Source organism: Primulina eburnea, unplaced genomic scaffold (genome assembly GCF_022965805.1).
Source record: "Primulina eburnea isolate SZY01 unplaced genomic scaffold, ASM2296580v1 ctg328_ERROPOS900000+, whole genome shotgun sequence".
NCBI lineage: Eukaryota > Viridiplantae > Streptophyta > Magnoliopsida > Lamiales > Gesneriaceae > Primulina > Primulina eburnea.
Window position 1 is genome coordinate 55,422 of NW_027331150.1, and position 72,089 is coordinate 127,510.

Below are 72,089 nucleotides of genomic sequence, written 5' to 3' on the forward strand. Positions count from 1 at the left end.
AGTACACGGCCACACACTCTTTTAAATTAAGAAAAATCTCCCCTAAAACCATCAACCACACGGCACCCACATCACACGTAGAAAGCAAGGAAATTATTGAGAAAACTTCAAGGCAAACTTCATAGCCTTCTTCTCCTCGCTCCGTTCTTCGTCGACAACGGCTTTCCGTGAGTATAAAACGCAAAGGCACGCCATATTTCTTCCTTTTCTCATCTTTCACACCATAGTATTTATTTGATCATGTTTTTCTGTGAAAACAACCACACATCTTAATATTTTCGCACATGCATCTTATGTGGTTTTAAAACATGTGTTTTGATCTCAAAAACCATGAAATCCTTCTACTTAAGGGGCTGCCATGATTAGGATATGTTAGGGCCATGTTTTGCACAAGTTTAAGGGGTCCTAAAACACTCCAAAAGGCTGCATAAGAAAAATAAACTAGCTGGAACGTGGGACAAAGAATAAAAGAACTGTGAGTGTGTGTTGTTGTTCAAAGGGTTCGGTTATGGGGTATGTTGCTTCGCTTAGATCATGGCTGGGACCTGGGTTGGGCTAGGGTCAGGTTTGAGTCAAGGAGAGAGTCCTAGCGTGCCACGCTAGGACTCAAGACCAGGGCTAGGAAGGAGTCCTAGCACCTGAGAGGGATTAAGGGGCAGCACAGGTTTTCAGCAGGTGCAGGGTTAAGGGGCTAAGGGCTGGGTTAGGTCAACTCCTTAGGGTCCTAGAAGGGTTCTTGAGGGACTGGTTCAAAGGGTGGATCGATGGTTAGAGGGCTAGCAACAGAAAACGTGGAGTTCATGTCAAGGAAGGAGACTCTCGGCCAAGCAAGGAACTGATGCAATGTTTCGTGTGCAAGGTCCAGGAACTGGGTTGGTCTGGGCTTGGTTTGTGCGTGGTCCAGGGAAGTTTAGGGTCGTGTGGCTCGGTGGTGGCTCGGCTGGGAGAGTCCTAGTTGGGTTAGGAGTCCTATTGCATCAAGGAACACACACAGAGCATATAGAATTTTGGGTCTCGGTTCCAGGGAGTTTGAGCAAGCTAGGGGGTTGTTTTTGGGCTTGGTGGCTAGGTTCTGGTTCAAGGTGGCTTGGGCATGGCTCGAGTAAATTGGGAGATGGCTCGGTGGGTTCGTTAGGGTGTCAATTTCAAAAATTTTAAGGCTAAAATTGATTCCATGGGTCCACAGGGGTGGCTCATGACTTGGAAGGGTAGAATAAATCTTAAAAATGTTATATTTAAAATTTGGGATCAAAATAACGAGTTTTAGATTTATTCGGGATTTAATCGCCGCTCGAAACGCTAATTAACGAATTAATTGAAACGGCTAGTTTAATCTCTATAAAATTATGAAAAATTATATTTAAGCTTAAATAATTATTAAAATTCTAAATTTTTAATTTGGAAACTTTATATTAAAGTTTGGTTTAATTCTAGATTAAAATGCATTAATATGTCTTATTTAAATATAATTTAAAAGTTCTTAATTTAAGCTAAATAAAATTATGGAAAAAATAATTCAGGCTTAAATAATTATTTGGGACATATTAGAGTCAATAAATCAAGAAAAAAAGTCAAAACCGAGGAATGTCAAGTCCAGGGGTAAAACGATCTTTTTACAAAAAAATAGGTAAACGTCATGGCAGTGCTCTAAATGCTATTTTTATGATATTATGGTGATTTTTAAATGTTTATGAAATGTTCATGATGAAATTATGATTTTCTCGTTCGAGCTCGTTTAATGAGGCTCGTTAAGATAAACAAACCAAACTATGATTTTTAAATGTCCATGGATTTTTATGATTTAAGGAATACATTTAAAAGACATGTTGCATGTTTGGTTTCAAAAATAAAAATATATGTTATATATGATTTTTTTAAAGTGATGATAATGTAAACGTTGAAGGAAGTGAAGTAATTGTGACTAATTCGATAATGTGGTGATATTGTGAGGGTGAAGGTCCCAGTGGGAGCTCGACGATCGTATTTTCATCATTACGAATATGAGATAACGGTAAGAATGGGAATATCGTGAGGGGAAAAGGCACTAGAGGGAACCCATTTATGGGAAAAGGCCTAGAGGGAACCCCGACGATCGTATTTTTGTTCGAAAGAGGATAGGCCAAGGCTCAATTCACCGGTGAGTGTCGCTGATGTCCCCGCCGCCCAGTACTGTGGTTTCATGTAGATGGATCCATCGATTTTTGAGGTTTATGTTATGTTGAGGAAAATCACTATTAATGATCTGAATTCAATAAAGGAAAATGAAAAAAGTTGAAGTTTAAGTTCGCATGTCATGAAAAAAATTATTTTTACGTAAAAGTATTTTTAATGTTGCATGTGGTTTTATATATATTATTTGTATAAATATTATGGTATGTTGAGTCTTTAGACTCAATAGGTGTGATGGATGCAGGTGAGGTTGAGGGAGGTCTTGAAGGATGATTTGACTGGGCTGAAGGCACACATAACCCGAAGACCAGCACTTCTAATTTTTCCGCATTTACGAGTTATGACTCGTGATTTATGTTAAAATTAAGACTATTTATTTATGTTTTTTGAGAGATTTTTGAGAGGTTTAGTATGGGCCATACCTTTCAAACTTATTGCTTGTTAGGTTGGGTAAAACAATTGACGATTTCATTTTTATGACTATTTCACTTGATTTTTAAAATTCTAGTTGAATGATGTTTTATTTTAAAGGATAAAATATTTTCACAAGGTTTATGTTTATGGCCGAAAATTGAGTGTTTATTTTAAAAAAATTCTAGTACTTTTTAAGCAATAAAAAAGCCACACGTTACATGTTTCGTTCATCATAAGTGGTCTGGAATGGGTTGTTTATAGGTTGGTCATCTAGGTTTAAGACATATTTCAAGGTGGGAAAATTTTGGTTAAGTTTCGGGTTGATCCGGATTAAAACCGGGACCCAAGTCCAAGTTTTAAAAAGAATCAATTAAGTTTTGAAACGGGCTCGAGTATACGTCTAAGAAATACTTTTTAATATGTTTTGGGATGTTTTAAGGTATTTGGTAAGCTTCGGGTCGGAATATGTTGAGGTACATGGGTAAAACAGTCATTTCGGGTTTCCAGGGGCAAAATGGTCATTTTGCACCCGAGTCGATATTTTTGTCCTAGCAGTGTCCCGAGAACAAATTTATCATGTTTTTAAATGTTTATGCATCATGACTATGATTTTTACGAAATTATGAAAATACGTTGTATGCTTGATTTTAAAGAAAATTTACGTATATGCATGATTTTGATAAGTGATGAAAATGATGATATTTTTGAAGGATAGGAGTTGGTTGTGATTGACGATATATATGTATACGACGGCATGAGATATGATGAGCTGAGGCCAAGGCTCAGTGGACGGGTAATGCTGTCGCTGATCCCCTCGCCGCCCGGTACCGTGGTTATACGTAGATGGATCAATCGAATAGAGTTGATAAGAAAGTCACAACTAATGAACTTAATTCAATTGAAAGAAAATGTATACGTATATGATGGCATGAGATGACATGTGTTGACACGATATGATTTTACACGGCACATTTATATTCATGCTTTTAAGTTCACGAAATATATGTTGAGTAATGTATTTTTCACTGCTGTGTGCCATGTATACGTACTTGTTATTCCTGGTACAGGTGTGTTGAGTCTTTAGACTCACTAGGCGTGTGTGATGCAGGTGAGCTTGTTGATGAGGGGACTGTAGGTGCCGAACTCTGAGTAGGCAGACCTGGTGCGGTGACACGACCCGAGGACCACATGTTTTCCGCATTATGAGTTACGAGTTTTGAGAGCATATGAACATTTTCATACGTTGATGATTTTAAAATTTTTATACGTTTATGTTTACGTATGATTTTGGATGAGTTTGGTTATTTTAAACTGCACTATTTTTACTGTCAAATATTTAAGATCATTTTTAAATGTTATATTTTTCTGTAGACCGCATGCATGCGAAACATTTAAATGTTATTTCGAAAATGCAAGCTTTTATTAAAAAAAATAATATTTCCGTGCTTTTAAAATGAGTAGACGTTACAGTTGGTATCAGATCAAGGGTCCGGTATAATGTTGTGCCACCGCCAGCTACTGCAGCTCAGTTTTCAAGCCTCAAGTCTTTAAGTTTACATGTTTTGAAGTTTTAATGTTGTCACCTGCATGTTTACATGATATATGCTTTACAGTATATGTTTAGCTGTTTTTATGTTTTGGAGATTAAACGTTTTAAAAACTAGATTGGATTGCATGGTTGTTACGTTTGGAGGTGGATATGTCTAAGAATTCGGTTATTGGGCGTTAGGAAAAGTTGAAATTGATTTGACTATAGTACTGATTTGCTACTTTATGGGTCATAAGTTAATCATGAAGACTCTGAATGCTTTCGGGACATGTAGATTTTTAAAAATACTGATGATTCGCGGTTACTAGTTGAGTTAATTTTTGAGAATTTCGTATAAGAAATAATGATAAAACAACGAAGATCTTTAGAATTATAAAAATGAAGAATATGAGATTTTAAGTATTGATGGAAATGTAAGATTGGTTATAAGAATTGATTTTAAGTTTAATAAGCTTAATATTATTGAACTTTATGATACATGAAACCTGTAAAATGGAAATAGGAATGCCAATAACTTATGGGTAATTGAGGAATTTTCGAAATTGAAGGACCGAGTGGTTAATTTTCGAGGAAATTAGGAATTATTTTTGCAATTTTTAAGAAATTCGAGGACTAGTTTGGCAATAAGTGAGAATTGAATGGTTTAAATGATAAGAATTTTCGGTGATTTGAACTTGAAGAGATAATTAGAACCTTGTTGTATCTGAGTTATAATGTAACAAGGAATGACAATCAAGGGCATTTTAGGATGACTCAATATTGTGCTTGAAAATTTAAATGTTAATGGAATAAGGCAGTGGAAAATTAAGAATTTAGGACGATAACAATTTAAGGTAAAATGATCATTTAGTTAAGTTATAGATTAGACATTAAGTTAACTTATTTTGGGAACTTAAGGTATAAGTTTTAATCTCGATCTTAAGAGTTAAATTTATACCTTTGTTGGGGTTAAATTTTTCTAGAAAGTTGGGTATGATGGATGGTTAGGTTACTTGATAGACGGATGTAAAAATTGAGGTAGACACCTTGTCTTGAGGAAATTTTTTTAAAACCGTTAAGAAACTTGAGAATAAGTGAATATGTGTATTAGAATTATGTTATCTAATATTATTTAGGTTGCATAAGCTTGAATTTTAAGATTTATAATACGAAAATTTTGGGTGAAATAAAAACAAAAAGGAAGAAGTGATGTTCAACATAAGTTATTAATGAATGAATATTAAGATTTTTAGTCGAGTAAGTAATTTAAAGTCTCGAAATGTGGATTCTAGAACGCTATAGAGAATAAGTGAAGTTGAATTACTAGAGTTAGTCTAATACTAATATGGGATAACTTATTAAGTTTTGTACGCTAGAATTAATTAAGCATCAAGGATACATAAAAACGCGATATTCGTTCCAATGAAGAAAGTCCAAGGGTCTTAGGCCTCAACTATAATGTAATTGGGAGGAAAATATTTTAAGCATGTAATTGGTGCTAGAATGATTTTATTATTTAGGTAGAAGATCAGTAACGTATATTTTGGGTTTTATGGATTAACGCTACTCGAATTTAAGGTTTGCAACAATTTGATATTTGAGATGTGCTTGTAAATTATAAGCTATGTAAGTTTAGTGCCGTAAGATAAAGATTCGATTCAAGGATCTTAGGCTAATATTATTATGAGATTAAGATAAGGATTTTTAAGTGTGTTAACGAGGATAGAAGTCGATCAGTAACTTTTGGTGCTATGGTTTCTTAAGTTGAACTGCATAAATGCTAATGTAATAGGTTGATGAACATTATGGGTACAGTATAAGAAAAGTATGGTGCGATAAGTTTGGACATCCATCTCTAGTATGAGGAATTGCGAGATAAGTCGAATTCGAGGTCATAGTAGAATAGAACTAAGTCACCCTAAGTCGCTTTAAATTGCGCAAATGAGGATTTGGGTAGACTATTTAATTAGGATTGAGGAGACATAAGGACAACTTAATACCTATTTTATCAGAGTGGCTCAGCGGAAGTGTGGAATATTGGGATATTATGATTAAGAGTCTAAACTTTTAATGATCAAGGATAAGCGAATTTTGGGGACGGAATTCAATTTAAGAGGGGTAGATTGTAACGTCTCGAAAATTTGGAGGTCCACGTGAACTACATGCATGCAAGTTTTAAATTTCTTTTGTATTTTATTAATTGTTTTAAAGCATTAAATGCATGTTTATTTCATAAATTTGTGTTTTAATGCATGGTTTATTTAAAGTTTCATGCATTAGGATTTTAAATTGTATTTCGCACTCGAACGAGGAACGGAGACCGGAGATATTCAGGAAAAATATTTTTATGGACTAATTATTTTTAATTAATCAATATGAGGTGTTTTTAAGAATTATTTTTTAAAATGGACATTGGTTGGGTATTTTTACCCATTGGAACATATTTTTAATCGGTACGTAAATTTTATCTTTTGAGGGTTCGGATAATATTTTCAAAAACTTACCAAAACGAAATATTTTTCGGTTGTGTGTTTAGGCTTGATGGGCCTATTTTGTGCATATTGGACTCAAAACCTTTTTAATCCTTTTTAATTAAAGTTACGGCCCATTAGCTTAATTTTTATCTATTTAAATAATACCTAATCACCCATTAAACCTAAATTTAAACTTCATCAGCCGACACCCCTTCCCCAACCACTCTTCTCTCAGTTTTAGCACCCATTTCAGCAGCAAGGCTTGGGCCATATCATTTTCTTGCAAGACAAATTCCTCCGACACTTCCCCGGCACTCGTTCTTCGACATTCTTGCGTTGAATTCTTCAAGTCACACTTGTATCTCGTTTTCTCTTCACTCAAGCTATATATATACTGAAATACACGATTATGCATGTTCATCTTTGGATCTTGCTTGTGGTTACGTTTTGTGAAAGGTTTGACATGAAAAATTCGAATTTCCTTACATGAATCTCATGTTTCTTTGTGTTGTTCAAGGGGCTGCCGGTTTTTGTGTTTCTAAGGGCTGTACATGATGGTGAGAGGGTGTTAATAGGCTAGAGTAATGGTCAGATGGGTTAATTCAAGGGTCGATCGGTTTTTTTGTTGAAGTGTGTCACAAAACCCGTCACCCTCGGTTATTTAAAATTATGTGACTTATTGGTTGGTTTTCTGAAATGTGTTCAACATATGATTTGTAGCACTCTCTGTTATCTTCGATTCTATAGCAAATTCGTAATTTTCTGATAAAAACGAGAGAGATATGATTTTTATCGTAAAGTCGCTCAAGCTATGGAATTTCCGTGTCTCAAAACCCGTCACCCTCGGTTATTTAAAATTCTGTGACTTATTGGTTGGTTTTCTAGAAATGTGTTCAACATATGATTTATATCACTATCTGTTATCTTGATTCGATGGAAAATTCGTAATTGTTTGATAACAAACGAGGGAGATATGATTTTTATTGTAAAATCGCTCAAGCTGTGGAATTTCTGTGTCTCAAAACCAACCACCCTCTGTTTTTTTTTTTTCAAATTATGCAACTTATTGGTTGGTTTATGGAAATTTGTTCAACATATGATTTGTAGAACTCTCTGTTATATTTGATTCGATAGTAAATTCGTAATTTTCTGATAAGACACGAGGGAGTTATGATTTTTATCGTAATGTCGCTCATGCTGTGGAATTTCTGTGTCTCAAAATCCATCACCCTCTGTTATTTCAAATTCTGCGACTTATTTGTTTGTTTTCTAGAAATGTGTTGAACATATGATTTGTATAACTCTGTGTTATCTTCGATTCTATAGCAAATTCGTAATTTTCTGATAAGAAACGAGGGTGATACGATTTTAATAGTAAAATCGCTCAAGCTGTGAAAATTGTGTGCATATTCTGGATACTTCCAGCAACCTTTGGGCATGTTTTGTGGGTCATAAGTGGTCTGGAATGGGTTTTTTATAGGCTGCTCATCTAGGTTTAAGTCATATTTCACGTTGGGAAAATTTTGGCTAAGTTTCGGGTTGATTCTGGTTAAAATCGAGACCCCGGTTCAAGTTTTAAAATGAATCGATTAAGTTTTGATCGCTCAAGCTGTGAAAATTGTGTGCATATGCTGGATACTTCCAGCAACCTTTGGGCTTGTTTTGTGGGTCATAAGTGGTCTGGAATGGGTTTTTTAAAGGCTGGTCATCAGGTTTAAGTGATATTTCAAGTAAGGAAAATTTTGGCTAAGTTTCGGGTTGATTCTGGTTAAAACCGAGACTCGGTTCAAGTTTTAAAACGAATCGATTAAGTTTGGAAACGGGCTCGAGTTTACATCTAAGAAATACTTTTTAATATGTTTTGGGATGTTTTAATATGTTTGGTAAGCTTCAGGTCTGAATCTTGAGGTACATGGGTAAAACAGTCATTTCGGGTTTCCAGGGGAAAAATGGTCATTTTGCACCCAAGTCGAGATTTTTGTCCTAGCAGTGCCCCGAGAACAAATTTATCATGTTTTTAAATGTTTATGCATCATGAATATGATTTTTACGAAATTATGAAAATACGTTGCATGCTTGATTTTAAAGAAAATTTACGTATATGCATGATTTTGATAAGTGATGAAAATGATGATGTTTTTGAAGGATGAGAGTTGGTTGTGACTGACGATGTATATGTATACGATAACATGAGATATGATGAGCTGAGGCCAAGGCCCAGTGGACGGGTAATGCTGTCGCTGATGCCCTCGTCGCCGGTCCCGTGGTTATACATAGATGGATCCATCGAATAGAGCTGCTACGAAAGCCACAACTAATGAATTGAATTCAATTGAAAGAAAATGTACGTATATGATGGCATGAGATGACATGTTTTGACACGATATTATTTTACATGACATGTTTATGTTCATGCTTTTAAGTTCACGAAATATATGTTGAGTATGGTATTTTTCACTGCTGCGTGTCATGTATATGTACTTGTTATTCTTGGTACAGTTGTGTTAAGTTTTTAGACTCACTAGTCGTGTGTGATGCAGGTGGGCTTGATGATGAGGGGACTGGAGGTGCCGAACTCTGAGTAGGCAGACCTGGTGTGGTAACACGACCCGAGGACCACATGTTTTCCGCATTATGAGTTACGAGTTTTGAGAGCATATGAACATTTTCATACGTGGATGATTTTAAGATTTTTATACGTTCATGTTTACGTATGATTTTGGATGCGGTTGGTTATTTCAAACTGCACTATTTTACTGTCAAATATTTAAGATCGTTTTTAAATTTTATATTTTTCTTTAGAGCGCATGCATGCGAAAAGTTTAAATGTTATTTCAAAAATGCGAGCTTTTATAATAAAAAAAAAATATTTCCGCACATTTAAAATGAGTTGACATTACATCTGTCTTAGTAAACTTTCATCCCTAGAATCTTGTTTGCTGGTACCAAGTCTTCCATATTAAATTCCATATCCAACCGTGCCTTCAATTCTTGGACCAGATATTTGTTGGGGCATGCTACTAACATGTCGTTCACATATAACATCAAAATGATATAATCATCACCAGACCTCTTGAAATATGTACAATGGTCTACACTTAGTCTGTTGTATCCAAGTCTCATTATATAGGAATCAAATCTCTTGTGCCAACACTCTGACACCTGTTTGAGACCATACAGAGATTTGTTCAACCTGCAAACCAAGTTTTCTTTATCATTTTGCACAAAACCTTTTGGCTGAAGCACATAAATTTCTTCTTCAAGATCTCCATGAAGAAATGCAGTTTTAACATCAAGCTGTTCTAGATGTAGGTCAAACACCGTACACTATGCCAACACTACTCTGACTGTTGTAAGCCGAACCATAGAAGAAAATATCTCATTGAAGTCAATGTCTTCTTTCTGAGCATACCCTTGTACCACAAATCAAGCACGATACAACTCTACTTGGTTATTGCCATCATGCTTGATTTTATAGACCCATCTATTACCAATGGATTTCATCTCTCGTGGTAATGTAACAAGATCCAAAGTTCTATTTTTTGTCTAATGTCTCCAACTCTTATTGCATTGCTATCATCTATAAGGATACTTATGAACTTTGAGTAGCATCGCGGAAACTTGATGGATCGTTATCCTCTGGTAATAGATAATATAAATATTGTTTTCAGTGATAATCTGAAAGCCAAGCTGTGAGAACCCGGAAATTTCGACCAAAGCAAATCAAGTAAGTAATACGAACTTGAAGTTTAACTCAAACTAAGCTCGGAAATTTTCATTCCAAATAGATAACTTGAATGTTAACTAGGATTTTCATTAAATTTAACTCGAGGAAGCAACTTCAAAGCTCGAGGATTAGCTCAACCGGAGTCCAAGCTACAAGTAATGGCAATCATCGAAGAGTTTTCACGGGAAGAGTAAAACCTCAGCTCGAGGATGCAATCTTCCAGCTCGAAGAAGCTCAACCAAGCTTGTCCTAACAAGACCACAAATGGAGCTAAAAGATAAGCTAAAGTTTTGGACAAGATAATGGTGCAAGAAATAACCTTTGAAGAAATCCATGGAAAAGCTAAGGGATGAGCTAAGAGATCAAGACACAATAATGATGCAAGAGATGGCTTTTGGTGCTTGATATGGAGCTTGAGAATTTATTCATCTTTGACCACATTTACACCCAAGATTGGGCTCCAAGTTTTCGGCTGAATGGGAGATCAAAGGCCACTATTTTTCTATAAATACTACCCCAAAATTGATGGAAAGGTGCTTCAAAAACCAAGCAAGGTTTCGGCTTTCCCCTTCCCCCTTACTCTCTCAAATTTCGGTCAAGCAAGCAAGGAGAAAAGGAAGGGATTTCGTGCAGTGCAGTTATTAAAAAGAATCACGTCGAAGTTCTGCCAAAGCGAAGACAGTAATTGTAGGAGTTACGCCGAAGTGCTGCCAAAAGTCCGAGAAGCAAGTTCGCGCCAAAGTTGGTGATTTCGAATCAACCTTCAACTACTGTAAGTGGGCTTTTGACTAAGTATTTTGTTGTATTTTTAAATCTTGCATATGAATGACACGACTTATTATTATGTGTGTCCAAATTTTCGAAAAACCTTATGTGTTATTTTTGAATATTCGATCGATTATGTGTTTCCTTTTATTATTCGAATTCTTTGATTCCGCTGTGTCTATCTGCAATTCTGTTAAGTTCTGTTCAACTTTGAAAATCTGAAACTCCGATAAATTCCGTCTGGAAAAGTCTGAATTCTGTTTGCACTGTTACGAGTCAATTTGAAATGGAACGAGAATTGTAGTTCTGTTCGGCCCCCATTGGTGGGTATAAAACCATGTTCTGTTCGGCCCCCATTGGTGGGTATAAAACCATGTTCTGGCCTCACCCCTTAGAGGACTAACATATTGGGGACAATTTGACCATGGAAATGAGATGAGTAACAGTGTTCTGTTTGTTCTGATATGTTCTGTTCCGAATTGAAAGGATATGTATTGCTTCTGTTTTGCTCTTAATCATTTGATAAGTTCTGTCTCTTATTCGATTCGTTTCCGTTTTGCCAAGTTAAGGACATTAGTTTTGAAAGTATGTTAAAGAAATGTTTTAAATAATTAAGTTCTATATGTATCTTTGAAATCGATCGACCCCCACTTGCTGAGTGTTTTCCCAAAACACTCACCCCTTACAAATTTCAGATAAAACTGAGGAACGAGTTAATGAGGAGGAGCAAGAGACATTCTGGGGATGGTGATCGACTGCTGAAATCAACAATTCAAAGAACGTCTATCTTTCCTTTTGTTTCATTTCGAAAATTCTGATGTATTTTATTCCTTTGTCATTGTAAGACAATATTTCATTTATGAAAAAGACTGGTTTGATTGATACGAGGCTTTATTGTTTTCAATTTAATTGTGAACAATGCCGGATGTCACCGACGCTTCGGACTCGGGGCGTGACATTTAAGTGGTATCAGAGCTACCAGGTTCATAATCCCGCTGGGATTTTGACAGACAAAATTTGACAAAGTCAAATTTTGGCAAAAGCCTAGTGCATCCCAATCCCTTCATCTGTTCCCTAAAATTTTCGAACAATTTCCAAAAATCTATCCCTTCAATTGTTCCGAAAATATTCAGCGTCCAAATTTCCACGAAAACTTTAGTATTTGTGCCTTTCTATCTTTGATGAGAATCTGATATTTTACCTCCATTTATTCTAGGAAATGGATGCTCCCCGTACTCGTGCCCAGGCTGCCCTACGCTTGCGTAAGCTCACCATAGACAATCAAAAAAGGGAAATTGCAACGTTGAAGGTGCAACTCGCCAAGGAGAAATTGGAAAAGCAAGAGCTTACTGAGAACAGGATTATGCTGGAGTCGGACGTGCAGCGACTCACACATCACTTGGACGTGGCGGAGAGCCAAATGATGCAGACACCGACTAATGCAACTCGTTTTGCGCGCTTGGTGGCACTCAACATGGATCTACTCGAGAGGATAGAGATAGAGAAGGATCACGCTGCTCAGGCTCGTCAGCGTCAGGACCAGTTTATTGCAAAGCAAGAGCGCTACATCTCAAGGATCCACGCCACTATGGACGGACTGCAGGATCAGAACAACTATTTACATCTTGTGATAGAAAACATGGCAGAGGAGGAAGTGGCACCTATGGAAGTAATTGTGGACGACAGCGACAGCGACAGCGGAGAGTTATTCGACTAGATTAGCATTATATTAAAGTATCTGAATAAATTGTAACCGAGAAAAATATTATGTGTACCAACTTATTTTGAAACTTGCTATCAACTTATATTATTGCATGATTAAGAAAATTTGATAAGTATCTTATCTATAAAATGTTTTTTATCTTTATAGGAACAACATGGACCTCCAAAACGTTATAAATGAACTTCAGAGTCAACTTCGAGAAAAGGAGTCAGAAATTAAGTCACTAAAAGAAAAAAATGATAAGCTCGAGAAAGATAACTACCAATTGGATGGAAATAATATATGTATAGGGGAAGACCTTCGGGAAGCCAGAGTTGAGGAAAAGAAATTACGCGATGATGTCAGACGATACGCTGCTTATCATCTAGAGTCGGAACGACAGCATGAGATCACCAAACAAGAACTGAAGAAGGCGCAAGATAGGATTCTTACGCTCCAAATCCGAAGTGATGGCCTTCTCAGTATTCAACATCGTCTTGAGGAAAAGATTGGAGAACAAGAAATCGATGAGAAAGTAAGCCAATCAACAATCCAAGAACTGCAAGACCAAGTGAACAACCTTGATCACCACAACACGCAACTGCAGAATTACATCGAGCATCTACAAAATGAGATGGTCAACATGGAAGAACTTATGGAGCAAATGGAAGAAAACCCAATGGAAGAAGAAGAAATTAACGAGGCAGTAGGAGACGGCGAAGTAGTAGATGAATAGGGAGAAAAGAACTCTAGTTTAAATTTTGATTGTATTTGGGATTATTTAATTTAGTCGTCGGTTGTATGCAAAAAATTTTTTTTATTAATGGAATTGTTTCTTTGATTAAGTGTTATGGCAAACAAATAAAAGATATGTGTTTATAGGAAATGGCAGGCAGACCACCCCGAAACAACCGTAACGCTCGAGACGCCAACCAAAACGATAATCCACCACCACCGCCACCACCCCGAGTGAACCTTAGTCAAGAGGATATGATGGCAATAGCAACTATCGTCGCTGCAACATTACAAGGATTTGTGAATCCACTGGCCAATGCCATCCAACCACCTCAAGAACCTCAACCTCGTGGAATCAAGTATCACTACGAATCTTTGAGGAGGAATCGAGTCCCAACTTTTGATGGGAACCCAGACCCTGAAGTCAGTCACAACTGGCTCAAGAACGTGGAGACACAACTACATTTGCTAGAAATACCGGAAGAGTTAAAAGTAGAAGTTGTAACCCCATTTTTGGAGGAACGAGCTAGGAAATGGTGGGAAACTGTGTCGCTACCTTTAGCAGAGGTAGAAGATATCACATGGCCAATTTTCAAGAGGGAATTCCTGAAACAATACTATCCGGCCGAGTTTCGTCTACAAAAGTTGAATGAGTTTGAGTATTTCAGACAGTCACCAGATATGACGGTAATGGAGTACACGTCAAAATTCAACGATTTGGGAACTTACGTTCCGACAATCATGTCAGATGAGACGTTAAAAATGCACCGCTTCAAGAAGGGGCTCAACAGTCGAATTCAGTCGGCACTGGCAGTGTACAAACCAAGCAGCTTTGCAGACTTGATGGGCGCAGCAATGAGTGCAGAAACCGATATCAAGCGACGTGAAGAAGAGAACAAGAACAAGAGACCGATGAACAATCAACCCACACAGAATAATCTCAAGTTCAAGAAACCAAATTATTCAGAAGGATCATTCAAGGGAAATTCTGCCAGGACTGGTAACACCGTAGGAAAATGGTGTGATACATGTCGACAAAAACATGTTGGAGAATGTTATCGGAAGACAGGCGCTTGTTTCAAGTGCGGGAAGGTGGGCCATAGAATTAAAGACTGTCCGGACAACAAGGACAAAGGGTCGGGGCCCCACAAACAACAGGAAAACAAGACAAATGCACGGGTTTATGCCATAACCCAAGAGGAAGCCGATAATAGCAACGAAGTTGTGGCAGGTACCATCTTACTCAATAAAATGCCTGCATATGCTTTGTTTGATTGTGGTGCCACCCATTCGTTTGTGTCTAGAAGATATGCTAAGAAGCTTAAACTTGAGCATGATATTCTTAGTGAACCGTTAAGAGTAGCAACACCGGCTAGTAAAATAATCGAAACTCACAAAGTACATCGAAACTGTAAAATTTGTATCGGCAAACAAATTTTTGAAGTAGAATTGATTCAACTCAATATGGTGGAGTTTGACATCATTCTTGGAATGGACTGGTTAGCTAAAAACCATGCCATAGTAGACTGTCAGAAGAAAGAAATTAGACTTCAAACTCCAGCAAAGAGGGAGGTCGTATATCAAGGGAAATCCAAAGAAAGAAAATCTCTGCTATCTGCCTCGCAAGCCTGGAAGGCCATGAAGGGAGGAGAAGAAATTTATCTGGCAGTAATTACTGAAGCCAAAGAGGAAGAAGTTCCAAAGTTGGAAGATATTCCAATTGTTCAAGAATTTCCAGACGTTTTTCCCGAAGACTTACCAGGAGAGATACCCGATAGAGAAGTAGAATTTGAAATCAACTTGGTCCCTGGTGCTGCACCAATCTCTAAGGCACCATACCGCATGGCTCCAGCTGAATTGAAGGAATTAAAGGAGCAACTCCAAGAATTGCTGGACAAGAAACAGATTCGTCCTAGTGCATCTCCTTGGGGAGCCCCAGTGCTTTTTGTAAAGAAAAAGGACGGAAGCATGAGACTATGTATCGACTACCGGGAGCTAAACAAGATCACCGTAAAGAATAAGTACCCACTCCCGAGAATAGATGATCTTTTCGATCAGCTAAAAGGAGCTAAAGTTTTCTCAAAACTTGATCTCAGATCAGGTTACCATCAGTTAAAAGTCAAAGCAGAAGATATCCCTAAGACTGCTTTTAGGACAAGGTATGGGCACTACGAATTCACGGTAATGCCGTTTGGTCTAACCAATGCTCCTGCAGCATTCATGGATCTTATGAACCGAGTATTCAAACCGTATCTCGATAAGTTCGTGGTAGTGTTCATAGATGACATCTTGGTGTACTCACCAAGTGAGGAGGAACATAGTGAGCATCTGCGTCTTACTTTGCAAACATTACGAGAGAAAGAACTCTATGCCAAATTCAAGAAGTGTGAATTCTGGCTGAAAAGTGTGGCGTTCCTAGGTCATATAATCTCAGAACAAGGGGTGTCAGTAGACCCTAAGAAAGTAGAGGCAATTAAAGATTGGCCTCAACCTAAAACAGTGACAGAGATAAGGAGTTTTCTGGGATTAGCAGGCTATTATAGAAAATTTGTAGAAGGATTTTCGTCAATAGCCATCCCACTCACTAAACTTACTCAGAAAAATTCGAAATTCAATTGGAATGAAGCTTGTGAAAAGAGTTTTGAAACCCTGAAGACAAAACTCTCCTCCACACCAGTACTAATTCTTCCCGAGGATGGTAAGAATTTTACCATATATAGTGATGCTTCAAAGGGAGGGTTAGGGTGTGTGCTTATGCAAGAGGGTCAGGTAATTGCGTGTGCCTCACGACAATTGAAACCCTACGAACAGAATTACCCCACTCATGATTTGGAACTAGCCGCAGTCGTATTCGCGCTTAAAATCTGGAGGCACTATCTCTATGGAGTAAAATGCGAAGTTTTTACTGATCACCAGAGCCTTAAGTACATTTTCACTCAGAAGGAATTAAACATGAGGCAAAGAAGGTGGATGGAACTTCTCAAAGATTACGATTTGGTAATCAGCTATCATCCGGGAAAAGCAAATAAAGTGGCAGATGCATTGAGTCGGAAGAACCCCGGAAAAGTGAGTTTATCGTCATTATCAGTGCAACCAAGTCTCCAAGAGACCATCAAACTAAAACAAAATCAAGACACCAATATTTTCAAGATAAAGGAACAAATTCAGGAAGGAAAGATTCCAGAATTTCAAATTGATAAAGATGGTATTCTTTGGATGAAAGGGCGATTGTACGTGCCAAACATCGATGGAATTCGAGAAGAGGTGATGGCCGAAGCACATAAATCAAGATTTTCAGTGCACCCGGGAAGCACCAAAATGTACAGGGATTTGAAAAACAACTACTGGTGGAACGGGATGAAGAAAGACGTAGCGGTTTTTGTTGCAAAGTGTTTAGTCTGTCAACAAGTCAAGGCAGAACATCAGCGACCTGGAGGGCTTCTGCAGCCATTAGAAATACCCGAGTGGAAGTGGGATAATATATCCATGGACTTTGTAGTCGGGTTACCAAAATCGAGGCAGGGTCATGACGGAATCTGGGTAATCATTGACAGATTAACCAAGTCTGCCCATTTCTTGCCAGTACGGATGAATTATAACTTGGATAAGTTAGCTACTCTGTATATGGATAATATAGTAAGACTGCATGGGGTACCGGCAAGTATATTGTCCGATAGAGATCCAAGATTCGTGTCAAGATTTTGGAAAAGTTTTCAAAAGGCCATGGGAACCAAAGTTACACTCAGCACAGCCTATCATCCTCAGACTGATGGCCAAACTGAGAGGACAATCCAGACCCTTGAAGACATGTTGAGAGCATGTGCATTGGATTTTCAAGGAAATTGGAGTGAGCAGTTACCGTTAATAGAATTTGCCTACAACAATAGCTACCACAGTAGCATCGAAATGGCTCCGTACGAGGCACTGTATGGTCGAAAATGTAGATCGCCCTTATACTGGGATGAAGTCGGAGAAAAAGCTATCACCGGGCCAGAGCTCATTCAAATAACTGTCGATAAAGTAGCCATAATCAAAGAGAGACTCAAGGCAGCTCAGGACAGACAAAAGAGTTGGGCTGATTTGAAAAGAAGGCCTTTGGAACTAGAAATCGGAGAAAAAGCTTACGTCAAAGTCTCTCCTATGAAAGGAGTAGTTCGGTTCAGCAAATCCGGTAAGTTGAACCCAAGATATGTGGGACCGTTTGAAATACTGGAGAAGGTGGGAACTTTAGCTTATCGACTGGCTTTACCACCTGAGATGTCCAGAATACATAATGTTTTCCACATCTCACAACTACGAAAATATGTCCCAGACCCGAACCACGTACTTAAAGTTGCGCCACTGATGATTGAAGGTAATCTGAATGAGGAACTCAAATATGAAGAAGTCCCTATCCGAATAGTGGACACTAGAGACCAAGTATTGCGACACCGGACCATTCCCTATGTCAAGGTACAATGGTCAAATCATACCGAAAGAGAGGCAACGTGGGAACTTGAAGAGAAGATGCGGTCGCAATACCCTCATCTATTTTAATGATCAAGCTAATGCAAGTTTCGAGGACGAAACTTTCAATAAGGAGGGAGGGATGTGAGAACCCGGAAATTTCGACCAAAGCAAATCAAGTAAGTAATACGAACTTGAAGTTTAACTCAAACTAAGCTCGGAAATTTTCATTCCAAATAGATAACTTGAATGTTAACTAGGATTTTCATTAAATTTAACTCGAGGAAGCAACTTCAAAGCTCGAGGATTAGCTCAACCGGAGTCCAAGCTACAAGTAATGGCAATCATCGAAGAGTTTTCACGGGAAGAGTAAAACCTCAGCTCGAGGATGCAATCTTCCAGCTCGAAGAAGCTCAACCAAGCTTGTCCTAACAAGACCACAAATGGAGCTAAAAGATAAGCTAAAGTTTTGGACAAGATAATGGTGCAAGAAATAACCTTTGAAGAAATCCATGGAAAAGCTAAGGGATGAGCTAAGAGATCAAGACACAATAATGATGCAAGAGATGGCTTTTGGTGCTTGATATGGAGCTTGAGAATTTATTCATCTTTGACCACATTTACACCCAAGATTGGGCTCCAAGTTTTCGGCTGAATGGGAGATCAAAGGCCACTATTTTTCTATAAATACTACCCCAAAATTGATGGAAAGGTGCTTCAAAAACCAAGCAAGGTTTCGGCTTTCCCCTTCCCCCTTACTCTCTCAAATTTCGGTCAAGCAAGCAAGGAGAAAAGGAAGGGATTTCGTGCAGTGCAGTTATTAAAAAGAATCACGTCGAAGTTCTGCCAAAGCGAAGACAGTAATTGTAGGAGTTACGCCGAAGTGCTGCCAAAAGTCCGAGAAGCAAGTTCGCGCCAAAGTTGGTGATTTCGAATCAACCTTCAACTACTGTAAGTGGGCTTTTGACTAAGTATTTTGTTGTATTTTTAAATCTTGCATATGAATGACACGACTTATTATTATGTGTGTCCAAATTTTCGAAAAACCTTATGTGTTATTTTTGAATATTCGATCGATTATGTGTTTCCTTTTATTATTCGAATTCTTTGATTCCGCTGTGTCTATCTGCAATTCTGTTAAGTTCTGTTCAACTTTGAAAATCTGAAACTCCGATAAATTCCGTCTGGAAAAGTCTGAATTCTGTTTGCACTGTTACGAGTCAATTTGAAATGGAACGAGAATTGTAGTTCTGTTCGGCCCCCATTGGTGGGTATAAAACCATGTTCTGTTCGGCCCCCATTGGTGGGTATAAAACCATGTTCTGGCCTCACCCCTTAGAGGACTAACATATTGGGGACAATTTGACCATGGAAATGAGATGAGTAACAGTGTTCTGTTTGTTCTGATATGTTCTGTTCCGAATTGAAAGGATATGTATTGCTTCTGTTTTGCTCTTAATCATTTGATAAGTTCTGTCTCTTATTCGATTCGTTTCCGTTTTGCCAAGTTAAGGACATTAGTTTTGAAAGTATGTTAAAGAAATGTTTTAAATAATTAAGTTCTATATGTATCTTTGAAATCGATCGACCCCCACTTGCTGAGTGTTTTCCCAAAACACTCACCCCTTACAAATTTCAGATAAAACTGAGGAACGAGTTAATGAGGAGGAGCAAGAGACATTCTGGGGATGGTGATCGACTGCTGAAATCAACAATTCAAAGAACGTCTATCTTTCCTTTTGTTTCATTTCGAAAATTCTGATGTATTTTATTCCTTTGTCATTGTAAGACAATATTTCATTTATGAAAAAGACTGGTTTGATTGATACGAGGCTTTATTGTTTTCAATTTAATTGTGAACAATGCCGGATGTCACCGACGCTTCGGACTCGGGGCGTGACACAAGCTGGTGGTATTTTGTCTCGAATTGTCTACCTCACATTGGAAACCTCAGACTCAACATGTTCTTGTTCTTCGTGCTCTGGTACTTCTTCACAAGAAATTTTAATTTCATCCATCTTATTTCTCACCTGAAATATAGTAGTTTCTGAATTCAGCGTGCCTTTGTTTATATTGATTTTATCTTTTTAGAAGATAAAATATATTCTGACGGAAAGCTTGTGGACAGTACAATCTCACAAATGAAATATCTTTACTCCATTAGCATAACCCAAGAAGATACATTTTCTGGATTTCGAATCCAACTTCGAACTTTCTTGATCATTGTACAGAACGTACACATAACTTCCAAATATATGAAAATGAGAAAAATCAATCATCCTCCCAGTCCGCATCTCCACCGGAGTCTTCAGATCATTCGTCATTGAAAGAGAACAATTGATAATATAACAAGCTGTTGTAACTGCTTCCGCCAAAAATGGCTTATCTAGACTCGCAATCCTCAAGATGGCTCTTGTTTTGTCCAACAAGGTCATGTTCATATGCATCGCCACTCCATTCTGTTGAGGTGTGTAAGCCGTCATAAATTGTATTTTGTTGCTTTCATGTTGACAAAGTGCATCAAATTCATCACTGGTATATTTTTCTTCATTGTCACTTCTCAAAAACTTGATTTTCTTTTCAGAATTAAGTTCAACTCCCGCCTTGAAATCTTTGAAGATCTGGAAAACATCTGATTCTTCTTGATTGGATACACCCAACATCTCCTAGAGAATTCATTAATGAAGGTGACAAAGTATCTCTCTCTTTCTAGGGATACAACATGTGCTTGCTACACATCCAAATGAATCAACTCAAATATGATTTTGCTTTTGGCATCGAAAGTGCCAAACTTTGATATGTGTTGTTTACTGGTAACACAATACTCACAAAAGAGTAGTGACACTTTTGTTAGTCCCGGTAGCAGCTTCTGTTCTGACAGAATTTTCAATCCTCGTTCTGATATATTCCCGAGCTTTTTGTGCCATAATACTGTTAATTATTTCCCTGAACCAATTAATGTAACAACTAGTTCCACATTTTTTCACGTGTCTCCGAAAAGTACATGCAGATTTGCAGCAAATTTTTCCGTCTTCATAACCACAAGTGCACCGCACCCTTCACAACTTTCACGATCTCATTTTCAATACGGGTTTGCACTCGATATCATCCAATTGCCCTAAGGGCAAAAGATTTTTCGTCTGTCTTTTCACATGTCGTACCTCCTGTGTGGTGCGAATGTTGTCATCAAATATTTTAATTTTGATAGTATCGACCCCAACGATTTCCAAGGCATGATAGTTTCTCATTAATACAGATCCTCTTGAGACTGGTTCAAAATGATCAAACCATTCTCTTTGAGATGTCATGAAAATAAAGTATAAAATTGGACTTCGAGATTTATATGAAAAACCCCTAAAAATTATTAGAGTAAAAACTACGGGCAATATGAAAAGAATTTCATTATAATATTTTATGGTGTACAACCATTCACCGTGTTTCCAAAGAGAACACAGACTCTCTTAATAAAAGAGAACAAAACACCTCATAAAATATTATAGAGCTAAGTATTCAAATGCTATAAGATAAGAGAAATACTTGAGAATGAGATGAATGAAATGGTCGAATTGTGCCTCTAATTATAACCGAACTCTGAGATATGAAACTGCGTTTTTCTTCGTCAATTTCGCCAACCCTCATTATTTTACCTACCTCGTTAAATTATTGTCTGCCACAAACCTAGCATATTGCCGACAATTTGTGATTCTGTTTTTTTAACCATTTTTTTATTTGTAGCATTTAACTTACTCTGCATATGTGCTCGAAATAGGCTTTAAGCAGGAGGCATGTTATTTCTTTGATATGAAATATTTTGAGGACATGATTCTTGATGGGAATTGGGAGGATGCAGAGAACTATCTCTCAGGTTACACTGGAGTTGAAGATATAAAATATTCAACCAACACTTACTTTGAAATCTAGAAGCAAAAGTTTCTTGAGGCATTAGAACATGTAAGCTTTCGTCTTTTTTAATCGATTTCATCAGACCATAAATATTTTGTTTTTTGTCAAATGCATGATCACAAGCCAGATTTGGATATGCTACTTAACGACCTGAAATTTTTCGCTCAACCAAATAAAGAAATTTATAAATAAATGACTCAATTCCTGACATTATATGACAAATATAAAAAAACTTAGTTTCTTTAGACATAATTAATAGGGAACAACATTCACTCACAATATATAGAGACTACAGATTCTGCTAGAAAACGTATTGTAAACGAACTTATGGGTATTCTCGATGCAAAACTCATTCCTTGCACATATTTTAGGTAATCTGAACACACTACATTTTCAGAACTGCAATCCACCAGTGAACCCCTTCGTTTCAAATATCTCATGCAATTCATATATTTTTTCCCAGATTTCTTCCCAAATCTAGACACATTCTTTGAATTACAGGATTGTTTATGTCCATTCTCATTATTTTCTTATAAATTTTGTTTATCCTCAACAACAAAATTCTTGGTTCAAGGAGGACACTAAATCGGAGGAGCCGAGTTGGTTAGACTGTTTCAAGATACAAGGGTGTGTTTGTTTGCATAACTCGGTTGGTTGTTGCACTAATTTTGGCATGGAAATGTAACCACATTGCATTGCGTCATGAGCACAGTGCCGCCTTCATACCAACAAATCGATATTTCATATACATAAACTTAGGTATGATCGTTTGTGTTATTCATATTCTTGTCAACTTACAAAAAAAAATTTGGTTTCCTGGGTAGGAGATATCATATTGGATATCATTATCAAATTTAATTTCTAACATGTTGGAATTATTTTGTGGCCTCACATAATTTAATTAATTTTACATAGACAAGCTATCTAATAAAGAACTCAATAAGGTGATCTAGTTAATTATGAGTTTCTAAAATATTAAATAAATTGGTACGATCCACCTTATGTGTAGAAACCCGATCAAATTACAGAGAATAACACATAATATATACAACACATATATTCTAGACCTCTCTTCCTCTCTCATCTAAGGCAAGAATAAGGTAGTCGATTCTATGTTTCCTTGGAAGATGCATAACTTCAACGCTAGCTCAATCAATGGATTTTGTTACACATTTACTGTTATTTATATTTTTTGATAATTCTACATGAATTCCTGGCGTGTTGTGATACAGAGATTTAATCACATGATTTATAGATTTATTTTATTAAATCTCCAACAAGTGGTATCTGAGCCAAATTCATATTGAATTATGAGAATTTTGTTTATTGATGGATCGAAACAAAAATTATGTTTTATTCTCACATCTTAGGCGATTTTCTAGTATATAAATTTTCTGAATTCAGATCTGATTTTTTTAAGAAAAATAAAGTTTTTTGAATTTGGATATGAATAAATTCATGCTCTTTGGATTTAGTATTTTCGAATTTTACATTCAACATTCAGGTTTATTTTTCGAATTTAAAAAAAATCAAAAAATCAAATTTTCTATTTTTTTAAATTAGGGATAGAGCTGCTGGATTTTGGGCAAATCGGACGTTTTCCAGCCACTTTCCGGCGGTAATTGTTTAGTTGTGTTCTTGCCCATCTCCTGGCGCCCATATTAATACCATCTATTGATCGAAAACCGTCGTAACATGATCGAAATTTCAATTGAAACTCGGAAATTATGCCGCACGAATTTCGTCCGATTTTTTGAAGATTTCAATCGAATTCAGAAAGTTTGTTAGTCGGAGATGGAAAGATACTGGTCGGCCATGGTAAGGTGATCCTGGGTCATGGTCGCCACCGACTGTTGCGGCGGGATGAGTTAGCGGCAGAGTCGGCGACAATTTTTGGTTGGGGTTAGGGTTTCGCGATTCGAGGATTTTTTGCTGAATTTAAGGCCTTGTTTGGTTGTCCAATTTTGAACCAAATTTTCATATCCAGAATTTTGATCTTCTATTAAATTTTGACTTCGGCAATTCTAATCTTTGAAATTAAATTCGACAATTTCAAAATTTAATTGCATAAAATAAAATTATATGGAATTATTCATCATTTTATTGTTTTTGTTTATTTCGATAAAATATTTATGGATAAATAATTATAAGGTGCAAATATTTATTTCTTGCATATTTGGTCTCTATGTTTTATTTGGCCCAATTAAAGTAAATTAAATTTTATTGCGAAAATTTTAAGTCAAATTAATATCTTGTATCTAAAATTTAGTTAAATTTAAATTACATGTTAATAAAATTATTTTTGAGATAAGTAGATATTGTTAAAGTTCAAAATAAATTGTGTTTCAATTTATGCAAAAAATGGCCGGCCTTAAGGAAGAATACTTTTTTGGCCAAATTGAAAACACAAAAGATGATTATAAAGTACATCTAGATCTATGCGGAAAATAATCGGCCCAAAGTAAGATTATTTTTTGGCCAGATTTTATATTCAATATATCTTCTTCAAGTGCATTTCTACCTATGCGAAACATGGTCGGCCCAAGTGAAGACAATTTTTGGCCAGTTTGCAGACTTAATAAGTGACAAAAAAATGTGTTTATATTTATGCAGAAAATTATCGGCTCAAAAGAAGGTTTTTTTTTCCACATTATAAGCACTTAATCATGTGATCTTAAAGCGTGTCAAACTATGCAGAAATTAACCGGTCCAAAGAGAAAGTATTTTCTTGTCATATTGTAGACACATTATATGATATTATATTGTGTTGAATTTATGCGAAAAGTGATCGGCCCAAAGAAAGGTCATTTTCTGGCCAAATTTAAGCACAATATGTGGTACTAAATATGTGATCATTTCGATCCAAAAAAATTGTTGGCCGGATTTATTATCAATATTTAATAACCATGATATTTGAAGGCACCACTTAGAAATTGTTGTTTTTGTTCAAAGACTAAATATCAATGTTGTGTCAGATACTTTTTTTTATGAGCACACACCTACATGCATATATTTTTGTGATTTATCTAATTTAAATATATGCATGAAATATAATTTATTGTGAGTTTTTTGTTCTATTTTGTTATAGCGTATTCTATATCTTTCAATCTGAACAATATTCTAGTACTTCATGGCTCAAACTTTAAGAAATGGAAAGAGCATGTTATGATAGTGCTCGGCTGCATGAATTTGTACTATGCGCTAAGGGAATATCTCCTCGCACCTTTGACCAGTTCAAGAACTACTAATCAAAAGGGTTCTTTGGAAAAGTGTGAGCGATCAAATCTAACAAGTCTGATGATTATGAAACATTCCATTCCAGATACAATAAGGGTGCAATTCCTAAAGAAAATGATGACAAAAAGTTCCTTACTCAAATAGCAGATCGTTTCGCTGCAAACGAAAAGGTCGAGACAAGTACTATCCTGACTAAACTTGTCTCAATGTGGTACAAAGAGAAAGAGAATATAAGGGAGTACATAATGGAAATGTCAAATTTTGTGACTCGACTAAAAGCATTCAAGTTGGAATTTTCGGAAGACATAGTCATGCATTTAGTCTTGGTCTCTCTCCATGCGCAATTTAATCAATTCAAAATAAGATATAATACCTAGAAGGTGGAGTGGTTGAATGAGCTTATTGCGTAGTGCGTTCAGGAGGAGGAGAGATTAAAACAAGATGTGATTGAAAGTGTTCACTTGGCATCTAACTATCAAGATATTTGCAACAATAAGAAAAGGAAATGGAGCAATAAAGAAGGAAACTCTGAAACTTCACATCATATGAAGCAATTGAAAAAAAATAAAGTGATCACTTGTTTCTTTTGCAAAAAGACTGATGGGCATGTGAAAAAGAATTGTCCCAAATATACCAATTGGCATGCAAAGAAAGGATTGCCTAAGGATCTGAATGCTAACTGATGTGAAAGATACATCTTATGAAAAATGACAATAAGATTGTTGTTGTTTTGAAAAGATTATTTAAGAACTGTTTTTTATTATTTCTGGTATTTGAATTTGGAAAAAATTTTGTGGCAGTCTTTTAGGAAAAATTCGATTTTAGTTTCATGTTTGAACAAATCAAGTTTTTTTTTATCCACGTGGTAATGAAACTTTTCAATTTTTTGAAATTTAAATATGTATGGTATGAGTTCCTTGATTGATAAGGTTGATAAATTGAACATCAAAATTTAAAATGACATTGATATTATGCATGCAGATGTGTTTGTCATGGGTTGACCACCTAAGATGTTTATGGGCATGTGACACACATTGATGTTTTTAATATAGATTATATGCATGTACATTGTGAATTTGTATTCGGTTTGAGCATTGACTCATTTGACATGATTTATGTTTATGTACAAACTAAAATTTATTTGAATTAATCTAAAATAAAGTTACGACTTTTATTGCGGTTTAGCATTTGCTTGAAATTATGTTATTGGACTCTTTGAGTCATTAAAAGGACCAATTGGAAACGCGTGTTTTATTCTTGGATCACATTATGTATTTCTATGCTACAAATCAATAATTGATCTATGCTATTAATTGTGCTAATGTTGTGATCATTGATGGTTTTAGTGATTTTAAATGTGGCGATGACTGATTTTGTTCAATATTTGTATAGTTCATAGACCAGATTGTTAAGGAATTGTTGGAATATTATAAGTTTTAGAGTTTGACACATTAATCAATGAGAAAACTGAAGAATCTAACAGATCGAGCAGTCAAGTAATCGTAACTGAAGACGTCTCTTGAACTGAATTGAAAAAACCTTATCAACTGAAGTATTCGTAACTGATAGGACATCAGTTACAACTGATAATGCCCAGCTGAGCTGATCGGCTGATCAGTTGACTTCTAATCAGTTGACCACGTCATCAGTTGGAGTATCACCAGACAGAATGATAGATCGTACCCAAGAAGAACGGTTGAATCAGAATATAACAGTCTATATACCTTGTACTACGGTAAGATAAATTAATTAAATGATGATTCAACGGATATTTGTCATTAAATTCATTCAATAGGACCGTTGAGATCGAAGACTATATATAGCTGATCGAATCAGTGGAAGAAGGTTAATGTACTAGGAGAGGTCGGCTCTGATACCAACTATAACGCTCCAGATTCGATGACTATACCAAAACGAGTCTTTTCAGCGTGCTTATATTCTCACTCACACGCACCTAGGAAACTTCCCAGGAGGTCACCCATCACAGAGTTGTCCTAAGTCAAGCACGCTTAACTTTAGAGTTCTTATGTGATGAGCTACCGAAAAGAAGATGCAACTTCTTGATATGAGTAGTACATATCAAATATTTTAAACCCTCTTTAACTGTACAGTCTCATACCTGAATAGTTTTTTGAATCCCTTACCTTCCGGTGTGAGATCGTTTCATTCATATTTCATTTGCCTAGAAGTCTGCCAGGAGCCGCTCATTGTCCGTACAACCTCATGGCACCGGCGATCACCCCCCGCCCTCTTCGGCCTCGGGCCTCACATGCTCACCAGCTTCCGCTTGGTTCGTATCCGAACCACACCGTACTAGGAGAGGTCGGTTCTTATACAAACTGTAACGTCCCAGATTCGACGATTGTACCAAGGCGAGACTTTTCAGTGTGCTTATGTCCTCACTCACACACACCCTAGGAAACGTCCCAGTGGGTCACCTATCCCAAAATTGTCCCAAGTCAATCACGCTTAACTTTGGAATTCTTATGTGATGAGCTACCAAAAATAATATGCAAATTCTTGATCTGAGTAGTAAATATCAAATCTTTTAAGCCCTCTTCAACTGTACAGTCTCATACCTGAACAGTTTTTGGAATCCCTCACCTTCCGGTGTGAGATCGATTAATTCATGTTTCCTTCGCCTAGAAACCTGCCAGGAGCCGCTCATTGTCCGTGCAACCTCATGGCACCAACGATCACTCCCCGCCCTCTTCGGCCCCGAGCCTCACATGCCCACCAGCTTCCACTTGGTTCGTCCCCAAACCACAACACTAGGAGAGGTCGGCCTTGATACTAACTGTAACACCCCATATTCGATGATTGTACCAGTACGAGTCTTTCCAGCGTGCTTATGTTCTTACTCACATGCACCTTAGGGAACTTCCCAGGGGGTCACCCATCCCAGAATTGTCCCACGTCAAGCACGCTTAACTTTGGAGTTCTTATGTGATGAGCTACCGAAAAGAATACGCACCTTCTTGATATGAGTAGTACATATCAAATCTTTTAAGCCCTCTTCAATTGTAGAGTCCGATACCTGAACAGTTTTTGGAATCCCTCTCTTTCTGGTGTGAGATCGGTTCATTCATGTTCCCTTCGCCTAGAAGCCTGCTAGGAGCCGCTCATTGTCTGTGCAACCTCATGGCACTGGCGATCAATCCCCCCCACCTCTTTGGTCCCGGGCCTCAGAGTATATGAGTACCTAAAATTAGCTATCTCTTTTGAGGAAGCTAAAGAAAAGCAAAATGATCTCTCAACTGACACAGCTGATAGTCCTAAATTAGTTGAAAGCTTAAATGTCAAAGATGAGATTGCTAACCTGAAAACTAAGAAAGATGAAAGTGATTCGTTGATTCAGCAGCTAAGAGCTGAAAACTCTAAACTGACTAAAGTAATTCATGCTTGGGATAAGTCGTCAGTTACGCTGACCGAAATGCAAGGGTTGCAAAAACTAGTTGGAGATAAGAGTAGTCTGGGATTTGATAGCCAAGATGAACCCTCAACCAGTGGTACAATGCCAAAACTGAATACAGGCAAATGGAATACATTCACTTTGTTAAATTAGTCATGGTACATGAGAATCCTGAGTTCAAGAATTCAGTAGGAAAACCAACTGAAACATATTTGAAAATATGAACAAGGCAAAGTGACATGGAATTGGGTACAGTCCCAAAAGTTCAGCTGAATCGAACAACTGGTCACCCAAGAAGTCCATTTATACCAAACGAAATGTAGCCGGAGGCTATTATTACAATTTTTATAATAGCAAGCATGTTCAAAAGTGATACCGGATGAACAATAAGGATAAAAGAGCACAAAAAAATGTTATATCAACCTCTCTGCACTCACATGTCAAACACAAATCATGAAATGTTAATTAGAACACAAAAACTAGTAGATCAGTTCGAATGATCAAATTTGGGTTCCCAAAAGACTAATCAGTTCTGGACATAAATAGATCTGGGTACCAAATTTATTCATTATTTGTGGTTGCAGGTTATAAGTAAACTGATCAATGATTCAGTCTGGCACTTGGACAGTGGATGTTCAAGAAATATGATATCTCAATTGATCAAATATTCTTTTCCTAAAATCAGTTTTGGTGATGCATCACAAGGTAAAACTATGGGTAAGGGTAAGCTTATCCATGATAACATTATCATTATTTATGTATTACTTGTTGACAATTTGAAATACAAATTAATTAGCATCAATCAACTATGCGATAATGATCATTCAGTTGTGAATTCAGTAAGCATGCATGTTAAGTTAGAAATGCGATTGATGATTTAATGATGACGGGAAACAGATATGGAAAACATAAAAAGTAAGTTGAAGAAATCCATCTGATAAGCTAGTTTTCTTAGTAGCTTCTAATCAATCTCAGAACTGGCTGTGGCACAAAAGATAGAAAATCTAAAATTCAAGGCTATTGCACAACTGAGCAAGCATGAGCTTGTAACTGGTTTGGGCAAATGTGATTTTTCAAAAAATAAAATTTGTTCAGCTTGTTAGTTTAGGAAGCAAGTTAGATCCTCTTTCAAAAATAAAGGAAGTAAATCTTCAACCCGATGCTTAGAACTGATGCATGTGGATTTATTTGTTCCAATATCAGTCATGAGCTTAGGGGGAATGAAATACACTCTTATAATTGTTGATGATCTCTCAAGATTTACTTGGGTCATCTTTCTAAAATCAAAGGATCAAACTGCTTCACAATTGATCAAACTCTTTAAAAGAATTTTAAATGAAAAATTAATTGGGATTGAAAAAATAATATGCCACCGAGGAACTGAATTTGTCAATCAGACTTTATCTCAATATGTTTAAAATTTAGGAATCAAGAATGAGTTCTCTGCTACAAGAACAAGACAACAAATGATGTAGTTGAACGAAGAAATCGAACTCTTAAGGAGGCAGCGAGAACAATGCTAGTTGATCCTAGTATTTCTCGAAAATTTTGGTTAGAGGCAGTTAACACTGCTTGTTATACTCAAAACAGATCAATGATTAATAAAAATATTTGAAAATGTCATATGAGATCTGGCATGACAAGAAAAGTGTAGTTTATTCTTTTAAAATATTCGGAAGCAAATTCTTCATTCATAAAAATGGTAAGAATCACCTAACTGCCTTCGATGTTAAATCGGATGAAGGACTATTCTTAGGATATTGATCTGTTAGCTAAGCATATATAATTTTTAATAAACGCACTCTCAATGTCGAAGAATCTATAAATGTTGTGTTTGATGAGAATATGCTAACTGATAAGCCAACTGATCTAGTTGAGCTAATTAATCTCTTAACAGATAGAAATTTGGAGGATGACAATGAAGATGAATATCAGATTGTCAAAAATTCCCTTCAAACACCAGAGCTAGAAATGGTAGAACCACAATTTAGACAGAATACGATTCTTGATAATTAGTTTGATGGTCAACTAGAAAATATTCAACCTCAAACTAATGTTGTTCCAACTGACCAATTGAAGCAGAAGGAACTGGTCAGTTACAAACTGGACCAGACTTACAAACGTGTCAAGGAGATCCTAATTATAGATGGAATAGTACCATCCTTGGAACTTGGTATTAAGTAACCCTTATGATCCGGTGGAAATCAGAAATCAGATATTAAATTTATTTATTCATTGTGTTTTTATCTCTCAACTCGAACCAATGCAAACTGAAGAAGCTCTAGCTGATCCCAGTTGGATCCTTGCTGTGCAAGAAGAGCATAATTAGTTTATACATAACAATGTCTGGACATTAGTTCCAAAACCCTCTTCAAAATCTATTATAGGTACCAAGTGGGTATACCGGAACAAACTGAACGAAAACGGTTCAATTGTTCACAATAAAGCGAGACTGGTCACACAAGGATACAGATAGGAATATATTATGGCGAGACTTATGCTCCAGTTGCAAGACTGGAAGCAATTAGATATTCTTAGCCTATGCATCCTACAAAAACTTCAAAGTGTACCAGATGGATGTCAAAAGCGCATTTTTGAACGGTCAGTTTCAAGAAGAGGTGTATGTAGAACATCCTCTAGGTTTTGTTAATCACTTACTCCTTAATCATGTTTATCATCTGAAAAAAGCTTTATATAGTCTAAAACAAGCTCCTCAAGCTTGATACGAGACCCTATCAGAATTCTTGATGGATCATGATTTTACAGTAGGAACAATTGATAAAAATCTGTTCAAATTTACAAAGAAAGTTCATTAATAAATTGTTCAGAATTATGTTGATGATATCATATTTGGGGTCAACTAACCCCAAATTATGTGAGAAGTTTGCTAAGTTGATGCAGGGAAAATTCGAGATGAGCATAATGGGTGAACTGATATTTTTCTTAGGCTTGCAAGTGAAGCAACTGGAGACGTATTTTTACCAGTCAGACCAAATAAAATAATGAATTGCTGAAGAAGTTTCGCAAGATGCTAATTCACATGATTTTGAAGGAAAATTCAGCAAGCTTCTTCCCTTGTCTCTCCGTCAATGTCTCTCATGTCAAAGATTTTTTTTCGTGCGTGAAATACTCAAAGACACGCTTTAATCTTCCTTCACTCATCGTTCATACCATATCAAGTGTATTTAACATGATTGCATGAAAAATATGATACACTTTCTTATATTTTCGTTTTTATGGTAATACATGATCAAAACTTGAGTTTTCATGCTTTTAAATTTATTTTTATGTTGCACAAAGAGGCTGCCATGGTAGGGATATGGGAAGGGACATTTTTCAGCATGATTAAGGGTCTATAGAGGCTTGGAAAAGTGCTGGACAAGAAGGGAAATATGTTGAACGAAATTGGGATCATGAGGGCTAGGGCTCGACTTTTGGGAAAAATTAGGAAGGAGGCTATGCAAGGGCTGGCTACGTGAGGGGCTGGGCTCATGAGAGTCCTCTCCACGAGCCATGGTGGTCCAAGGGAAGCTCGGTAGGGCAGCAGTCGCTAGGAGAGGGCTGCACGACTTGTGCCTGTGCATCCAAGGAGAAAATGCATGTCCTCGTGCATGGGCAGTAGAGATGGGTCTAGTAGGTTCTAAAGGATTCGATCTAGGTCCTAGGATGGCTGGTTAGGTGCTAGTCACGTTGGTTAAGGGCTAGGGTCGAGGGACATGGCGATTGGTTGAGGCTATGGTTTAGTGAAATTATGCATAATTTTCCAGCAAGGTTCTAGGCTTGTCCAAAGGTTCTAAATGGTTTGAATTGGGTTGCATATGGTATGGTTAAGTGTTAATAAGTTATGGTTCAAGTTTGATTAAGTTTCGAGTCGATTCGGGTTAAAACCGAGACGTAGGTTCAAGTTTTAAAATGAATTGAGAAATTATCTGATGAGCTTAAGTTTACGTCTAAGAAATGTTTAAGGGTGTATTTTAAGGTGTTATATTAAGTTTGGATGTATTTGGGTTGTCGTTTTAAGTTTAAGGGTAAATTTAGAAAGTGAGGGTTTCAGGGACAAAACAATCATTTTATACCTAAAAAATGTTAGACGTCCTGGCAGTGCCATGTATGATGTAATGAATGTTATAATGTTTTTTTGAACGCTTATGGAATTTTATGATGAAAAACGATAATGTTAAAAGACGGTGTTGCATGCTTCATTTAAAAGAAAAATGATATATATGCATAAATTTTTATAAGTGATGAATATATTCAAAAGTTGAAGGAGGTCACTTGATTGATACGATGATATGATGATACATAAGGCCAATGCTCAGTTGATGAGTGAGAGTATCGCTGATGTTCCCACCGCCTTCTACCATGGTTATACGTAGATGGATCCATCGACCTACAGCTGATACAAAAGTCACAATTAACGATCTGAATTAAATAAAAAGGAAAAATTTATACGTATATGATGAAAAGAAATGTTTATGATGAAAGGAAAAATGTTTAAAGATATGCATGTTCATGAAAATCTATTTCATTAACAAGTATCTTTCACTGTTGCTTGTGAATATATATGTATTACTTGTTATCATGGTTAAAGTTTGCTGAATCAATAACTCATTAGATGTGATCGATACTGGTGAGAATGATGTTGTTGTTGATGGAGGACTTGATGGTTGAACTAGGTGGACTAGTGATGCACATAACCCGAGGAATTTGCTAGTTTTCCTCATTAAGATTGCTTTTAAGATTTTATGACCTTATGCTTTTGAGTAATTTTGAGAGATTTAAGAGTTTATGATTTATTTTGAAAAAAAATGCTAGTTTTAGGTTTGGTTTGATGATTTAGGATTTTATATTTTGAATTGTTTTTTTGGATTTTCAAATAATTAGTTGATGAGCTTATTTTAAATGGTGGAAAGTATATATGTCCGAAATGCAGGCTATGCAAAATGTAAGCTTGATCGCAAAAGTACAAGTGGATCATGTCAGTTTCTAGGAGACAGACTGATCTCATGGTTCAACAAAAGGCAAACATTCATCTCCAATTCCACAACTGAATATGAATATTTAGCTGCTGGAAGTTGTTGTGCTCAATTTCTATGGATTCAGCAACAACTGAAATATTATGGAATAATAGTTGAAGAGTCACCGATCTTCTGTGACAACACTAGCTCCATTACGATTGCATACAATCCAGTTCTTCACTCCAGAACCAAGCACATTGATGTCAGACATCATTTCATCAAGACCGTGCTCTCAAGAAGGACATCACACTAGAGTATATCTCAAATAAACAACAAGCAGCTGATATCTTCACCAAGCCATTACCAAAGACTGAGTTTTCTTACTTTAAAAATATCTTATGGCTTATGATTTATCTTAACTGCTTAATTCAGGGGGAATATTGAATTTTAGTAAGTCAACTAATAAGATAGCAGTCAGTTTTTCATAAACTGAACTGAATCAGTTTCTAACTGATCAGTTGGTATCTGAATAAAATGAACTTATCTCATACGTTGACTAACTTTAATTCGATTTAAGTTCCTTAATTGAAATCGTGGCCAAGTACAAATTATTAACTTAAAATTTGAATTTCGAACATTTTATTTCTGTTTTTATCTAAATGCTCAAACCAGTTACTAAATTTAAATGATCATTGATTGAATATCTTATTTATTTGGTCAAAACCTCTCACAAACTGACAAGTGTACAAAATTTGAATGGACACGAGATATAAATAGAAACCGCCTCTCAGAAGTGTCTCCATTTTCAAAACTTATAGCTTTCGTATTTTCAGAGCTAATCACTTGCGTTCTTCTCTCTTTTCAGCTAAATTCATTCAAAAGTTGGCTGTGGTGATAGCTGAATTGAAGACAAATTATGATCCAGCTAATCCTACTGCCTATGAATACAGAGCAGTGTTTTAACAACTGCACTATGATCTCATCTCCCTTCAGATGAAAGTGAAAAGTTGAGAAATGAGACAACAATTATATGTTCCAGTACAGACCAGCAGTTCAAAATCAGCCGAGGAAGAAATTCCAACTGAGTCAGCTGTGGAGGACTTTCCAACTGAAACTGCAGAGGAGCAGCTGATGGCTCCAGCTGAAACAGAGTCAGTTGTGGTTCAACCAGTTGAACCAGTTTCAGAAATCCCTCCTCCACTCTCCACCGATGAACAACCCTCCTCATCTGTAGCATTGATTATCCTACCAGTTTCTGAACCCACAGTGCAGCCGTCTACATATATTGAAGAAGATCTAGCATTCGCAAATGTGGATGATCTGCTGCAATCAGTTGCTGTGAATATTCAAATGGAATTCAAATATGATTGATCTGCTGATGACGTTGTTGAACCTAATAATGATCACGTTGTGATATCAACAACTGAGGCAAAAGTTCAAACTGAAGCTATTCAATTACCAACTGAACAAATAATTAGTCCCTCATTCCAAGAACCAACAGCTGCAATTTCTTTGTCATCCATCGACCAGCTGCTTCCTGAGACTTCTTTATGTCAGAAGCCACTCTTCAATTGTTTGTTGCTCAAAAGACTGCCAAAGCATCCGGCTCTTCAACTGATCAACATGATCACCCTCATAGTCAGTTAGTTCAAGAATAAGCAGTAGAAGAACTCGCAGCTGATATCGACCAAGATGTTGCCCCAAATCAGCTTGCTGTCGTGGAATTTTTTAAAAAGGGAAAGGGGAAAGAAAAAGTTCTTACTGAAGTATTCTCTCCTGAAATGCCATTAGTAGCTGATGTGATGTTGGTCTCTATACTTTCATAACTGAACAACCTTGGCTTAAATATCAGTCAGATCAAATCTACTCAGCTGTTGCACTCTTTAAGTCTGGACACACTAAAAGATCACACCACGAAGGACATAAAGAAGCTGAAAAAGGATGGAATTTCCCTTTTCGACTCAGTTGAAAAGATTAAACAAGAATCAGTTACAATTCCTACCATGCTCTCCTCCCAAGAACTACTTAGCAACCAGATTGATTTTGTGCACATAAGTATCTCTAAGAAGATTGACTTAATGCAATGTCTACTGGCTGAGGTACCTGGTCAAGTTATTTCAGCGTTCCTCCTATTCACAAAAGTGGTGGGTGTTGACAAAAAAAGGAAAAACAGAAGTCATAGGTAGTAGGAGCAAGCAGCAAGAAGAACTGAACTAGACAAGCCAACTGATAAAGGAACAACTAGAAAAAAGTCGAAGAAATAATTCGTGTACTAAGTCAATTGTTAGTCTAAAAGATTATTTTCTGTTTTGAAATTTTTGCACGAATATGTATTTACCTCTTTCAAAATCTATGAAATTGTTATTGCTAAATATGTATGAATCTGTACATTATTTTATCTACAATTCATTTTATTCTCTATCATTAATTCAAGAAATCTAAGTTTTGTCAAACACCGAAAATGGGAAAATTGTTGGAATATTATAAGTTTTAGAGTTTGACAATAAGAGAACTGAAAAATCTAACTGATAAAACAATCAAATAATCGTAACTGAATACTTCGCTTGAACTGAATTGAAAAAACATTACCAACTGAAGTATTCGTAACTGATATGACATCAGTTACAACTGATAATGCCCAGCTGAGCTGATCAGTTGACTTCTAATCAGTCGACCACGCATCAGTTGAAGTATCACAAGACAAACTGGCAGGTCGTACCCAATCAGAACGGTTGAATCAGAACATAACAGTCTGAATACCTCGTACTACTGTAAGATAAAGTAACTACACGACGATTCAACATATATTTGTCATTAAATGTATTCAATACGACCGTTGATATCGAAGACTATATATAGCTGGTCGAATCAGTTGAAGAAGGTTAATGAAAACAAGTTAACACACATGAAGCAATCGAGCTACAACCTTCAATCAATTGCAATACATTTCACAAGTAAATTTTCAGTTTACAGATCGCACACTCAAACTCTATATTAATTGTATTTATCAGTAGCATTCAGGCTACCAATTTAGAGCATTTCAGTTAATAATTGTATAAGAGTTGTTCGACTAAGAGTTTCAGTTTGACAGTGTGTAAGACCAGCTGAAGTGGATTATTACAATTTGTTGTAATATATCAAAGTTTTTTAGTAAAATTTTATCTTCGTGATAGAAGGGGCGACGTAGAAACATTTGATGTCTCTGAACATCTATAAAAATATGTGTGTTCGTGTCAATTATCATTTCAGTTTTACACTCTATCGACCTTAAGTATTCAATCTATATTTCAGTCACTTTCCGTACTTTTGACTGATTTATATTGACAAACAAGATTTTAGAACCAGTTTCTTCAAAAAACCGATTCACATATTTGAAAAGAATACAAAAAATCTTAAGTGTTTATTCAACCTCACTTCTAAACTCTTAAACTCCCTTAACCGATCCTATTAGGAATATTTTGGTAAGATAGCAATCAATTTTTTCATGTACAATATACGGATAACTTATGTAAGCCAAGTGGGAGATTGTTGGAATTATTTTTTGGGCTTACATATTTTAGTTAATTATACGTGGACAAGCTATCTAATAAAGAACCCAATAAGGTGATCTAGTTAATTAAGAGTTTCCAAAGTATTAAAAAAATTGGTATGCTCCATCTTATGTGTAGAAACCAAACCCAATTAAGTCTTCTACGATGGGTCGAAGACTACTAAGATTATATAAAGTTATGGTCTCCGAGGCACAGAGAATAACAGAGAATATATACATCACACATATTCTAGATTTCTCTCCTTCTCTCATATAAGGAAAAAATAAGGTGATCGATTCTCTGTTGTCTTGGAGGATTTATAACTCCAACGCTAGATCAATCAATGGATTCTGGTATGCGTTTAATGTTATTTATATTTTCTGATAATTCGACATGAATTCTTGGCATGTTATGATATATGGATTTAATCACATTATTTATAGATTTATTTTATTAAGTTCCAACATAACAAACTCAAACTCAATAGACAAAAACTTGTGTGAGACGGTCTCATGGATCGTATTTTGTGAGACGAATCTATTATTTGGGTTATCCATAAAAAAATATTAATTTTTATGCTAAAAGTATTACTTTTTATTGTGAATATCGTTAAGGTTGACCTGTCTCACAGATAAAGAATCGTGAGACCGTCTCACAAGAGACCTACTCAACTCGATAAGAGTATTTGTTTGAGATCAATGGTTTATGAAAGCTGATTGTTTTCTTTAAATGGACAAAAACATGTGTAGAATTACCCATCAAAGTATAATCTTGTTTTTCCTCAAAATGACGGGGTGTTCTCGATCAATTCCATTAAACAATACTATTTTTTTTTTCTTTTTTATGGAACTAGATCAAGAATATGATATACTTTAGTATAGAGTTTTGTTCGATGCATTCACAATATTCTTGAAGTCATTTTTAGTTTTTTAGGAATTGATATTTATGTTTGATCATTTAACAAAATAGGGGTCTGTTGAGTTTTCGGCACAATGTTGTTGAGGGTTAAGTTTTTTTAGGCACTGTATTAGAATTTATTTTTCAAGGATCTAAAAATTATTCTATGTACTAAATATTGTAAAATTAGTGCAATTTTTTTTTTATGAAATGCTTGGAGCATGATAGATGACTGGTTAGACAAAATCTTTTGTTACATATCTTGGTTTTAAGCACCGTGTTGGCATTGTTCAATAGTTATTATTGTACAAATTTTTTTTGTTAAATCGTCTCGCAGGTCAATTTTATAAGATAGAATTATTCTCCGAACCGATTTATGAATACAAATTATTTTGATGTCAAAAATATTACATTCGCTCAATATATACATTAGGTCGATCCATGTCACGAATTATTATTATTATATCATTTTCCAAATTAAATTTTGAAGCCAAAAAAACAATCCAGGAATTGATTTGATTAGTTTTAGAGAGCTCTTCCTATCTAATCTAATTAAAAAAGAAGCTATTATATGCTGAAAATTTTTGACTCCAAATATATATTATAAAAATAATCAAATACTGAATCATCGAACATGAAATATACAAAGAAAACTTCAAAAGTAAACTAAAGTTTGGAATAAAAAATTTAAATGATTAATTTAAAAATTGTTCCCGTTACCATATAAAGCCGCAAAAGGATCATTAAATGTTTGACTTTGGAATTTATAAATGTTTTCGAAGACTTAGTGTCAACAAATCAGAGTGGCGCAGCGGAAGCGTGGTGGGCCCATAACCCACAGGTCCCAGGATCGAAACCTGGCTCTGATAGAAGAGAGCAGCTTCCCGCGTTAAAGTTTTAGTTACAGATAGTTTAGTATTGTGATAATTACTTAACAAATGAGCTTGTCAGGCCAAAGGGCTGTGGGTCAAATGGTCGATTACCCGTTTCGCATGCGAGAGGCACGGGCGTCGATCCCCAAACGCTTGTTTCGATTTTGTATTTGCCGGTTTTCAAACCATAACATATACGGCCCAAAAAGCTTCCAACCAGTACTACTACACCATGCCGCCGCTCGCCTCCTCCTTATCCCTTCCGTCTCTCCGGTCGTTAAGAAGTCCTGAAATCCACCATTTCCCAGACCATCCCTGGAAGCTGAATCCATCTCCCGCAGGAATGCAGCCATTTTGTATTCGTCAATTATCGCTACAGTCCTACCTTCTTTCGTACGACCACTCCGGCTTCTGCATTCTCATTTGGCATCTGTACTCATTCTCCATCATTATATTTCATATATTAAGTATAAAATTGACACGATTGTTCCCTGTTTGATTATTGCTTTTTTTTTTTTAAAATAAATGATTAGCAGGGCCAAAGGAATGGCGCAAAAGAAAAAATCTTACTGGTTCTTGTTGGCGCCTGTTGACGCATCGCGCAACTTCCTTCATTTTGCTTACCTCTTATCAAGTAACTTTCTTTTCATGGATTTGTTTGTTTGTTTTATTTTACTTTGGCATTTGATATTATCGGGGCGTGAAGCAGAGTTCAGCAAAAATGATTTGGAGGAGGTTCAGAAGCTGCTTGTCTCTTCCGCTATAGACTGTGTTCCTCCGGACAGGAATTCTTTTGTTGTACTCCAATCCAAAACTGGAATTGAGGTAACTTCCTTTTCTTCAGTTAGTTAAACCTTAAAAGTCATTAGATATTGTTTTCTCCCTGTCCAAATGGTTTATTGTACCCTCGGTTTTGGAAGATCATTTCTGTGTTTTGAAGTCAATCTTGGATCGTGTATATGCTGTTTTTAAAATTTACAGAACTATGATATTAATTTTTGTTTCCGATTTGTCTTGTTGTACTGCAGTTTTTAAAAGCTCATATTGCGTTAAGAAACTGATAGGGATAATACATTTTTTGTGTTGTCCGGTGTCGGTGCAAATGTTCTTGCGTTGATCGCTGAACTAGAATGCTTAGCTTTGTTAAACTGCTGGATGATTATTTATTATTTATGCTCGTCGCATGAGATATCATAATTGTTGTAAGAGCCGTCTGACTCAGTGGTTGAAGACTCATGCAACTCAGTAAAACACGAAATAACAGGAACTGGTCTAGGACCACTATCCATGTTTTGATTGCAAAATAGAATTTCAGTATGCATATGAGCTGGCTTACTATTGAGAAAAACCCGTTAACTGGGCTCCAGGACTTCGATAATCTTAGTTTTCAACTTTCATATGATTTAACATATGATTTTATCCATTATAGGTGGTTCTATTTTATAATAGCGCTCACTAATTGAAAGGACAACCCTCCTTCGGTGTTGGAAAAAGATGATTGCTGGTAACTTAGCGAGAAGAAAATGTACGTTGCCGAAGTTTATGTTAGAGTAGGTTTCCATCAACTCAACTTGTGGCTTGGGTTTTGTTGACACTGATGTAAAAACGATCTTTGTTTTAATAATAATTTATGATTTTATCTAATTATAACATTTACTTTATCTCTATACCAATGCTAACATCACTGATAAAGTTCTTGAATATATAATAGGTACCATGAAGTCTTCCTCTCAACGTAAGACCATGAAACTCATTAGGAAGTGTTCCTCTCAACATAAAACCATGAAACTCATTAGAAAGTGTACCATATATTCTAAATAGATTCCTAGTCAAATCAACCGCATAAAAAAAAGATAAATTTTACTTGAATTTTAGACTAGTATCTGTGATGTAAATGTCATGTTTCATTGATAAGGGTATGAAGATATCTATTCGTACAGATGAATGATCATTTGATAATTTGCTGAACAACTCTCTCTCAGACTGTCCAAATGGTTATTACTTATCGAGTGGAATAATCTGCTGTTATAGTTGTATATCATTAATCCTTAGACCCGAGACAATGTAGAGGCTCTGGTACTAGCATGCACTTTGATTCGTTTACCGACTTCATTGAGGGCAATCAAGTGGTGAGATTGAGTGTAGTTTCGAAATATATACGAGCAAATACATTGTAGTCGGGGATTCACTGTTTGCCTAGAGGTAATGTGGGGACCCGGACGCTAATCAAGTTCTTAATCATCATTGAGACAATTTAATCAATTATAATAAACATGGTCTAAATTTTTTTTTAAAAATTGCAGAACGAAATGGAACACATGCAAATATACATATCAGTATTAAAAGTACAAGTCTGGTACTATATACAATCATTCGAGCTAAGGTTTAACAACTACATATCAAGTGTTCCAAACCCTATCTCAGATCAAAGTCCGTAGTCTCCACTCTAATCACGATCTCTCTTCATCTACTCGACCCTGAACCTGTCCCACCTGTTGTCATGCACACATACAAACACGAAAACAGCCGGATAACTCCGGTGAGAATAAAATCCCAGTATAAATCAATGAAACATGCAATCATATAAACAATGTAAAAGCATGTAACAAATGTATCAAATTTGAAAACATAATCAATACAAAACTGTCAATCATACTCGTGACTCCACGTCTTAGACTAGACTCAATCCTAGTCTAGGGATCCCGGTTTCCAGACGTTGGTATTCCTATATCGAACATCAGTAATAGAAGAAAATCCAATTCTATCCACTTCGATATAACCAAACATCCGGTGTCTTGACCTATCCGTCTTGACCTATCCGTCACAGATTATGACACTATCGCCAATTCAACTATCTTGTGACAACGTGCAATGTGCCAGTAACGGTTCCATCACTATAGGCACTGATGTCACAAGATCACTCGACTAATACCTGCTTTCTATACATTCATATAACAAGCATATCAAATCAAATCAATGAACATAATAATAATAAGTATGTGATTTAAGGAAACTCAAGTATATCCTACTCGAGTCGATCTCCCAATACCACATTGACTTATACCTTTCTTTCGTTGAAGTTTTGACGACGTTCAAGTCTGGAAGTCGAAGCCTGTCAATACTCTATCTGGAAATGACAATATCAATAATATCATATCAATATACTGCTCAATTCAATACCAATATGATTAATCTGGATTTAATTCAAAATCAATCGGCATAACTGCACAATCCCGATATCCCGGTCAATGCAATCTCAACAGATATTAATTACAATCCATAACCAATATCCAATACAATCGGTAGTCAATCAACAATCCAATTCTGTCCAATATCAATCGATATATTCTGAAAAATCATAACAATTTCATAATCAATCTGTTTCTCCATCTGACTTCGATTCTACGATGTCTAACATGCCAAGAACATCATATATGAAGTGTATTCAATTCCAACAATATCATAATTTCAAACATAATCAAACATAACAAAATTTATGTCCAATTGAAGCCTGCGTCGATAGGAACACAGTACTGAAGTCAGATTCAAAATCGAACGGACGAATTTCTCGTAAATCAAATTATACTCTTCGAAGGAATAACACTTCTCAAAAGCCTTTTCTCGTTTCTTCTCCTAAGTTATGAAGGGTTGAAAAGCTTATATATATATATATATATATATATATATATATATATATATATATATATATATATATATATATATATATATATATATCCCGTGCATGTCCAAGGCATGTGGCTAAGTCTTTGTGCTGCACGTCTCGCGCATATGCGCGACCCTCCTCGGCGCATATGCGCGAGACAATATGTCTCGGCGCGTTTGTCTCACGGTAGCTCGCGCATATGCGCGCCCTTACTCGGCGCATATGCGCGAGGCCCTTGTTCATTTTTCCCAACTCTCGGGTACCCTTGCGTACAAGCGCGAGGTTCTCTGCCCACTCCGCGCATATGCGCCCGGCATGAACCCGCATATGCGCGAGGCTCGATCCTCATACATAATCCACTTTCCTTTCCGCCTATCCCGGTCCGATCCAATTCATCTATAATCACCTCAATTAATTAACAAATCATTTCAGATTAACAACACAACAGATCTCGGGCATTACAGGTAAAGATATCATATGTGATCCGATGAGTTAATAGTGCAAGGTGTCTCTAGCTGGAGCAAGAAATGTGTTTTAGGGAAATGTCTTTTCCTAGTTACACATACGATTTCACTTTTTAATCAAAGATACATCATATCATTATCACATTCATATGCATCTTTCAATATACCAATGGCTGCAGATTCGATCGAGATATATGAGTTGAAATGATCATACTGTAAATTAACCATAACTTAATATTCTTGCAGACACTATGAGTGATATTTGGGAGATCGTAAGGCAATGCTACTAGATGCTCTTACCATGATTTGATAGGTGCAATCAGAAATGAGTTATGATATTCTTGATTAAAGTGTTAATAAAAATAAGGGGAAATTGCATATACTACCCTCGTGATATCCCGAGTTGGCATAAATCTCCTCGTGAAAAATATATCATCTAAAAACTCCCTGTTTTTTTAAATGTCCAGCTTATGCCCCCTCGCCAGTATGGTTTATACAACACGCGCCTAAAGTTGCGAATTGTCATTGTTTTATGAGTTTTGTTGTCTAAAATGCCCTCGTTCGGTATAGAAATAGAAGACCTTTTCTTCTTCTTCATTTCGCGACTTCTTCATTTTCCCATTTTAAAAACCCTACATTGATCCAAAATTATGAATCCAAATGTTGATGTAAGATATCCCCAAACTCCAATGTGCAAGTGCAATGTTAGGGCAGAGATTAGAGTTGTTCAAACCGAAACCAAACCATCGAAGGGACGTCTGTATTATTGTTGTTATTCTAAAAAATGTGGCTATTTCCGCTGGTGTTTGCCTGAAATTGTACGAGGTGTTGATGTTGGAGGTTCCTCCGAAGTGAAGTCTGAGATGGACGCTGGGAATACATCGACCTCAACGCCAAGGCCAGCAACTGAGAGCTCACCCGACAACGGCAATGAAGAAGTGATACTTCAATTTAAGATTTTTAAAGTCCGATCCAACACCTAATGTAGCTATTAAAAGATTCAGTCATGTTATTAACAATAACATCAGAAAATGAAGAAAGAAGGAAATGAGACCTGGTCCAATGAGCAGGTGGGATTTTGTTCAACCATTCAGCCGCAGTCTCATGATCTGGAGAAGTCTTTCTATCAGCTGCTTCTATTCTTTTCATCCACATAGCAAACTCATTCTTGTTTGTTGTACTTGCGGCTGCCCACAACATTCCTTTCAATTCTAAACCAGGATGCTTCCTTGCAAAATTTTGGTACAAATGGCGTACACAAAATCTATGTTCACACTCTGGTGCAAGCTCATTAAGCGCCTCTAACAGCCCCTTTTGTCTGTCACTGATGAATGTCCATCTCTCGAATCCGATGTCTTCCAACAACTCATTGATGAACCATCTCCAATTATCAAAATTCTCCACTTGCACCACTGCCATTGCTATTGGGAAAACATTTTCATTTCCATCTCTGCCAATAGCTACTAAAAGTTGTCCACCGTAATTTGTTTTCAAGAAACATCCATCAAGACCTATAACAGGTCGACAACCAGCTAAAAACCCAGACTTCAATGCTTGAAGACTAAAATACATTCTTTGAAATGTAGGCACAGAAAATGAGTGATCCCTTTTTACTATAATCTTGCTACCTGGGTTATATTTCCTAACGGTCTCACAGTAATCCCAAAGTTTAAGATATTGATCTTTAAACATTCCTTTAAGTTTTTCTAGAGCAGCTTTCTTGGCCCTGTATGCTTTATATTTGCTCACATCTACATTACATTTTCTTCTTATAACTCTTTTAAGCTTCTCCACTGGAATTGTAGGATTCTCGCACACAATCATTTCAATTCTTTTAGACAAATATTTATATGTCGCCAAGTTGTTGCTACTGGCCCTAACACATGTATGTTTTCCAGTAAGAGTTTTTACCTGAAATGTTGGCCCTCCCATTACCAAACTGGCATGCAATCTCCATTCACATCCGGCTTTGCACACTGCAGTAACCCTACTTTTCTCATTCTTTTTAAACACTAGCTCCACTCCAGATCTCACAGTCCAATCAACAAGAACACTTCTAAATTCGTGCACATCTTTGAATTTCATACCCACTACCAGTTCAAACCTTTTCATGTTCATTCTGTCAGAGAAGAAATGATGTTTTCGACAAGCTTACTCATCATCAGAACTTGCCAAACTAATAAGTTCATCATCTACCTCAATGTCGCTATACCAAAACTCTGTGGCCTTTTCATCTCCTTCATCATTCTCTGTAGAAGATTCTGAATCCACATCCTCATCAGATTCATGAAAGCTACCATCTAATGAGTCTTCATCATCTCCAATTGAAACATCATCAAGTCCAATGTGATTATCATCTATCGGGTCACTCCCAAATGACTCACTTGTCCCACCTTCATTATCATCAGTTGCATTCAGTACTTGTGGTCCAGCCTTTGTATCATCACTTGGATTACTTCCAACACCAATATTTGCATCTTTCAGTGGAGTGAAATAATTTTCTTGTGACCACAATGTTATAACACTATGATTCCTAAAGCACTTACACATCGTGCGGATCTCTGCATCACCAACAATCTGCACCATTTCAGTGGTAAATGCATTTTTCGGCAATTTAAAGAAAAAATGCGCATTCATTTGTTGTCCTCCCGCCGCTTTTAACATATCAAACAAGTCATCGAGGCAAAACCTATCAAGATCAACATCTGGAATAACAAATTTCTTACCACCTCTGTCTCATCAAATTTCCCACCATGCCACAACTCAATCCTAACTGTCGATTCCATGATGTCTATATGCTGTAAAGAAAAAACATTAACTTACTGAGATAACCGACGAAAAGCCCACCCAGCTCCAACGCTTGATTTCGAGAAGCTTAGGGCAAAAGCTTCATCGGATTCTTACACAGCAAAAATGAAAATGAAATAATTGAGCTTATTATTTAAGGAGGGGCATTTTGGACAATAAACAAATTTTGTTTGACTAAAAGCATGGTTGGCATGCGTGAGCTGGACATTTAAAAAAACAGGGAGTTTTTAGATGATATATTTTTCACGAGGAGATTTATGCCAACTAGGGATATCACGAGGGTAGTATATGCAATTTCCCCTAAAAATAATGAGTCTAATTAGGGTAAGTCCGAATAAAATAATGTTATTGTGAATCACACGGAGATGTGTACCTACAACTAATTGTATCTCTGAACCGTTGAGGGTAACACAAGTATCGAATTTTGTATTCTCGTTTTTAAGTCAAAATTCAAGGAGTTGAATTTGATAACTAAAGTTTGATGGAGATCAAACAGAAAGCCTATAAAAAAAGTTATAAGCTGATTCTATAATATGGAAGAAATGGAAGTTAACTTAATTGCTAGCAGACCTCACTTTCTTTATTTTATTTTTGGTTTTCACTCTCAACCACCACACACAATCTTCCCGCCGCCGACCGCCGCCGCCAGCAGTCAGAAAAATAATTAAAAAATTTAAACTTAGTTTTTTATTAAAAATAATAATATTACTTTGTTAGCATAATAACATTAATATGATGATGAATATTTATTAATTGCACATTATCTAAATGATATTATATTTTGTGCTTAAACATTATTTAATTGCACATTTTGTATAAAAATGATTATATTGCATGATTATCTATAAATAAATTGCTTAAAAAAATTCAACAGCCTAGGCGCCGCCTCCCGCCATTTACAACCTTGGAATTTTAATTAATAAATTAAGAATTTTGTTGAGATTAGGAATGGAAATCATAGTGGCGTACAACTTGTGTATTTTAATAAATAGATTATCAAAAGTTGATAACACATAACATTAAAAGAGGATGATCATGCTTCTTGAAGAAGGCCAATATGAGCCTGTTCCTGGATGTGATCCAAGAAACTTCAAAGAAACATTGTTTGATGCCGATTAATCTAAATGGCTTGAAGCCATGCAGTCCGAGATGAACTCCATGTATTCGAACCAAGTATGAAACTTAATAGATCCACCTGAGGGTATTGTTCTCATAGGATGCAAATGAATTTACAAAAAGAAACTTGGGGCGGATGGGAAGGTAGTGACCTTCAAAGCAAGATCGGTAGCGAAATGACATATTCAAATGGAAGGTATTAACTATGAGGAAATCTTTTCTCTAGTCGCGATATTCAAGTCCATTAGGATATTCCTAGCCATAAAAACGTGGTATGACTATGAAATATGACAGATGTATGTGAAGACATCGTTCCTTAATGGCGACATTCAAGAAGAGATTTACACGTCTGAGTCTGAAAGATTCAAATCAGTAAGATGTAAGCATATAGTACGCAAACTTCTGATATCCATATATGGACTCAAACATTCATCGAGGAGCTGTAACTTCAGATTTGACAACAATATCAAAGAGTTTGACAACAATAATAGGAGTGCAGTGACATTCTTAGTACTTTATGTTGATGACATACTACTAATTCGGAATAATATAGGAATGTTGCAGTCATCTAAAGTATGGTTAGCTTGTAAATTCTCTATGAACGTTATGCAGTGTTCTAAATGGCGGTTGAGGCGGCAGGCGGCCCTCGACCGCACCGCCTATACATGAGGCGGGTGTTTTTGTCGGCCTAAGCTATATAGCGTTGGGGATGCGGATCGAGACGGCGAGCAGGCGGGCTAGGCAGCGAGCAGGAGGGCGAGGCGGCGAGTTGGCGGGCGAGGCGGACAGTCAAGATTTTGAATTTTTAATCAACAATTTTAAAAACCTAGTCAATGTTAACTAATTTTAAATATCAAAAACCTAGCATACCTCACTTTCTTTATTTTATTTTTGGTTTTCACTCTCAAGTCTCAACCACCACACAGTCTGCCACCCAAGTATACCTCACTTTCTTTATTCTATTTTTGGTTTTCACTCTCAAGTCTCAATCACCACTCACAGTCTGCCACCCACTGACGGCCGCTGCCGAGTGCTGTCAGCAGTCAGAATATTTAGGTTAGACATTTCATATTTATTATTTATCATACTTTTTTTATAATATTTCAGATTTTGTGATTTCAAGAATTAATTTGTTTTTCCTATTATTATTTTATTATTGATTTATTGTGGAAGATTAATGACGGAAAAAGATAAACAACTGGAGTTGTAATTTAAGCTAAATTCTAATGATATTGTTTGGAAATATGAGGTGTTGTATGATAAAGAAAAAAAGGATTGGATCTCATGCAAGTTGTGTAAGAGGCTTATTAAAGAAGGAGTTCATAGAATGAAGCATCATATTCCTGGTATTGTAGGAAAAGTTGAAGTATGTCATAAAGCATCCGATGATGACAAAAAAAGATTGAGAGACTACTTGTTCTAATCATGGATAATCGATTGAAACTTTGAAATTTAAACTAAGTTTTTTGGTATATTACTTTGTTAGCATAATAGCATTAATATGATGATGAATTTTTATTAATTGCACATTATTTAGATGATATTATATTGTATGAAGCTTCTTTGTGCTTAAACATTATTTAATTGCATATTTTACATAAAAAATGATGACTATTTGTGATTATATATATTGCATGATTATCTATAAAAAATTACTTAAAAAATTCAACCGCCTAGGCACCGCCTGGGCACTTCCTAGGCGGTAGGCGGTCACCGACAGCCCCACCACCGCCTCCCGCCATTTACAACCTTGACGATATGACCGAAGAATCTTATGTATTAGAATACAGATCTCTAGGGATAGATTAAAGAGGATGCTAGGGCTCACTCAATCCACATATATCGATAACATACTGAGAAAATTCTCTATGAAAAAGTCCAAGACTAGATATCTCCCAATGTATCATGATGTGACTCTATCCAAGTCTATGTGTCCTAAGACTAATGAAATGATAGAAACCATGAGCCACATTCTATATGCGTCTACTATAGGCAATATAATGTATGAAATGATATCTACTCGACTTTATATTGCATTTGAACTGAGTGTTGCAAGCAAATATCAATCGAATCTCGGTCCATTACATTGGAAGGCCGTGAAGGACATTCTTAAGTACTTGAGAAGAAATAAGAATCCGTTCTTGGTCTATGAGAGTGGAGAATTAAAATTGGAAGGTCATACTGATTCTAGCTTCCAATAAGATATGGATGATTCGAAATCAACCTCTGGATTTGTATTCAAGCTCAATGGTGGTACTGTCTTTGGAAAGAGTTCCAAGCAAGACATCACAGTGAATTCAACCACTGAGACCGAATACATAGCTGCATCGACTGCAGCATATAAGGGGGTTTGGATAAGGAATTTCGTTCAAGAGTTGGGTGTCATTCCTCAAATGGTTGATCAAGTCCTGGTCTACTGCGACAACATCGGTGCAATTGCCCAAGCATTGGAACAAATGTCTCATCAGTTATCCAAACATATACGGAGAAAGTTCCACATAATCCGGGAGATTGTGGGAAGATGAGACATTTAAATAGAGATAATCGTCTCTGTAGATAACACTGTTGATCCATTGACAAAGCCTCTACCAGGACCATTGTTTGAGAAATATCATGAAGCAGTGGGTCTAAAATCTATGGATAGTTGGCTATAGGGGGCAAGTGAGAGATTGTTAGAGTAAGTGCTCAACAAGACAACTTGTGGCTTGAGATTTATTGACTCTGATGTAAAAACAATATTTATTTTAATAACATTTTACGGTTTTATCTAATTATAACATTTACTTTATTTGTACACTTATCCAAGCAGCATAGATAAAGTTTTTGAATACATAATAGGTACCATGAGATATGCATCTCAACGTAAGACCATGAAACTCATTATGAAGTGTACCATATAATTGTAAATAGTTTCCTAGTTGAATCAGCCGCCTAAAATAAGGATCAAGGTCGCTTGAGCTTGAGACTAGCATATGTGATGTAAACATCATGTTTCATTAGTAATGGCATGAAAATGTCCATTCATACAAATTAGTGATTATTTGATGATTTACTGAACAATCCTTCTTTGGACTGTCCAAGTGGTTATCATTTATCGAGTGTAATAGTCAGCGGTTATGGTTGTATATCATTAGTCCTTTGACCTTGAACAATATAGAGGCTTTGCGTACTAGCACTGCACTTTGACTCGTTTATCGACTCCATTGAGGGTCATCGAGTGGCAAGGTTGAGTGTAGTTTTGAAATGCGTAGGATCCAATGCTTTGTAGTCGGAGATTCACCGTTTGCTTACGATTAAAGATATTCTATGTGATATAATGAGTTAATAGTGCAAGGTGTCTCTGGCCGAAGCAAGAAATGTATTTCAGGGAAAGGTGTTTTCCTAGTTACACATACTATGTCCCTATTATTACTCAAAGATATATCAAATCGTTATCGAATTCATATGCAACTCTCGATATACCAATGGTTGAAGATTCGATAGAGATATATGAGTTGAATAGACCGTACTGACGTTAATCATAACTTGAGGTTCTTGCAAACATTATCAGTGATACCTAGGGGATTATTGGGCGATGCTACTAGACGTTCTTTCCATGATCCAATTGGTGCAATTAGAAATGAGCTATAACATTCTTGATCAAGTTGTTGATGAAAATAATGAAGCTAATTAGGGTAAGCGCGAATAAAAATAAATGTTATTCAAATCTCATGGAGATGTGAACCCACAGCTAGTCGTATCCCTAAATCATTGAAGGTCGCACAAGTATCGGATTCTGTGTTATTGTTGAGAAATTCAAGGAGTCGAAGTTGACGACTAAAGTTTCATGGAGATCAAATAGAAAACCTATAAAAGAGTTTATAAGTTGATTCCATAAGATGAAATAAATTGAAGTTGACTTAATTGTTAATTGAGTAAGGAAAGTGGGACTGCCTGTTTTGGTGAAGGAGTTCACAAAACTCACAACTGCCAAACATGGACAGTGAAAATTTTGATATTTGAAATTTTAATTTTATTATATTAACAAAATTTGTATCCTTGGTATATCGACGATGTCGGATCGTCGATAAGAGTTATACTGAGTTCACAATTATTTATTTAGTGAATTTTGAAATTACTAATTAAATAATAGTACTAGTAATAATGATTTCTAACGTGTACTAATTCTCATGAAATATTTGAGATGGTTCTAGAATTAATTAACTAATGAGTTAATTAATAAAATAAATAATTGTTATTTAATTTAAATCAATATGTCTATGCATGTATTAAAAGTGCATGTTGAAATATATTAATATTTGTATATATTTTATAAGGTGATTTAAAGAAGTGGATGTATATATATTATAAATATATCATATATTGTCAAAAGTTGATAAATACATGATATAATAATGATATGAGAATTTTAATTAATGAAATTAAGAGTCCTTGTGAGACTAGGATTAGGAATTATAGTGGTGTACAATTAGTATATTTTAATAAATAGGTTATCAAAGGTTGATAACACATAACATTAAAAACACAACACAAAATTCCTGCTTCCCTTCCCAACAAGTTTCTGCCAGGCCAAGTTTTGAAGAAAAAAATTCAGCCGAGATTTCTTCCTTGTGTCGCCATACAAACTCCGGATTTCTGAAATTCGGGTGTCCTATTCTCAACGGAAAAATTATTTGTGATTTCTAGTATAATTCAAACAAGAAACATAGTCTCTGATAGTTGGCTTGATTTGACGATCAAAGAAGAGAGATCCGTTCGAAGGGAGATACAAAGAAGGGTTATCTCTGTCCAACGTAATTTACACGAATGTAACAATACTAAACACCCTATGGACGTTTAAATGCATACGATGTCCAAAGAAAGTTTCGAGCGTTGAAACTAAAATTTTAAATCTTGACAAATGTATGTTACAGTGTGAGTCCAGATATTTAGGTGCACCAGATCGGAGAGATTGCGCCTTTTTTTATAAGTAGTCACCATCCACATCAACTTCTTTCGACATTTTTTGATTGATATGAAATAACAAAATGAAAAGACTATAGGCTGTGAAGCACATTCCATTTGTCAAGAACTCTCTGTAATTTGTAAATATCGTTTTGCATTTGTGGATTGCAAATGGAAGAGTTTAATAGTTTCTGTGTATTTGCAATGGATGGAACTATTCTATCTTCTTGCGTTGGTATCATACATATGGAAATCATCCATTATAATTGCATTGGTCGAAGCTTTTTGGAAATACAAAGAGCATGCTAGTTTTCTTATAGTTCTTCATGGTAGTACCATGTAACATAGGCGCACATTTTATGCTAATGCCTTTAAATCAAGTTGAAGATTGCCAGACACTAGAATTGTTGCAGATTTATGCCTCAAAAAAGGTTCTGCTCCTCCCATTCACGTTGAAATCTACCAGTTCAATTTTGACAGCTTAAAGTTAAAGGACATTTGTAACTATAAAGTGAACCATTTTGTTCTTTATTAATGCTTCATGGTCTTTTAGAGTTGCAAACTGGATGATTTGCTCTCATTTAATATGATCAAGTCTATGAAAACATGTAAATGATACTCATAAGATTTATCACCTACCTCTATAATGTGAAAGTGCAAGTTTAATATGTATATCATGTATTCTACTGAAACTTCGTCTCATGAAATTGTTTGATTGGGTGAACCAGAGGCCTGCAACAAATACAAGCGGCCACATGGCGTACCGTCATCTGGGTGATTTTGAATAGATCTAGGCAAGCTGCGTAACTTATTGAACAAATTTAGTGGATCTTCCAATAATCCGAAATTAGCATCTGGGTCACCAATCTGAGAAAGAGTAACATCGGAAAACCCTAGAGATGGGAGTAATTCATCAGGCCAGTCACAGTAGAAATGAAAAGTGGAGCTAGATAGTGTTGTTGCCTGTTTGTTCATGAAGTCTGCTAAGAGAACTGTATGGGTAAGCTGGCACTTTTCGGCAATGATTTTAAGTACTTTCATAGCCTGACAATGTGATAGATAGTACAAGATACCCTCCAAAATCCATACTGTACTCTTCTTTGGCTCGAATCCTGATATTTGAAGCTTTTGAAGCCAGTCATCTTCAGTCAAATCAGCTGCCACTCTACTCAATGATTTGGCTTTCAAAATGGGTTGTTGTTTCTCATCCATTGCATTCACAGCTGCCTCAAGAATTTCAGTTTTTGCTTTCAAAACTTCTGGAAAATCAACCTCGAACAAACTGCTTTCTTTCAAGCAGCTGAGGCGATATGCCCTTGCATCCATTCCTGTGCAGGTAAGAAAGAACTTCTTTCATCTTATTTATTGAAATTTTCATATTTGTTTCTTGTGTTTCTTCCATTTTATTAACTTTACTCATTATAAATAAGTCTTGAATTATTTTATTGTGTAATGATAGTGTCTCTAGGAAGGATGAAGTTTATACATTCACTACATTTGGACTTCGCTTCATCATTTGACTGGCAGATTAGAGGGTCAAATCTAACTAAATTTCAAAGATTTATGCATGTTCTAATAGTTTTAATTGTTTTTCTGATACAAGGAAAACAGGAGATGAGGTGAGTTTCTGGTTTTCACTGTGTTTACATAATAACTGCATATATAGTTTACAGCTGTCATTTGTAAGTATAGCATTTTGGCTCAAGACTTGCTTTACAGTGTTAACTAATTTTCCTGTTCCTATGGTGTGCAGGGGTGAATGATCATGATGCGAAGTTTGTATAGTTAGTGGTTAGACTAGAAACTTTTCCCAATTGTCAAATTTGAAAAGCAACTCCGAAATTATATTTATTCTGAATTGTCAACTTTTTTCGTTCTCAATTGTCAATTTTTCCTTTTCCCATTAACAATATTCATACATCGGAAACACTGATACACCATCAAATATGGGGAACAGATGCTGATTTTAATGTGAAATATTAATAGTTTAGCATTGGTGATCCCAGTTAAATTTTCTATAATAGACTGTTATGATCACAATTACACACACAATAAGGTCTTAGAAAAATAAAGAACAGGTACCAAAGAAATATTATATTCAATAGAAGATTAAGAACCCAGAGTTTGAAAGCTCTGTACAAAGTTTCCTCTCCCTAGCAAGTGCTAGTGTTTACGTAACAGAAATTATAACTGAATGCTCTCTCTTCCCCTATTATTGGTATTTAATCTCCTCCCTTCCCTATCACGTGTTTTCTCCTTTGTTTCTCCTGGTGTACACCTGTACTATCTTGGGCTTCTCAGTATTTATTTTACTTGTTGGGCCTTTTGTTGTGCTTGGGCCTGTATCTGGGCTCACTGTATCTAAGCCTTCTATAATGGGAGTTGGGCTCGTAACAATACCGGCCTCTTCAAGAATCGCCTTGTCCTCAAGGCGAAAATCAGGAAATTGCTTTTGGAAATCCTTGTAGTCTTCCCATGTAGCTTCTTCTTCAGACCGTCCCTTCCATCCCACAAGAATCTGTTGACATGGTTGGCCATACACATCTTTAACCCTTCCTGCTAGAATCTCGTTGGGTTCAAAAGTCAGCAGTAGATCAGTGTCTAACTCCTCTGGTAGTTTGATCTCAGTTTCGGGATTGCCCACCGCCTTTTTTAAGCAAGAAACATGAAAAACCGGATGAACCTTTGACCCCTCTGGTAGCTGCAATCGATAAGCAACCGTCCCCACCTTCTTCATGATCATAAACGGCCCATAGAACCTACTGGATAGCTTCTGTGCAACTCGTGAATGAACTGAATTCTGCCGATATGGACGCAATTTCAAATATACCATATCTCCTTCCTGAAAATGAACCTCTCTTCTTTTTTTATTGGCATGCTTCGTCATCATTTGCTGTGCTCGTTCAAGATTATACTTGAGCTGTCTTAAAAGCTCATCTCTGTCCCCCAATGCTTGTGATACCGCTGCTACCTGTGTCTCTCCCGGGACAAACCTAATAATACTCGGTGGTTTGCGCCCATATACCACTTCAAACGGAGTCATTCCTGCTGAAGTGTGATAAGAGGTATTGTACCAATATTCTGCCCAATGTATCCACTGTGCCCATTCTTTGGGTTGCTCTGAACAGAAGCATCGCAAGTAAGTCTCAACACACTTATTCAGAGCTTCACTTTGCCCATCACTTTCGGGGTGATATGCGGTGCTCATTTTCAGTATAGTGCCCTGCAGCCTGAAGATTTCAGACCAAAATAAACTCATAAACACCGCGTCCCTGTCACTTACTATTGTTTTTGGGACTCCATGTAATCTCACGATTTGTTTGATAAATATTTCTGCCACTGCACTTGCCTTGTATGGATGCTTCAATAGCAAAAAGTGCCCATACTTTGACAACCGATCCACGACAACCAGTATCACATCATACCCTTTTGACTTCGGAAGCCCCGTAATAAAATCCATGGCGATGTCTTCCCAAATTACTTCTGGTAGAGTCAACGGTTGTAGTAGTCCAGCAGGCCTGGTGGCCTCATACTTCTGTTGCTGACATACTGTACACAAAGCCACAAACTTACTAATATCTTTCTTCATCCCCTTCCAATAAAAATTATTCGCCACTCTTTTGTATGTGCGGAATGCCCCGGCATGACCTCCAATTGGTGTTTTATGGAACTCATTCAACAATATAGGAACCCATTTCGAGGCTGGTGGAATCACTAATCTGCCCTTGTGCAACAAACAACCATTGACTAATGTGTAATGGCTATTGCCCTCCCTCCCCTCTCGGATGCTATCACAGATCTTTCTCAGCCCTTGGTCCTCCCCAACTGTCTTATTAAGTTCATCTATCTCGACCCATTCTGCTCTTGTTACTGCCATCAACTCTCCCATGTTCTCTCTTCGCGACAGAGCGTCAGCCGCCCCATTTTCAGACCCTGCTTTATGTTTAATTTCAAACTCATACCCAAGTAGTTTGGCCAGCCAATATTGTTGATCGGGGGTAGTAATTCGCTGCTGCAGGAGACTTCTTAATGGTTTATGATCGGTGATTACTGTAAATTTGCGCCCCAGAAGATAATGGCGCCAATGTTGAACTGCTGACACCAGTGCCATCAGCTCCCGCTCATAGGTGGACTTGGTTAACGCCTTTCCTGCCAGTGCCTTGCTATAGTAGGCAATGGGCCTGCCTGCCTGAACCAAAACCGCCCCTAGACCCCCTCCTGATGCATCACATTCCACCATAAACTCTTTGTCAAAATCAGGCATTTCCAGAACGGGGGCTGTGCTCATAGTCTCCTTCAACGTGAGGAAAGACCCTTCTGCCATATCATTCCAAGAAAAGTTGTTTTTCTTCAGCTGTTCCGTGAGTGGTTTGGCAATCTTCCCATAGTCCCTGATAAACTTTCTATAGTATCCCGTCAGACCCAGAAACCCTCTCAAGGCCTTTGTACTCTTTGGTCTCGGCCAATTTCGCACAGTGACGACTTTTTCAGGATCCATCATCACCCCCTGGCCAGAGATAATGTGTCCCAGATAGTTCACTTGACTCAACCCGAATTGGCATTTCTTTTCATTCAAAACCAAGCTGTTGCGCATCAGTACTTCGAGTATCATCTTTACATGTATCAAGTGTTCCTCCCACCCTTGGCTGTAAATTAATATATCATCGAAGAAAACCAAAACAAACTTCCTTAGATAAAGTCGAAATACCTCATTCATCGTGGCTTGGAACGTAGCGGGGGCGTTCTTTAATCCAAAGGGCATCACCACAAATTCATAATGCCCGTCGTGTGTTCGAAACGCTGTTTTTGGAATGTCCTCCGGCCGCACCCGGATTTGATGATACCCCGATCTAAGATCCAGTTTCGAGAAGTATTTGGCACCGTGTAACTCATCGAACAATTCTTCAACCACTGGAATGGGGTATTTGTCTGAGATGGTGATCTCGTTCAAAGCTCTATAATCCACACAAAACCTCCAACTGCCATCTTTCTTCTTGACCAGAATGACCGGGCTGGAGTACGGGCTACCACTTGGTTGGATAACCCCTGATTTGAGCATATCTCGCACCATACGTTCTATCTCATCTTTTTGATGATGGGCGTATTTATAAGGTCGCACTGATACAGGTCCACACCCGTCTTTGATGTTAATGACGTGGTCTTGTAGCCTGTGGGGAGGTAACTCAGTGGCCTCTTGAAACACTCCTCTATATTCTGAGAGGATGTTGTCAATTGTCCCATTGGAATTCTCCTGCCCTATTCCCAGCTTGTTCAGTTCATTATCCTTCCACCGTAGCATCACAGCTCCACTGAATTCAACTTCCCGCAGCTTAGCAATTGATTTAAGGGACACCACAGACCTGGTGAGTGTCGGGTCCCCTCTCAAATTCACTTGCTGCCCTTGCCACGTGAATTTCATCTCCATGTTAGCCCAATTTAGCATGACATCTCCTAGCGTCCTGAGCCAGTCGACCCCTAGAATGAGGTCAAGTTCACCTAATTCAAAAAGATACCCCTCGATTCGTATTTGGCAGCGCCCCAAATCCACTTCCACGTTCTTACACAGCCCCTGACAGGCAACTCGGCCCCCATCTCCCAGACACACACAAAACTTCACTGTCTCATCCACTTGAATTCCCAAAGCAGTGATTACTTGTCTCGATATAAAGTTGTGACTGGCCCCACTGTCAATCATCACTACCACTTCTTGTCCCGCTATCTTGCCTTTCATTTTTAATGTTTGTGGTTGATTAATCCCACTAACCGAATACATAGGCAGCTCCAAGGTATTGTATTCAGTTACTGGGACCACCGGCCACGCTTCAATTTCCCCTTCTTGATTGTTAAACTCTCCTTCTGCTGTCCCCTGCTCCTCTTCTCCTTCTCCCCCATCCTCCTCAGCTAGCACAGTCACCCTCAAACTCTTATTCATGCACTTGTGTAGTGGATGGTATGACTCACCACACTTGAAACACAACCCCTTCTCCCTCCTATGTAAGTATTCTTGGTGCGATATAATCCTTCCCTCCCGATTTCTCGGTGCCGGAGCTCTTATTATACTCCCACCGCTCCCGCTTGAGTTTGCTCGCGAGCCCATTCCGTAGGTTGTCGGATTGTATGGCTTGGGCTGGTACCCTTCTCCTGGAGTCGTTGTCCTCGCTGTATTTCGCGATGGTTGATTAACAACCGGAAATTCCTTTTCAGTGGGTTGGGCTTGATTATTCCAACCCACCTTAAAGGGCCCTTTCTGTTCCAGACTCGGGCCAAGCCCATATCTATTCCTCCCACGGTCTACCACCTTCCCGAACAACTCCACCTCCAATCCTCTTGCTAACAGCATGGCCCGATCCACCGTCCGAGGACTGTGAACAACCATCCGCCTCCGAATCTCTTCCCGCAATCCGCTCATAAAGTAACCCAGACATTGGTCTTCTTGAACGTCACCAATTTGGGCAACCAACACCTCAAAACGCTCAATATAGGTGTCGATCGATTGTTGTCCTTGCTTCAACGAAGCCATCAATTCATAAGGATTAGCCTCGTATCCACCGTACCTCTTGATTAACTCTTCTGCAAATCGGTCCCAGTTCATGTTGGGAATCCTCACCTTCATCCAACGGAACCAATGGATGGTGGTTCCTTGCATACAGATGTAAGCCAATTTGAGCCTACAGCCGATCGGAGTGTCATGAACATCAAAGTACTGCTCTATTTTTCCCAGCCACCCCATGGGGTCTTCTCCCTCAAACACAGGTAATTCAATCCTCCTCAAAGCCATCCTCATCTCTTCTGTGACAACTTCCTGCCCTCCTCCTTCAGGAACTTCCGCACTCCCCTCCTTCTCTGATTTGTCATATTGTTCATGAGTATTGCCTCCCGCTTGTTTTTTTATCAGCTGTTCCATCAACACCCCCAACCCAGTGAGGCTTCCGATAGTTTGATCAAGTTTCTCTAGCCTCTCTTGCACTTGTATCATGCTCTCCTGTAATCCATTCACAGAGCGTTCCATCGTTTCAAATTTGGCGTCATTTCTGGTGCTGGCCATCGTCTTCTATCGTCCCTCGAATCCGGCAGGTCGGACCAATGTTATGATCACAATTACACACACAATAAGGTCTTAGAAAAATAAAGAACAGGTACCAAAGAAATATTATATTCAATAGAAGATTAAGAACCCAGAGTTTGAAAGCTCTGTACAAAGTTTCCTCTCCCTAGCAAGTGCTAGTGTTTACGTAACAGAAATTATAACTGAATGCTCTCTCTTCCCCTATTATTGGTATTTAATCTCCTCCCTTCCCTATCACGTGTTTTCTCCTTTGTTTCTCCTGGTGTACACCTGTACTATCTTGGGCTTCTCAGTATTTATTTTACTTGTTGGGCCTTTTGTTGTGCTTGGGCCTGTATCTGGGCTCACTGTATCTAAGCCTTCTATAATGGGAGTTGGGCTCGTAACATAGACCACTTCAAATTAAATCTTCTCAATGTCATTTCATTTTAGTAAAATGCAGAACCAAAACTATCTGTAGGATAAAATTCAAAAAGCGTTGACACTTGACACATTACCTGCACCCAGCAGCACCACCTGAGCTCCGGCACCATGAAAGGAATCGAGTGCTGCCTCGAGTTTCGAATCAATCCAGAGGGTTCGAACAGCAAGAATCACCCCCGAAATCTCCCTGGCATTATTAAGCCTGTCTTTCTTAATCTTTTCATAAATGCTTCTCAGGTACGTCTCGCCGGCTAGCAGCTCTGCTACCGGATCATGTATCATGTGTTTCCAAGACGCTCTTCCGGCTGCCGTCTGGCATCCTGATCGACGAAGGGAGTCCCAATCAGTTTCAATAGCTGCATGAAGAGTTTTAACGGTGCCAGTACTTAGCAATTCAGGTAACTCAAGCACTGGCCAAGAACTGTCTTCCGGTAATCCATTTCCTTGACTCGTCATACTATTATTATGTGACTAGTGTTATCTTTCATTCAAAAGAATAGATGAAAGGGAAGAAAGAAAGAGATATACCCGCAAAATTTATATAATCAAGAAGGGAGGACATTGTAGGTAGGGATAAGAAAAGAGAGCCACACACAAAACCAACGTCTCAGAAAGTTGCTCGAATGTGATATCCAAACTTGTTTTTTGAAGGGCAAGAGAAGGTGAAGAAAGAACCACGAGTTGCTTCCAATTCATATCTTTGTTGCTTTAAAGCCCTTTTTCCCTTTCGTGCCTCTCTTTTGGCAAGTTGCAGAACATGTCCTGTCTGTGGTGGTTCCCACTTGCATCTTTCTATCTAAGGTGTTGCATAGAGCCAATTGCTCGCTCCCTTTCTTACCATTTCATATATTTTATCATATACTAGCTACTCCCGCTGTCCCCATTTTCTTGCCAAATTTACTACAATGACAACCTGGCGTTGGGGAGTGATAACAGCTGAAAATGTTGCTAAATCCCTGTTGTAGGTTGAGGAGAAAAAGAGAGAAGCCGCCGGGGAAGTCTATGCTCCTCTTGGAGCTTTACTCCCATAAATTGACACTTGTTTTCTTCTTTAAAAAAAATTCTTCCTTACCTTTTTTTTCGTATTTTTCCTTAATCTTGAATTATCATATCGTTTTCTTTTTTTTTTTTACGACTCATTTCATTATTTCCATTTTATTTTCTTTCCTATTTTGTTAATATCTCTTACTTTTAACCATGTCATTCCTAATAATCATCCACAAAAAATACATAATGATAAGTTTTAAAAAGTGCAAGGAATTTACATTTTCTTGTTATAAATGTTATAACCATCCACCAAAAATCACCATTGTTTCTTTCAATTTTTTATAATTTGTTTTGTTTAATCCAGAATTTTAATATCAGATATTTAAAATTAAAAGTGGCGTCATATTTTAAAAAAAAATTAGTAAATGCTACACGAAAATGGAAATTTACTTTTAATTTCAAAATTATGTAATTTTTATTTTAGCAAAAATTTATCTTAAATTTTTTTTATTTTGAACAAAGAGCTAATTTTTTAGTATGTGAGAAAATAACTATGGGTTCTTAAAATACTCTAACTTCATCCTAAAAAAAACTCTTTCAACTCCTAAAAGATCTTGAGTAGGTCTCATGTGAGACCGTCTCACGGATCACAATATGTGATACGGGTCAACCTTACCCATATTCACAATAAAAAGTAATACTATTAGCATAAAAAGTAATACTTTTTCATGGATTATCCAAATAAAGATCCGTCTCACAAAATACGACCCGTGAGACCGTCTCACATAAGTTTTTGCCAAAGATCTTTATTATTTTAAAAACTCATCCTTTATTTTAGAGTAGGTCTCATGTGAGACCGTCTCACGGATCACAATCTGTGAGACGGGTCAACCCTACCCATATCCACAATAAAAAGTAATACTTCTAGCATAAAAAGTAATACTTTTCCATGGATTATCCAAATAAAGATCCGTCTCACAAAATACGACCCGTGAGACCGTCTCACACAAGTTTTTGCCTTATTTTAAGGGCGTACAAATTATTTTTAGAATTATTTAAAAAATTCCATCATTTATAATTTTATTTATTTCTTTTTAATAATAAAAACTGAAAATAAAAAAATCCAATTTTGTCTAGATAATAAAAAAAATCTAATTTAGTTTAGATAATAAAAAAATACGAAGAGTTCCTTGGAATATTTAAATTCTACCATATAGATTTTGAATTTTTAAATTTACCATCCAAAACTGAATATCTGTATACAAATATCATATGTCTATATATATATATATATATATATATATATATATATATATATATATATATATATGTGTGTGTGTGTGTGTGTGTCTATGTATATCGACCCAACACAACCAAATTACTCAGTCTGTTCACTACATGAAATTTAGATCTTAATTTGGCACAAGTCAAAAATTCTTCTTCGATTCTCGCCATCAGTTGCTCTAGACAAACAAATAGTTGTTATTTTGGATTCGCCTTTGATTCTCGAGGAATCCCAATCCAATTTGGGAGAGAAAATGGAACACCAGAGCATAGAAATTGTAGGCGAGTGTATTGAAATTTCTACAAATATGTTAACTTTATAATACCGTAAGTTTTGGCATTGGCAAAAACAATATCGAGTTGTTTCTCGCTCAATTGTTGTTTTCATTTAATTACAGGACAATAGCCGTTGGACAAGTCAAGTATTTCATATTCTATCATAAGCTCAAGCTACAGACATCATCAGAAGATAATCACTTGTATCTGTTTCTAACCTGACTGCTCTATCGAGGAAATTCTTGAAGTATGATTGTTCAACTCTAACCGTTCAGACATTAACAAATCAAGGTAGGTACGACAAATCAAGTTGTTCAAAGACTATTAGAAAAAGTATGAAACATAGTATCCTATCAACTCCTGATTGACAGAAATATTTCCTAAAATGTCAATATAAGTTTTAAAAGGTCATTTAGTACATTTTTAATGAAGAGAGGTTGACAATACCAATATGTCATAATTTAGTACAGATGATCGTTGAACAACATTTGTTCTTATTCGGAATTACCCTAACCAACCTCAATTTTTTCATTAACCATTTAATCAAGAACATCATAACTAAAGTCTGATTGCAGCCATCGGATTATGGTAAGAGCGTCTAATAATATCGCTTCATGATCTCCTAGATATTTGTGAGACCCTTAGCTTCTAATCATTCTTACTATGAAATTTGATTAGAGTTAATTTACTACAACGAAAAAACGAGTTAATTTTTCATTACAATGAACACAAATTTTATCAACTGTGATTATAATACTAAATATAGTATATAATAAAATCCCGTTTACTCACATCATTGTATAAAAAAGCGCACACATGATTGAAATCGACTACATACAAAAAATAATATCCCAGAACATACCTCGGTATATAGATACATATATACATTGGATAGACTATTCAACTTCAACTCAGATGTCTCGATCTCCAGCCTCAAATACCAACGGTCGTCGTCTGAGGTTGGCATATTTGGCTTGTCGGTATTCCTGAAGATTTCTCCTTTCAGAGGTGTTGTCAGATTTGGCAAGAAAGGGAAATTGTCTCCTCGATATGTTGGTCCTTATGAGATTCTCGAAAAGATAGGAGATCGTGCCTATCGACTTGCATTGTCGCCTTCATTATCTGGAAAACATGATGTTTTTCATGTATCTATGCTGCGGAAATATCTCCCCGATGATTCTCACGTGATTCAGCCAGACGAGACCGAGCTGGATGAGACATTGAGTTATGTCGAGAAACCGATCAGGATTATTGATCGTAAAGAAAAACAGCTCAGAACGAAAATGATTCCCCTTGTGAAAGTTCAATGGACTCGTCATGGTGTTGAAGAAGCCACTTGGGAGACTGAATCAGATATGAGACAGGAATTCCCAGCATTGTTCCACTGATGTAAAGTTCTATTACATTTCTGTATATACTCCTTACTGATATGATAGATTGCTTGTGATTTCGAGGACGAAATCGTATCTTAGGGGGGGAGAAATGTAATGCCCGAGAATTAATCACTGTTAATCAAGGATTATTGACTTATAATTTAACGTGATTACGAAAGGGCCAATTGAGACACGATTTAAGATAATGTACGGCCATTTATGTTGAATTTTAGAATGTGTTGCCGAAGCAACACCGCACCCACGGTTCAAGAAGGAGTGCACCCGCGGTTGATGGCCAGTAGGGTAGGAATTTTGGTGCGAACCAAGACCGCACCCACGGTGCAGCAACGACCGCACCCGCGGTGCTGCGTGTTGCGCGGAAATTGTGCCACTTCGCCTTATGCATGAACGGATATATATAGCAGCATGCAAGTCGGTTTTCAGAAGGTAAAAATCGAGAAAGGGTCGAGGGAGATTTGTGAAAAATCCTTACGCTTTTATCTTTCAATCCGTCCGTCTGATTTTGAATCCGACTTCGGTATTGAGTTCCTGGCAACGTAGGCTACAACTGGACGTAAGTTTTACTACGTTTTGACATGGTTTAGAATTATGATATTGTCAGAACTGAATGGAACTCATATATGTTGTTCTTGACATATGAGACATTATAAAATCGAAGTCAGACTAAGAAACGGACTGATTATGGACTTGTTATGAATTTTTAGGGTATATTGATTTATACCAGACAGATCTGAATTGTGATTGGACTACAAATTGTATCAGATATGGGTTATGGATTGTAACTATTATCTGTTGAATCGGTATTGACGGGGATATTGAAATTGTACCGTTATACCGTTGATTTGAATTAAATCCAGATTCATCAGATTGTTATTGAGTTGAACGGTATATTGACATGAGATTATTGATATTGTCATTGCCAGACAGGCTGTGAGTTCAGGACATCGACTGAGCCAGAAACCGACGAAAGAAAGGTATAAGTCAATGTGGTATTGGGAGATGGACTTGAGTCGGTTTGGACTTGGGTTTCCCTAAATCACATACTTTACTTTCATTGATATTTGCATTGAATTGATGATATACTTGTTCTCTTGATTTTAGATGACAGGTAGTAGACGATTTATCTTGTGACAGAAGTGCCGGATAGTGGTGGTATCGCCACGGCACATTGCACGATGTCTCAAGATAGGTTATTAAAGATAGAACTGCAGTCCATGACGGATAGGTCAGGACACCGGATGTTTGGTTATATCGAGTAATAGTAAATGGGAATTCGTCTATTACGGAATTCGATATAGGAATACCAGGATATTGGTTATATCGAGTAATAGGAATACGGTTCCTTCTATTACGGAATTCGATATAGGAATACCACATCTGGAAACCGGGATCCCTAGACTAGGATTGAGTCTAGTCTGAATTATGAGTTATGTCGACAGATTGATATTGATTATGTTTCAAATTTTGATACATATATATGTTACCTGATTACATGCTTTATATTGTTTTATATGATTGCATGTTTCATTGATTTATACTGGGATTATATTCTCACCGGTATATCCGGCTGTTGTCTTGTCTGTATGTGTACTTGACAACAGGTGGGACAGGATCAGGGTCCAGGAGATGAGGAGAGATCGTGATTAGAGTGGAGGCTCCGGACTTGGATTATAGATAGGGTTGAACACTTGACATTAGTTGTTAAACCTTAGTTTATTTTGAATGCATGCAGTACAGGACTCGTATTGTATTTTATACGGATATGTATATGAGTTTGATTTCACTACGTTCCGCATTTTAAAAAAAAAAAATTTAGACCATGTTTTTAATTGATTAATTAGTCCCAATTATGATTAAGAACTTGATTAGCGTCCGGGTCCCCACAAGTTGTCTCCACGATACGTCGGTCCTTATGAGATTCTTGAAAAGATAGGAGATCGCGCCTATCGACTCGCCTTGCCGCCTTCATTATCAGGAATACATGATGTCTTTCATGTATCAATGCTGCGGAAATATCTCCCTGATGATTCACATGTTATTCCACCAGACGAGACTGAGCTGGATGAGACAATGAGTTATGTCGAGAAACCGATTCAGATTATCGATCGTAAAGAAAAACAGCTCAGAACAAAGACAATTCCTCTTGTAAAAATCCAGTGGACTCGTCATGGCATGGAAGAAGCTACTTGGGAAACTGAATCAGATATGAGACAGGAATTCCCAGAATTATTCCACTGATGTGAGTTTACTATTTCAGCTTATGATATGATTGCCTGTGATATGAGTGCTTGAGATTTCGAGGACGAAATCGTGTCTCAGAGGGGGAGAATTGTAAGGCCCGAGATGTTATCATTTTTTTGAGACCCCGAAAATAAAATCGTGTTGATGGCATTTTTGTAATTAAGTGGTAAAATAGTTGAATTAAATTTAAGGGCAATTTCGTAAATAGTAGATGGCATTTTCGTAATTATTGGGATGGCAATTTCGTAATTTCTGGATGGCATTTTCGTAATTATTGAATGACATTGCTGGATGGCATTTTCGTAATTACTGGATGGCATTTTCGTAATTTTGAGAGATTTGGGCGAAAATTGGAGAAAGGGCCACGTCTCTCACCATGCAAGTTGATATATAAATTTCCAAATTGCATTTCATTCCTTCAGAGGAAACAGCCGAGAATCCCCAAAGCAAGACCTCTCCAATTTCCTTTGATTCCAGAATTAATTGTGTAATATCCGGTTATCTGATTTTGAATCCGAATTCGGTACCGAGTTCCTATCGACGTAGGCTACAACTGGACGTAAGTTTTACTACGTTTTGACATACTTTGAAATTATGCTATTGTCAGAATTGAATGGAATTCATATATGATGTTCTTGACATGTTAGACATCGTAGAATCGAAGTCAGATTAAGAAACGGACTGATTATGGAATTGTTATGAATTTTTAGGGTATATTGATTTATACCAGACAGATTTGAATTGTGATTGGATTACGGATTGTATTGGATATGGGTTATGGATTGTAACTGTGATTTGAGGATATTGTATTGACGGGGATATTGAAATTGTACCGTTATGTCGTTGATTTTGAATTAAATCCAGATTGATCAGATTGTTATTGATTTGGAAGGTATATTGACATGAGATTATTGATATTGTCATTGCCAGACAGACTGTGAATTCAGGACTTCGACTGAGCCAGAAACCGACGAAAGAAAGGTATGAGTCAATGTGGTATTGGGAGATCGACTTGAGTCGGATTAGACTTGAGTTTCCCTAAATCACATACTTTACTTTATTGCATTGATATTTGCATTGATTTGACTGATGTACTTGTTTTCTTGAATTATAGACAGCAGGTATCAGATGAGTAATCTTGTGACAGAAGTTCCTGATAGTGGTGGAATCGCCACGGGAACATTGCACGATGTCTCAAGATAATGATATTAGCGATAGAGCTACAGTCCATGACGGATAGGTCAGGACGCCAGATGTTTGGTTATATCGAGTAATAGGATTGGAATTCTTCTATTACGGAATTCGATATAGGAACACCATATTTGGTTATATCGAGTAATAGGAACGGAGTTCCTTCTATTACGGAATTCGATATAGGAACACCACATTTGGAAACCGGGATCCCTAGACTAGGATTGAGTCTAGTCTGAATTGTAGAATTGTAATTATGTTTCAGATAGTGATACATATTACTGTTACCTGATTACATGCTTTATATTTGTTTATATGATTGCATGTTTCGTTGATTTATACTGGGATTTATTCTCACCGGAGTTATCCGGCTGTTGTCTTGTCTGTATGTGTACATGACAATAGGTGGGACAGGATCAGGGTCCAGGAGATGATGAGAGATCGTGATAGAGTGGAGACTTCGGACTTGGATGTATCTAGGGTTTTGACACTTGATATTTAGATGTTGAACCTTAGTTTATTTTGGATGCATGCAGTACAGGACTTGTATTGTATTTTATACCGATATGTATATTAGTTTGATTTCACTACGTTCCGCATTTTTAAAAAAAAATTTAGACCCTGTTTTATAATTGATTAATTAGTCCCAATGATGATTAAGAACTTGATTAGCGTCCGGGTCCCCACATTTACATTTAATTGTGGATTTAAATTCCAAATATTGTAAAAGATACTTACGATTTTCAACGATGTTATGGGTTGATTCATTCATTGTAATTGGTGCATCAAAATCATTATTACCAAGATTAGACTCATCTGGGATTGATGATCTTTCATTGTCTTGTCTCCTTCGATAATTTGCACGACGGCGAGCCAATTCCATGTTCCTTGCATCCTCATTCATTGATCGTCGTCTGGTACGTTGAGCCAATCTCCAATTTATTTGTCGATCTGTTTAAAATATATGTATTTTGTAAGTGTTTTTCGCATCTAGCACACATTAAAAATATCACTTATAGACCATGTAAATATTTTTTGATCTACTTATCATACCATGCTGGTTTGAAGTAGAAATGGAGGAATTAAATTCCATTCTTCTAATCTGGTAATTTGATCGACGTCGAGCAAGGTAAGATTTTCGTCGTTGTTGGTTCATAGAATGTATCCTTTCACGTTCGTTATGAGTTAGCATTTGTCGCCTTTCGTTGATGTAAGAGCTGGAGTTGGAATTTGTCATGTCCTATATATATAGAATTATAGACCAATAGTTAATGTACATATTAAAATAAAAAAATAATAGTGGAATACATTTCAGAACAAAAGCGAGAATGGAGTGTTTAATGATTATTTTTATTGTTAATTGCATATATTATCACAAATAATTTGTTTATTACAATTGCATGTACCAAAAAACCCAAGCTTTGATGATGCTTAATTCAAGAATTTAAATTCCATAATGAAACTAATTGGAATATGAATACTTCAATTACAATAGACAAATATGCATTCGAATGATGGTAAGAGGAATTTGCTCGAAGTGAATTAAAAAAATAATATCAAAAAAGGTTTATGTACAATTTTATAAACAATAAATCAAATAAGGATTAAAAAAACAATAATGTTGAAGCAATATACTATTTGAGAAAAACAAAGTTGGAGATCCATCATATTATTTTTTTTAATAAAATACATCAAGCTATTGACAGAGGATCTTTAAACAAAACGAAAACAAATCATACAATTAATAACATATTAAACTCCATTATCTATAACGTTAATTTTCACACGAAATAAAATTTAAAGGTGCTGGAAAATAAATCAAATAGTATTTGACGAATTATTATGTTATAGTTTAAATAGTAAATTCACTCAAGTATTATCTATTTTGGCATCACAATCATAGAGATCTAAATTGAAATTGAATTTTAAATTTATATATTGAACAAAAAACATAAAATTAAAAAGCTCGTGTAGTTATTTTTATTTTATTGCAAGAAAAAAAATAACATAAAGAAATTTATTTTTTTCCGAAAATAAAATGAATTTAAAATTTTGAAGGCATGAATGAGATAATAAAATAAAAAAATTTAGATTTTCTTACGTGGTGTTGCAATGTAGAAGAACAATTCAATACACGTAGATGAGTTGAGACAATTGAGAGGTGGATGAAAATTTAACACCTTATAACATAAAAAAATTACAGATGATGATTTGGAGGAGATGGAAAAAAATTAACCACAGTTATAGTATTTTATTGATATGATTGATATGTTTGACATTTTCATAACATTCATTTTTGTTGAAGATGGAAAAAATGGAACTCACCGTAGGGTGTTGCAGCCAAACCACCGCCACTATGGAGGATGTGCTGGAGTTGGGGCGTTCGAAGGTGACTATGGAGAGGATTGCTGGCGTCGAGCGTCTCAACCAATTGCTCGAAGTATCGATAAAGACCTAAACGGTGTCCGAGGTGATAAAGCAGTAATCAAACTAAAATTAATTTAAATAGGGAAAAAATTGAAATCACCGTAAGCCAAACCACCGCCGCTAAGTAACGCTAGCTATTGCTACAATAATATATACATTCATCAGAATGTTTCCGAAGGGCTACGATTCTTCACGAATCTATGCTACTTTGGGGAACCCCTACTTTGGTTTCAAAAGTTTAAAGTTGTTGCTTCATAGATCTGTGAAATTAAGTATTTAATAGGATTTCACTGATCCAATAATCAAGATTACACACAGGCAGAACATTTTATTTTTCCATCATTTGGCGGTAAAAAGTAAAGAGGACAGAGCCATTCCAATCGACATTTTTGAGGTCGACATTCATGAGCTTGTATGTGCTCATTCTCGTATTTACCTTATGGAACCAAAGTTTTCTTAAAATTTCTCTGTGATCAGGCAATCCTTGAGAATACTTAAATGTGTGTATTTACATATCCTCTAGTAAATTAGTGTATATTGCTTCATGTCTTTTTCTTGGCTGCCTTACTCTCACACATTACATGGGTGATGGCTAGATCAACTCGGCTTTAGAGGGATTTCATTGCAGTTAGAACAGGATTCATAGCTCCACATCTTTTCACGTTATTTAACATCACATCTTCAAAGAAAAGCCCAACCCCGAAAAAAACAAAAAGAAAGATAGTATTTGTCCCTTTTTGCAACTTGTCCATTTATCCCTACAGAACCATTCGGCTACAAATTTTACTATCCGTAAAATTTAAAAGCTATATTTGTAACTTTTTAAAAATCTACTTCAAGATAGTAAAAGCCAAAAAGGTTTCAATTTGCAGCAAGAAAATGCTGGGCCATAACATACAAACAGTGCAGCCATAATGTACAAACATGAAAAGCAGGCAAACGATCCACTATATCAACCAGTGGTCCAACAAACAAAATAAAAGAAGAGAAAAGGGAATTAGGATTGAAAGAATTACCTGATTATGCGTCGATAGCGATGTGTGGACGTGACGATGTAGGGGAAAATCGAGGGACGAACCGAATTTGCCTGAGGATGGCGGTTGGCTCCTGTTATCAATGTACAGAATGGGTTCTCTCACAATTTCATTGAAGTGCCTCATATCCTAATTTCTTGTTGGCTACTTTGCACACGTATAAAATGTGAAAAAAATAAACAATTTTGATGTCATTGAATATATGAGTATTAGCATGAATATATGACTATTATCACATCAACACACATACAGTGGAGCAAATAAAACACGATAAATAATATGCCGTTACACAGTGATGAGAATAAAATAAATTTGAAGATGGAAAAAATGGAACTCACCGTAGGGTGTTGCATCCAAACCACCGCCACTATGGAGGATGCGCTGGAGTTGGGGCGTTTGAAGGCGACTATGGAGAGGATTGCTGGCGTCAAGCGTCTCAACCAATTTCTCGAAGTATCGATGAAGACCTAAACGGTGTCCGAGGTGTTACAGCAGTAATCAAACTAAAATTAATTTAAATAGGGAAGAAATTGAAATCACCGTAAGACAAACCACCGCCTCAATGGAGGAGGAGCGCGAGTTGGCGTGCTGGAAGGACACTAAGGAGAGGATGGCTGGAGTCGAGCGTGTCGATCAATTGCTCGAAGTATCGAGGAATACCGTCGAAGTCATCCTGTTCAATGACGCTTTAAGTAGTGGGAGAAAAATAAACAAACGTGGAGGAGGAAACAACAACCACGATAGATTTGCGGGTGAAATCTGAGATACGGATTTGATTTGAGAGAATCTGATTTTCAGTTTTCAAAGAAACCGATGTATGCGTTGGATATGATGGAAAGAGATGGGAACCTGGGGGAGAAAGTCAAAGGAGATGGAGGGGCATTTTTGGATAAACAAAAAACAGACCAAAGACACCAAACAGTTTTTATAATGACGGGTAATATGACAACGTATGACAGAAGAAAAAGTGTCTTTTGAGACAACCAAATGATCACTTTGAAGTTAAATAAGTTGAAATTTTCATGAGCATAAATAATTTGAAGGACGTTTATACAAAATTACAAAACTTGATTATCTTGTTTGAAGAACGAATCAACATGAGATGACATAAAAACATTGCATCTAATTCTAGAAATAAATTTTCTTTTAGCAAAAGTTAAAGACAATGTACCTCTTTTTATTTAGGTTCAAGTGACAGAATAACATTGAATTTGTCAAAACATTTGACAGTTTTTAATGGTTCCAAGAATTATAAACTGGAGTATTGGATAAAAAAAAAGTTTGAACAGAACTCAATTCCCAACATAAAACAATAACAATCAAATATAAAGTGATGGAATGAAGTTATTTAAAAACTAAAGGTTGTCATTAACATGTGAGAACTGGAGTTTTATAAAAAAATAAAGGTTGTCATCAACTCAACCAAAGACAAAAAATAAATAAAATAGGACCATTTTGATTAATTGAATATGATGAAAAATATCTGAAAACATGTAAATTAACAAAAGAAGTCATACCTAAAGGTCTTAACTTTGCATCACTGTCGTAGTATAAATGAGACATGAGTTTTTTTAAAAAATTAAAGGTTGTCATGAAGACAGCCAAAGACAAAAATAAATAAAATAGGACCTTTTTGATACATTGAATATGATAAAAAAGATATGAAAAAATGTTAGTTATGAGAAACTGTAAATTATCCGAAGAAGTCATACCTAAAGGTCTCAACTTTGAATCACACTCAGGGTATAAATGAGTAATGAGTACACACTTTAGAGCACCCTGTTCAAATATTTTTTATTGCAATTGCATATATTATCACAAATAATTTGTTTATTACAATTGCATGTACCAAAAAACCCAAGCTTTGATGATGCTCGATTCAAGAATTTTAATTCCATAATGAAACTAATTGGAATATGAATACTTCAATTACAATAGACAAATATGCATTCGAATGATGGTAAGAGGAATTTGCTCGAAGTGAATTAAAAAAATAATATC

The 72,089-nt window shown here is 36.6% G+C and overlaps 3 protein-coding genes, 1 long non-coding RNA gene and 1 other non-coding gene across 6 annotated transcripts; 2 read left to right on the forward strand and 3 right to left on the reverse strand.

The window, feature by feature from the left end:
- Window positions 1–38,694: 38,694 nt before the first annotated feature.
- On the forward strand, window positions 38,695–38,766 carry TRNAM-CAU (transfer RNA methionine (anticodon CAU)). Its single transcript has one exon. It is a non-coding gene; the product is annotated as a tRNA-Met (tRNA).
- Window positions 38,767–38,849: 83 nt separating this feature from the next.
- Window positions 38,850–39,596, forward strand: LOC140820967 (uncharacterized). Of its 2 annotated transcripts, none has more exons than XR_012115612.1 (3): window positions 38,850–39,201; window positions 39,303–39,403; window positions 39,479–39,596. It is a non-coding gene; the product is annotated as an uncharacterized lncRNA (long non-coding RNA). The 2 variants fall into 2 exon arrangements; XR_012115613.1 differs by having other exon boundaries at window positions 39,306–39,403.
- A 4,091-nt stretch (window positions 39,597–43,687) lies between these two features.
- On the reverse strand, window positions 43,688–45,009 carry LOC140820950 (uncharacterized). Its single transcript, XM_073181337.1, has 2 exons — window positions 43,952–45,009; window positions 43,688–43,841 (listed from the first exon to the last, which is right to left on the reverse strand). Exons 1-2 carry the CDS (start codon window positions 45,007–45,009, stop codon window positions 43,688–43,690), a joined length of 1,212 nt encoding a protein of 403 aa, XP_073037438.1.
- On the reverse strand, window positions 44,636–48,563 carry LOC140820951 (uncharacterized). The gene is made up of 4 exons (XM_073181338.1): window positions 48,536–48,563; window positions 45,721–45,796; window positions 45,444–45,628; window positions 44,636–45,290 (listed from the first exon to the last, which is right to left on the reverse strand). Exons 1-4 carry the CDS (start codon window positions 48,561–48,563, stop codon window positions 45,049–45,051), a joined length of 531 nt encoding a protein of 176 aa, XP_073037439.1. The 3' UTR covers window positions 44,636–45,048.
- A 3,249-nt stretch (window positions 48,564–51,812) lies between these two features.
- Window positions 51,813–59,759, reverse strand: LOC140820965 (uncharacterized). Its single transcript, XM_073181350.1, has 2 exons — window positions 59,329–59,759; window positions 51,813–53,093 (listed from the first exon to the last, which is right to left on the reverse strand). Exons 1-2 carry the CDS (start codon window positions 59,708–59,710, stop codon window positions 52,465–52,467), a joined length of 1,011 nt encoding a protein of 336 aa, XP_073037451.1. The 5' UTR covers window positions 59,711–59,759; the 3' UTR covers window positions 51,813–52,464.
- Between the last annotated feature and the right edge of the window lie 12,330 nt (window positions 59,760–72,089).

Coding starts and splice junctions, on each gene's coding strand:
- LOC140820950 (XM_073181337.1), bottom strand. CDS start 45,009: ATGAAAAGGTTTGAACTGGTAGTGGGTATGAAATTCAAAGATGTGCAC. Junction 43,842..43,951: donor CCACCTGCTCATTGGACCAG/GTCTCATTTCCT, acceptor CTTAAATTGAAG/TATCACTTCTTCATTGCCGT.
- LOC140820951 (XM_073181338.1), bottom strand. CDS start 48,563: ATGGCGGGAGGCGGTGGTGGGGCTGTCG. Junction 45,797..48,535: donor AGGCGGTGGTGGGGCTGTCG/GTGACCGCCTAC, acceptor TTGCTGTGTAAG/AATCCGATGAAGCTTTTGCC. Junction 45,291..45,443: donor TGCAGAGATCCGCACGATGT/GTAAGTGCTTTA, acceptor ATGATAATGAAG/GTGGGACAAGTGAGTCATTT.
- LOC140820965 (XM_073181350.1), bottom strand. CDS start 59,710: ATGACGAGTCAAGGAAATGGATTACCGGAAGACAGTTCTTGGCCAGTG. Junction 53,094..59,328: donor GGTGGTGCTGCTGGGTGCAG/GTAATGTGTCAA, acceptor TTACCTGCACAG/GAATGGATGCAAGGGCATAT.